The following is a 72089-nucleotide window of genomic DNA, read 5'->3' as shown; positions in this document are numbered from 1 at the left end:
AGCGGCCCCGGGAAGGGCCTTTCCCGGCGGCGAGGCCGCTGACAGCCCCATCCCGCTTCGCACTTCTCCGGTGGGAAACAACGCCAGTGCCCCTCCGCCCCCACCGCCCTCACCCGGTGCCAGGAGGCAGCAACAGCAATAGCCCCTCGTACCTGGACAATGCCGGCCTGAGCACAGCTCATACTCCCCCGGCGAGGGCAGGTCTCACATCCCACACTTGCTGCTCAGGGCTCGCCGCCTGCCCGCCGACAGGGAAGGAGGACAGATGGAGGGACGGAGCGCCGGCGTGTCAGCCCCCGCCGAGCCGCACCATAGTCCAGCACCGGCTGATACGCCCGCAACGCCGCCGCGCTCCCTCCTCCTCCGCCCCGCCAGCCTCCTCCCACCTCTCCGCCTGTCGCTGGGTACCGGCCGCCTGGAGCCACCCACACGCCGCGGCGGGAGCCCGGCAGCGCCGCCCGGCCCGGCCCACTCCTCAGCGCCCCGCCTCCCGCCCGGCGCTCGCCCGGCACGGCAGCGTCGCCGGCAGCCTGGGGACGGGGCGTCGAGCTCTGGTCGCGGTAGTGCCAGTGGGCGGCCCGCAGCCCCGACACCGCGTTCCCCGGCCCCCCAGCACCTAGGCCACCCTCACTGCGTTTCGGCCAGGCAGGCGCAACGCTGCCTGCCCGGGGATCATCACTCCTACTCACCGCACCCTGGCTTTTAGGGACACCACAATACACAGCCCCGCAGGTGCGCCGGCTTACCCCACACAGCCGGAGCTTACTGCGTGTGGAAGCGGGAAAACGAACCTGTTGTCCATTTTGCCCATCCAGCTCTCAGGTGTGCAGCCCTCCCATCGACCCCCCAGCTGTGCCCCGTCTCGAGGGGATCATTAATGCCTATCCCCGCCCACACACAACCAGTTCAACATCTGCGCCTCGTTCCCTGGGGAGCATACACGCTTTGCTCCAATGTCTCCTGCCCCGTCTCTTCTCCTGGGCACCGCTTTATGAACTACACCCTCGGCCAGAGAAAGCCACAGTACCGCAGCTAGGAAGGAAGGCAGCAGGTTTCAAACTGCAGTTCGGATCTAGGCAGAGGTGCTCTACGTTCATTTCTTTCACAGGTCTTGTATTTGTCCTACCTCTGGGCAAATCTGCTCACCAAAAAATAGACCAGGAGTGCTTCAGGAAACTCCAGCTTTTCACCAACAACATGCTGGCTCTGCACCCACATTCTCATTTTCTAATCGATGGACTCAGAAATATTTTCAGGGACACTGTGGCCTCAAATTTGCACTTGATCATCTCATTTCTTTTATAAAGAGGTAAACCAGGAGGAATTAGAACCTAGTATCAGCAGAAACCTCAGAAGAAAAAAAAAATTAATTTGGGATGGAGTATGGCTTGGTATTTTATTATGTTAGTGGAAAAAATACACCTACAATTGGAATTACCAGTACACAAGACCAATAAGTGGGCTAGTTCCTTGTGCGAAGTGGGAAAGAAGGGGGGCCCATCACAAAGCCACACCAGCTCTTCTCCAGGAGCAAGAAAGACCAAAAGACCTACCAGGCTTGAAGGCCACCCAGATGAGTTAATATGCCTCTAAGGAGATGTCCATGTGTAAACATTCTTCTGCAGGTGTTTGAGAAGTTCAGTTAATGTTTGAACAACCACACTGCCATTCCTCACATAGTGATCACAGACTTCAGTAGACCATGCTAAGCAATAGCCTCCTTGTTTTAAAGCTGTGTATCAATGCTTACACCAAAACTGTGCATGGTAGGCATGTGCTTTCCCCCTTTCACTTGGAAAGTCTAAATAAGAAAGACAAAAGATTGGGAAAGGGAGCCAGAGGGATGGAAAGGTGAAGTGGCTTGCCCAAAAGTCACACAATAGGTTGCTGGAAGGAAGCAAGCAAAGAATTGGCCCAAGTGCCCTCACTCTTGATTCATTGCCCTTTTCTGAATGTTTCCTCAAGTGCTTCTGCTTATGTCGGTTACTGGTGTAATTCTACATCACATATTAATCTCAGAGTCATTAACAGGACTATGTTAATGACATCTCATCTTCAAAGGTGGACTCATATGTTGATTCCATAAAGATATTGTTATCTAAACCAGAAAATTTAATGAAAACATATGATCTAAGAGCAGTCTAAATGCAGCAACTCAAGCTTCAAGCTTGATTCTGAGTATTAGAGGCAGCTTAACATTTTGGGGTTGCAAGGAGACCACAAAACCCCCAACAGCACATTTCCAGACCATGAGGCTTAAAAGCTCTGCAATCCTGGCAAGAACTCCTTCAAGGGCACGTGCTTTTCTCTTCACTACATACCAATTATGCTTTCTTTTCAGGCTGAAAAGTATATCCTGAATCTCCTTCAGGAAAAGGAAGTTGAGAATTTTACCCTCTTGGAATCTGAATAAAACCAGGGAGATTAAAACTAAGATCAAGAGGCAAACTGCATACCCACCTTCTGTAGGTATTCATTCAAATAGTGAACAGAAGATGAATGTAGTGAGCAATTCAGAAAATAAACCAGGCTTTGAAGAGGACATTTTGCCCTCTTGTTCCTCAAAAGGAAATTATGCACATTGGAAATAAAGTGGTTGCCATTGTAACTTTGCATTTCACTGAGGAGGAGGAGGAGTTGCATAAGATTTAAAATTAGACTAAACTTTGGCAGTTCAGATGCTTATCTATGTTATAAACAAACCACTGAATTTTATATGCCTACCTATTATACACTCTCCAGCCTCCCACAGACTAGGCAAACCGGCAAGGTTTGCTGTCCCACAGGGCTGTCAACAGCTGCTGCTATCTTCTCAGCCATAAGCTAAGGCATACTCAAGCCTCAGGACAGGTCCTCAAACAGCAAGTGAAGATCATTTGAGCAGCTAGTAGCCAAAATGAATGTCTGTTTTGCTGGAAATTTGGAAGGATTTTGGCAGCCAGAGAGTAGTCCAGCAAAAGCAAGTGATGGGAACAATAAAAAATTGGCTTGAGAAAGTGGAAAAGGCAAGATGAATAGACTGTGTGTTTCCACACCAAATATTTCTGAGTAACCTATACTCCTGAGCTGGCACATAATGGATCCCATTGCATTTCCAAACTATGTCATGCTGGTGGGTCCTTCATGCCTGATACGTCAGAGGAACTTCTTCATACAGCATTGTATTTTGAACAGATTGTAGCTACTTTAAAATACTTTGATCAAATAAGTGGAAAGTGGGAAATTTCAGTTATTCTTTATGAATGTCAGGCACACCTTCCTCTGAAAAAAAACCCAAACAGATAGGGTGGCTGTTGTGTTACAGCCAGTAAAAAAAATGCTACTGATGTCTTTTCTGTAAGACTTTGACTTGAGCTGACTTGGGTGATGATGGAAGGACTCAGTAAGGGTTTACTCTTATCTTGCCTTTGCAGGAGGCCAGGGGCAAACAGACCAAACATGCCTCAAAGAGCTTTTCTGCAAAAAAAAAGTTAGGGAGTGACTATTTCTTCTTTATTAAACATGTTCCTGCCTTAAATCCTGCCTGTGATTAACTTCTTTATATTGACCTTTTAATCTGTCAAACAAGACCACAGCCTTTATCTTGCCACTGGCCCTGGGTGGCCATTTTGTTAGCAATAGATTGGATAACTGATAAACAGAAATCAACCACCTTGGCAGAACTGGCAGAAGACACCACACTGAGGTCCTTTTAACAGTTCAGAGGTACATTTGGGCATATCCTAAGTCTTTATGCTTGATTCATCTCCAGCTGGGCTACATGTCATGTAAGTACAACATAGTATTAATCAAATTTTACCAATAGACACCATTTTTTTCCTGATAAAGAGATTGCCACTCAGTGATATAGAACAGCATTGCTGGACACTAGATTTATTTATGCACAAGTAATATTCTCATACCTGGCTCCTGTGTCTTCTCATTTTGGCTTATTTGTTCTGTTGGGACTCAGGACTCTGTTAATGACACCAACACACACAGACTGTCTTTAAAAAGGCACTTGGCTAATGCTGTCTAATGTCTTTTACTGTACTTTGCCTTACACAGATGGGATTGCTCATCTCTCAGCTGAATGTGATGTTTATGCCTAGCAGTAGGTACATGTCTAATGTAGGTGCTAGGACTTCAGGCTCTGTCAGAGAGCTTTAAGCAGCACTTGGGCACAAACTGCCTTTTTCATAGACACTATATCCAGATCTGAATGTTTGGGGAGGCTATGACAGACACTCTTTTAGAATAGATGACAAAGGATTCTAATTGATGAAGAATGACATGGGACAGATCCAAGAGCGATTTCTGCCCTAGCAGGATTGCAACCCCTCTAGCTACCAATCCTCTTCCTTGCAGGAGTGGGCAGCATGCTAGGCAACAGCTTTAACTCCATTCCTGTTTCATCTTAAGTGTACAGAGGAATTTCTTTACACAGGTACTGAAATACTGGAGCATTTACCCAACTTGATCAAAAGAATTCCAGCCCTTTGGCTGGAATCATTTGCATGGCCTGATTTTTGCAGTTCCACTTAATTCCTTTACATGTAGATACACACCGGTTTGACGTTTGTCCCTGTGCGGTTCATTTTCCTCTGCCTTGACTCTTTCTGGAGCAAATGCTAACCAGCTTCAAAATAGAAGGAGGTTAAACATTACCACCCCTGGCTGAAGGGATACACTGTGATTATGAAACCTTCTTCTATATAGGCAAACATACTACATGTACTTTCCTGCATAAAGCCTCCTGGGCTGCATCAAGAGAAGCATAGCCAGCAGGTTGAGGGAGGTGATTCTCTACCTCTGCTCCTCTCTGGTGAGACCCCACCTGGAGTACTGTGTCCAGTTATGGAGCCCCTATTACAGGAAAGATCTGGATGTGCTTGCTGGAACGTGCCCAGAGAAGGGCCATGAGGATGATCAGAGGGCTGGAGCACCTCTCATATGAAGACAGATTGAGAGAGTTGGGGCTGTTCAGTCTGGAGAAGAGAAGGCTCCGAGGAGACCTTATTGTGGCCTGACCTTATTTTATCTGAAGGGGGCCTGCAAGAAAGCTGGGGAGCAACTTTTTAGGGTGTCAGGTAGTAATAGGACCAGGGGCAATTGAATAAAAATAGAATTGGGTAGAGTCAGATTGGATGTTAGAAAGAAATTCTTCGCCATGAGGGTGGTGAGACACTGGAACAGGTTGCCCAGGGAGATGGTAGAAGTCCCATCCCTGGCAGTTTTTAAGGCCAGGCTGGATGTGGCTCTGAGCAACTTGATCTAGTGTGAGGTGAGGTGTCCCTACCCATGGCAGGGGGGTTGGAACTGGATGATCTATGATTCTATAATCCTGTTAAGAGACCAACTATTTTTACTATCAAGGCTCCACCTAAAAAAAAACAATTCATAAAGCATGTTCAATGATGCAAAGATTGAACAACTTTTAGGGATATGGGCTCAACCATCAATGAAATTACTTAGATGCATGTTCCTGTAGCTCTTTTAATATCAGGTGCACTATGGTGAGCTCACACCACTGTTTTTTCTCCCACACTAGGAAGTGGGAGTGGGAATACAAATTATCATTGTCTCTTCTCTACCTGGCTGACACAAACCTTATGAGAATTTAGTATATTTGGTAAGCCTCCATGTCATGGGCATGAGGTCTCAGCCAGTTTAAAAGTTATGTGGATGGCATATAGTTGGACATTGAAAGTAATTCTGAAAGTCTTATTTTCTTAGGAATTCACTCTAAAAGGGGATAATTGTCTTATTGTCTATGAAAACATCAGGGGTCTATGGCATAACTGCAACAGTGAAGCTAGGAGAGAGAACAGGAAATCCCTGGAGAGTCATAGCACCAGACTGATTTGGCTTAATTAACATATATTTAGTTTTAATCTCAACAGGAGGCCTCCTCTGGAGGGGCAGAGTGAGAAGATCTCTAGTTACTGGAGTCGGTTTTGAAGGTAGCCCCCCCCAACAGGAATAACTCTGATGAAGACTGACCAAATTCAGCTTTCACACAGGCAGCACTGCTGTACAACTGAGCAGACAACTATTCATGTGCTTAGACACAATTTAACATTCTGCTAGAACAGAGCCAGAGAGAAGTTTTTCTTCTCCTGATGAGAGAAAGGGTATTCAAAAGCAATGAAAGAATCCCTACTGAAGGGCAGTGCTTCTAGTTTAGCTCTGCACCCAATTCCTGATCTAGTCCCACACTTTTCTGCTGAGGCTTTCACCTAGTTCTTTGGTAGCCACTGTTTTGCTGGTTTAATTTTCTGCTAGCTGAAGTGGAGTCAGAACAACACCTTCCATACTACACTGAAGAGAGAGTTGAAATCACTTGGACAGCAGGAGCGGGGAAAAAATGAGATTTCCCCTTTATGGGGCAATCAAGGCTGTTGGATCAGCTGAGACTTCTCATGAGATCTCTCCCAGACCAAACTGGAAGAGAATCAAGCCCAAGACAAGCAGGGGTATTCCTCTTACCTTAAGAAAGCACACTAAGCCAACATTCTGTGTACTCAGTAGGGTGGTGAAGATGAGATTGTTGCTGCCTGCATCCAGGCCTTTGAAAATTTTTGGGGGTTGCCAAATGCTCAGTTGTTCTGGCCTCCCCTCTTAAAGGCTGCCAGACAAATCATTAGTAATTTACATTTTTTCTCAACACTGGCCCACCACTGAGTAGCAAGCCTGTTTTAACTAGGTTGGAGGGAATAGAGGAGCCCATCATCCACACTCATTTGGCTGATAAACAATTCAATAGTAACAGAGGGCTGAATTAACAGCTGAAGGCAGATGGGTTTATGGAATAGGGAGGGACTCAGAGAGAGGTTATGCTGAGAGAGCAGAAGGATTGGAAAAAGATCAACCAAAAATGGGCCAGCATGTTAAGCCATATGTCTCTTCTAAACATTTTTTTCTGCCCTTGTTGTTTGATTGTCACAGTGCTTCATAACTTATCTATTGTTTTCTTCTGAGATTTTCAGGGTGGGTTTTTTTGTGCAGGCAATGCTTCAAGAGGCTAACCAAACAACACCCCCCACACCATTCTGTGTGGTGTGAGTACCTGTGTTGTTTTTACAAATATGTATAATCACAATAGTATGAATACAGCTATAGAAGCACAGATGCACTGCCACCCTCAGTAGTTCTGCAATGTCTCATCCAACTCCCCATTCAAATACTGTCAAGATAAGTCTGGCATGGGTTTAGTTGCCACTGTCTTCCCTCATCTGTCAATCTGTCCTACTAATAAATGGAAAAAGGAGTAGATATGCTTTTAAATAGCATCTCTCTTCCAATTGTAGCCAAAATAACCTATCATGAGATGTCTTAATCAGTCAGGAGAGATGTCCTGAGTTTATACACAGCCCTCTGCAACCTTTCTGACAGCCTTTCATTGGTATCAACCATACTAGGTTTAAACTTTAGTGGCCAATAAAACACCAGCTTGAATTCCCACCCCAAAGCTGGCAAGATTAAACTAAACTGTGTGCTGTCACTTGCCTGAATGGAAGAAAAAGACAGCAGGAAGACAAAAACAGTAAGGTACACCACCACTCCCCAAACAGTTATAATTCTTTACAACCTTCCTCATCCTAGCACACTGGTGTAGCCATCTGGCTGCTTCCCCATCTTCTGCAGTCAGCAGGTCCCAGGGCTTTGTTAGCTGAACAGCAGGATAACAAAGCTTTATCCAAGCTGTTATTGGCCCTACAGCATTAGCTGCTCCTCCTGGCCATAAGTGCTACCTGCTTTTCTGGTTGAACCTTGCACCACCCCTGTTTGAGCCCTGCCTGCTCCTTCAGCTCTGCCCTTGCTCGTCTTGCTCTTGTAGCTAATTGTGAAAGCTTTGCTTGTAGCTGCTGCTCTTTACTATCAGCATTTCAGCCCCAAGATCTCCCTACTGTGGTCTCAGCAGACATAGCCATTCCAATTAGTCCTCAACCCCCAGAATGACATCTAGGATCATGTAAACAAACTTTAATTTACACCACATCACCATCCCTGCTGGATGTTGAGAAACTAGTATTCCAGGTGCATAATTTGCCTACCTCTGCCTTTGAAATGCAAGGGATGTAACTGTGACAGCTCTTAGGTAGGAAGGCTGATATACCATCTTGCAGGGGCACTTTATCACCTGCTCGGTTTATAGAGCACCTTTTCCAACCTTTAAATGCTGACACAATTTCAGATCTCCAGTTACAACCACCATTCAAGACATTTGTTGCTGCAGAGAAGTTTTTAAGTTCTCAGGCACAGCTCTCTTCGTGTAAGTTGCAAGAAGTACATCAGGCATGCTCATTAACCCCAGCAAACATTCCAGTAGTTTTAAACTTGAAGGTTAACCTGCAAAAATTCACAAGCCATGCTTTTATGCTCAGAGGTACAATGAATTCCTTTGCTTTCAGCAGCTTGTCTTTAAAAAGGTGTAATCAGTCTTAGTAAAAATTTAATGACTAGGAAATAGAGCAACTTCTATCCATATATAAAACAGGGATGTGTGTTATGTACCCCTGGAAAGTACATTGATATGAGAGAAACACCAAGTCTACTGCATGTACATAACTGCAACACAAAACTATCTTCTCATGAGTATGTGTCAAATAGCAGCATAATGTAGGTAGGCCTCAGAAGCTCTGTGCAACTTGAGATACACCTGGGAATTCCTTCTGTATTTAAGCTGGGCATCTTTAATCCTATCTGTTCTCTGAGGCACAGCACTGAGAAAGTCCATAGTCATGACTGTAGTTCACATCCGAGGTAAATTTTAGGAGAAACCACTCCTTGCCCAGCAGCTCTGCATCCAGTTCAACATCAGGGAGTCAGTGAAAGTGCACATCTGGCTTGCACAGTGCTAGCAGGGACTGTTCTCTGTGAGAAGCTCAGCAAATGAGCTGTTGATAATGCACCAGCCCTGCAGTTCAGCCGTATTGTCTCTGCAAAGCTAACAGGAGGAAAAAGCAACAGAAGAATGTTTTGACACTGTTAGCATATGTGACTGACTACACGCTCTCCTACGGAGTTGCACATGGTACATCCTACAGTTGAAGGATACAGGAGCAGGGACAGAATTATAGACAAGTCATACACAGCAGCAGCTGAAGTCCTACGAGCCTTGTGTACAGGGCAAACATCTAGGACTGATTTCTGAGCCCTGTTAGTCAGTATGAGCGGTATAAGTGTCTCTATGTGCTAGCAAGACACTAGTGAATAGTCATCAGATGTCAGAAAGTAAGTGGCCTTTCATGATGTGCAGTTGTAAAGAGGCTGTTCCCAGGTTCTCCTGTCCCTGGATTTCTTCTTCCTTTTGTTGCATAAAGGGAAGAAGTGGTCTATACTGCAGTCCCATCTCCCCATCACAACTCACTTTGGTGCAAGAAGGAAGTTGCATGGCAGTGGTCCTTCCTGCAAGGCTAATGATGCAGAGTGCTGGCAGTTTCCTGCCAACATAAGAACTTCCACAGAAAGGGCGAAAGTAAATGCCAGAAGCAGGGTCTGAACCCAAGGTAAAAATGACATCTGGCAGGAAAAGGAGATGTGAATCAGAAGTGGTATTAGAGGACAACTGACACATGAACAGGAAAAATGTTATTCTAAGAGGCACTGAACACCCAGAGCTTGAGTACATTCAAGTGTGCTTCTGCCTTTGATGCCTTCCAGTCTTGTAAGCATGTTGGCCTGCAGTTGAAATAAGCATTAACCCTATAGGTTATATCACCTTATAGCTATATCACACTGCTTTATAGACAGAAGAATTCATTATTGAGGCCAGGATCTGATCCTGATTATTATGAAAAAATTATCAAAATTCAGCATTACCTTGTTTGAGATAAGTACACAAAGGAATAAAATCTTAATTCCTACATGAGCACCCATTCTGGTGCTCTTACACTTCCCAGCCAGCTTGTAAACTATTGCTGCTTTCACTTCTAATATTTGAGATAAGCACTCACATAACATTTCTTAAATGGTTTTTAATGCTTTTAAAAAGCTGACCAAAAAAAGTTAATTTCCTTGTGATTAATATCTCCCAGGCTTCATACTTCAGAACAGGGATAAGGAAGCAGTTGAAAGGAGGATGTCTGGCTTCACCATAATCCAATGATTTTCAACAGACCTTCTACACATCTGGCCATAGATGGATTGGTGTTTATATAATAAACGTATTTAAAGAGAGGGCAAATACAGTTTCCCTCAGAGTTAGCCAGAGCTGTCTGGATAACATCTCTGCTGTTCCTTGTGGACTTTACCAGCTCAGCTTTGTCTCATATCAAAACTGTCCAGTGTTTATGGTGGCACAAAGGTCTTCTCAGCTGTGCTGTCGTATGACAAGAATTTATCCTCTGACAATTATTCGGCTGCAGTCCAGAGCCTAGAGCACTGCTCTGCCACACGTTGTCCTCACTTTACAGACTCTCAGATTTCTTGCTACCAGTGCAAGTTGCCACTCCTGGGAATCCTGAGTCAGCTAATGAGGACACAACTTTTCCTGGAAAATTTTATCCCACTGGCAGATTAACTTTTTTTATTTTTGCCAAGCTGATCAAACCCTAAATCTGACTGACCTACAGAAAGCTCTAACGTTTCTCTTGGAAAACGACTCCTACTAAAAATAACATGCTAGCAGAAATAAAATTCATAATGCAACATCCCTTTTCTTTTGTTTCTAAAGCTCACCAAGACACCCGGCCTGATGTTCAGGCACTGCTGGGTAAAAGTGCCTGAGGACAGGAGTTACTTTTTCACAGCTATCTGCTTTAAATAGTGGGGTGATATTTTTAGTTTTACTGTACTTTTATACTGTTTAAAATTGTATTATTTTAAAATAGCCTTGCAGTACCAGGTTCCATGCTGTGAAAGGATAATTGAGTTAAACTTCACACAGTAGTGGTGTAAATCTGATGGTTTAGACAAAATATACTGTGTATCCAATTAGCCTTCTCAAATTTCTCATTTGATCAGTGTTTCCGATAATCTTCAGCTGTTATCCAAAATAATATGACTTATGACACCTAATATAGGTCAAAGCAAGCAAACTAAATACGATCAGGAATATATGAAGGGAAAGAAAGATGCTTGCAAAAGAATCCCATCCTGATTTTGGACAGTACCCAGCATAAGTAACAGAATTGTTGTCTTTCTTCAGCAGCATATTTTGATCCTGTAGGGAAAATTACTGTTTCAGCTATTGTTGGAATACAGTAGAAGATACTGCTACAAGCATATGACAGTGGATGTCTGGTGACCATGCTGCAGCTCCAAGTAGCTGGAGTCAGATCCTAGTTCTGTCAGACTTCCCATAGAGCCTTGGGTAAATACTTCAGTCTACCTGCTGTGTCTGTTCCTTCTGTGTAAAGAGGAGAATATTGTTTTACCCAGGGAAATGTCACTAAGCAATAAACCTGAAAGGACCATGAGAGTGTCAGGTCAGATGCATGTTATCAACAGCGAAGATCGCAGAAGTGTTTGGACAGACAGGACACAGACTGATGTGCACAATAGTACAGGAAATTAACATTTTTTGAAGGGTATTAATAAGGTAAACAGGGTAGCTCCTTTTGTGGGGAAGACCTTGCTTTTCAAGGTCTGAAAATTAGCCAATTATTTGCAGACTGAAGCCAACTTCAGGTCTGATTCTCCACGGTTAAATCAATTTTGACATAACACAGGAACAGATCATTGTGTACTGAAGGAGTTTTTTTTTTATTTTCCAGTACTCTTAAGGTAAAAATATATGAAGTATTCCAGGGAGAGGCTTGCTTCATGACCTCTCATATTTCCAAGTATCTTGAATATGAAAGAAATGAAGGCACAAGCTGCAGAACTGCAATCAGAAAATAAGCATCACTGAATTCTCAGTCCTCCACTGGCAGACCCCTTGTTAACTGACTGGGTAATTTGTATTTTACTATCTTAAACCCTCTTCATTTGTTGGAGTTATCCCAGGTGCACCCAGCTGTATTTGAGGGCAAGAACAATGAGTACATAGAAATTCCTCAGGCAGAAGTGAAGGACAGAGATTGAGCTGTCCAATCCTTGGGTTTTATTGCAGTGTTTAAGCTCTTTCAATTGCTAAAGATCTACAAATATCAAAACCCCTCAAAGGTGGATGCAAACTTAGAGTCACTGAGGTAGAGATCTTGATACTGGAAGTTTTCTCTTGGACAGAGCAGACAACTAGTGCAACCTCACTAAGCTAGGCAAGTTAAATAATGGTAGATTTTTACTTTGTCCTGTTATTTCTAATCTGTTATCACTAGATGACCAGATAAGTATCCTTCAGAAGCTCTGCTGCTTGTAGTAAAACAACATTGTCAGTGGCAGAGAATGTATCCCCTTTGCACTTTGAGATTTTGGGTTGGGTTTGCCTTTTTTTTTTTTCCTTTGGTTGGCTGCTTTATTTGTTGTGTTTGGGGTTTGTTGTTTATTTTGGGCTTGAGGGTTTTTTTTTTGTTGTTGTTACTTGGTGTTTTTATTTTCTTTCTTTTGGTTCTTTGTTCTTTTTTGAGATTTGTTTTTATTGGGTGGGATTTTTTTGTTTGGGTTTGGTTTTGTTGTTGTCTTGCCTTTTTTGTTTGTTTTGGGTTTGGTTTGTTTGGCTTGGTTTGGGTTTTTTCTGTTAACTCTGATGCTCCTACTTCTACTCAGCAGTTGTTGTGCCAAGGGAGGTTTAAATTAGATATTAGGAAGATTTTCTTTTACAAAAGAGTGGTCAGGCATTAGAACAGGCTGCCCAGGGAGGTGGTGGAGTCACCATCTCTGGAGGTATTAAAAAATGTGTAAACATGGCACTTTGGGACATGGTTCAGTGGCCATGGTGGTGTCAGGTTGATGGTTGGACTTGACGATCTTAGAAGTCTTATCCAACAGAAACAGTTCTATGATTCTATGATTTGTGATTACCATCCATATAGAAAACAGAACCAGCAAGGATCAGACCAAAGACCAGCTAGCCAGGCACCTGCTTCTTGACTGTCAGGAACAGAGAGGCAAGAGCAGAGCAAAGAGGGGAAATGCCACTTACACTTCATGACCAACTGATATGAAATAGATTATTTGGATAAAAGTGCTGAAGTCTGTAGATAGTTGTGCTTATTCCTCTTCAATCCAGTCTCTGTAAATATATGCATGCCTCCTGCATGGACGTGGGTATTGCCATGATTCCCTTCTTCTTTTAGACATTCTTCTAGTGTTTTGTGGAGAATATACAAGGACCCAGGCAACCAGCACCAGAACAAGAGGACACAGTCTCAAGCTGCGCCAGGGGAAGTTTAGGCTCGAGGTGGGGAGGAAGTTCTTCACAGAAAGAATGATCTGCCATTGGAATGTGCTGCCCAGGGAGGTGGTGGAGTCACCATCCCTGGAGGTGTTCAAAAGAGGATTGGACGTGGACTTGAAGCCATGGTTTAGTTAGTCATGAGGTGCTGGGTGACAGGCTGGACTTGATGATCTCTGAGGTCTTTTACAACCTTGTTGATTCCATGATTCTATGACCTACCTGATGCTTTCTTGCTATTTCTCTAAAAGTGCACAGACAAAAGTTTCTAAACAGAATAGATAAAACCCCCACCTGATTCTTCATTTCCACTGTCCCTGAGACAGGATCCTATAGAATTTCTAACAGAGAAAGCTTTACAACAAAGATTTAAGAGACTCAAATTACCAGGAATCGTTTGGATTTAGGGGATGTCTGAGACATCACAAAACATTAGCTGAAAAGGGCACAGTAACTAAGCTATTTCTAGGAGTGAGAGGGGGAAAAGGCTGTCAGTCCAACCCTGCTCATTTTAATGCACCACATTCTGAACAGAAACCTGACTTTCCCACATAGTGGTTTAGTTTTCAGTTTGCCTGTGCGTGTGTAGAGATTAAAGTATTTTCTTAGCTTAGGATATTACAGAACAAATCTACAGACATCTAAAATACTTGAAGTGCTGTTTACTGCCCAGGAATTATTTTGTGTGTGTGTTCTCCCTCAACAGAGTCATACTGTGTAATCCATTGTTGTTGTTACTCCCCCAATCTGCTATGTCTCATAATACTTTCCTAATCAGGAAGTGTCCTATTTTATGATTAATCCACAGGAGATATTTAGAAGTGTTGGCTCTGAAGTACATTCTATTCTATTCCTTCCTCAAAACATTTTTAAAAGTATATCACCATCAAGATATGGAAGTGAACAAACTTCAGGTTCAAGATTAGCTTCTACATGGCTAACTTTCTCATGGCTTTGCCTCTAGCTTTATTTTGGTTTGTGGCGTACATTTTGGATTATGCCATCCGATTACTTCAACGCCTGTTTCACAACTCTTAATCCATTAGGAAGAGATGTGGTAATAAAGAAGAGAAGCTGGTAGCATTTCTTTGTATTTAAAGAATTTGAAAGCTTTCTTCAGCCCTAAAGAAAATATTTAAGTTTGGGATAAGCTTACTGTTTGATGGCTTAACGTCAAAAAATCTTTTGTTAAGCGTATGGAGATAGCCAGGCCAGGAGTTCTACACCTAAATACGGGCTGATGAAGTGAAGTATAAACCAGTGACATTTTATTGACTACAGAGGTTTTCCAATTATTGATCCTCTTTCCTTTATATCATTTTCTTGATTACCTCACATTATGGCTACAGCTTGGATTTCAGTCTGTTCAATAGGTTTGTATCCTGTTCTTGATGTTTCATTAATGGACAAATTCCAGATCACAGTAGAGAACGCCACTGCCATTTCCTGCATCTGTACACATATCCATAAAATTCTTGCACTCAGATTGAACTAAAGTAGCAGCTGTTCTCTCAGTGAAGAGCTGCCTTTAAGATATGACTGTCATGCCATATCTTAAAGGCAGGGACAGTAGGATACCTGAGAAAACAGGTGTGTTATAACAGGAGGGGGATCTCGTTCTACAGAGCTCAGAGCAACCCTTTGCCAAACCAATATAAATTAAGCAATCCTGAGTGAGTAAGAACTGACTCACTCAAGGATCAATCAATGTACCTCAGCAAGGAAAGGTTACTTAGGAAGGAGCAGAGTGTTCATAGTCTTGGGAAATGACATTGTAAGTGATATAGCTATGGAGAAGCAGCGGCCAGTGCTCAGGCAGCATGCTACAGTGTTCATGGAACCCTATCCACTGCCTGAAAGGCCAGTGTACTTCTATAGCAGCCTTATACCAGGTCAGGAAGCAACCTGTCAAAGGATAAAAGTGCTCTGTGAAATACCTGCTGGATGATATTGTCACTGAGCCTGCTGACTCAGCAGTGTACATGCTGCTGTGTGCACTACAAAAATTTCTTCTAGTATCTTAGTGGTTTAAATGTGTTTCTTGTGAAATACTGCATGAATGTCACTCTGAGCAAATTAACAGCTTTGCTGTAGTCCTGCATCTACTCTATTTCCCTCTGGAGTGTCTCCTCTGCAAATCCATTCCCTGTAAGCAGCATACACATTCTGATTGTCCCAAGAGGAAAGTCACATAGTTTTAGTGTTAAAAAGAATACCAAATGAAAATGAGAGATTAGAGAATTCAGGAATGACAAAAAATGTTTGGAAACTCATGTGGAAAATAAGGATTCTGTTAGCACTGATATCATAGAATGGGTTGGGTTGGAAGAGACCTTAAAGATCATGTAGTTCCAACCCCCCTGCCGTGGACAGGGACATCTTCCATTAGACATAGAATCATAGAATTGTTAGGGTTGGAAGGGACCTCAAGGATCATCTAGTTCCAACCCCCCTGCCATGGGCAGGGACACCTCACACTACAGGAAATAGGTGAAAAGGGCCTACAAGAAACCTGGGGAACCACTGAAGTGGGGGTTAGGTTGGACTTTAAAAAGTAAGACAGCCAATCACATCAGGAATCTGTGTTTTCCTTTTCATGTTCTGCCATCCTTCAAACCAAGCAAAACTTTGTCACAATGCTGCCTGCCCTGTGCTGTTGCTGAAGTAAGATTTTAAGACATTTAGACCTTCTTTAGCCCTTTTCCTCTCACAAATTTCATGGCCCAGGTAGCCTCTGGGTACAAAACTCTCGTTGCTTTGATACACATTATCCAAAACTAAATTTCCCCAAAATGTAATGTTAGGGCTTTAATATTTCAGTAGCTACTTAGGGCAAAGTCAGCATTTTTATCCAAAGATATCAGTTTGTACATGTTCATTCCAGCTGGATAAGCTGGAACAGAAATTGAGAATACTGTGCTAACCAGCCCACAGAGCTTTAAGGTAATGGATAGCTGTCAAGCGAGGGCAAAAAAATGGTAATGTGACTTTTGGTTAACATCTCAAGCAGTTTAAGTATCCTTTCTGTAAGTGACTGTGCTGCAGAACATACTGTAGCCAAGGTCATACAGAAAATTGGCAGAACAAGTTGGAACAAGAGCACAGAAATTCTAATTTCAATTCCTCTGAGAAAGATTTCATTTTCCTCAGATAGCATTTGAAGTCAGACAGCCAAAAAGTTTTGAAACTATTGCCTAGTCTTTTCAAAACAAATACAAGTCAGACACTTGTCTTCCTTTCTCATCCTCTTCCTCCAGCACGTGCTTTCTATATCTCAGGATATGGAGATCTGCTGTTCCTTCCAGCTTGCAATGTAGTGTTTGCAAAGAGGTCATACAATTGCTGAAATCAGAACAATTCCTATGCCAGTTTAGTGGTGCAGATCCTTTGTGGATACCAGTGGGACTGCTGTTGTGATTAAGAGGAGTGGGATTTAGCCCTGTATACATGCACTGAAGAACAGCACTGCTACAGCAGATGGGGCTCGAAAATGCCATAGGAATGGATAGCATGTTGGAAAAACCTCTTTCAGGCTTGCTTTTGTTTTTCAGGTTGTGACCACAAGCGAAGCCTCTTTGGGACTTTAAGATGTTGTAGCTACTGTCTGTGGGAATCAATTTATAATTACAGTTCTTCATCTCTGCTAGATAAGGTTATGCATCACATCAATATCTGTTAGTTTGCTGTCTCACTAGATTGTCCAAGCCATAACCAGATACTTTTGTCCATTCTATTACTTCTTTGATGAAAATGCAACGTACCAATAATGTCTCATACATGGACCAATAATGGCTCATAAGGCAACTTTGTAATACATTTGTCATAACCTACACAGCTACTCATTTATACAGACAGCTTTAAAAACCTCCAGTAGCTGTTGTCATTAATAGCTAGGAAAAAAATCCCTATGTTTAAGCTTTTTTTGCCCCAAGTCTCCCTCCCTGCCCTCAGCTTCTTCAGCCTTTACCCCAACTCTTCAGGAAGCAAATCCAAAATTTCCTTATCTTGTTCTTCCTCCTTTAATAGGAGACAACCATATTTGAGAGTACAGTCTGCCATGTTTGGCTCTGGAGTTTGGGAACACTGATTGAAAGCCCCCATGTGCAGTACTTTATACACAAGCTACACAACTGAGGATGTCAACAGCTGCTTTGAAAACCCACAGCATGCAGAGTGTTTCTGTGGAAAAGGGTACACAGGTTTGGATTCTCCTGCTCAGATCTGCCCTTCCTCATGTCTGGCAGGGTGCTCAGCAGAGGAGCAGGGCTGCCCAGACCAGTCCATGTTCCACTCCAGCTCCAAGCCAGAATCACAAAACTATTGAGGTTGGAAGAGACCTTTGAGATCATCAAGTCCAACCACTTGCCTTGAGCTCATAATCCCACTGCTACTGTTAAGTCAAACAACACAATAACAAATTCTGCCAAAGCACTGGACAGCCTTGGGAACACTGAGACTTTGCATCAGTTTGATATGTCCAGATGGTTTAGAGCACAGGTAGAGCAGATCTCAGTCTGCCTGCAGAGGGCTAAGCAGACAGATTGCCCTTTCTATTTATCTGGCTATCCATCCATCCTGATGTAGTTTAAGCACAGACTTCATTCAGACCTAGGAGTCCAATATTTAGGGCACAGATTTGTTAAGGATACTCAATCACAGCACTGGCTGATAGAAATGCAGCAGGTAGGTTTTGCCCATACCTCAAGCTGGCCCATTCCAGATTTGGGCAATAGTTTCTAATTTGCTTGTGTTGGTCTCTTCAAACCCTTCTTCACAGTCCACAACCCCCACTCGTATCAGGATGCACCAAAAGTATTGTAACAATGCTTCCTGAGCCTCTCCTCATCCTTCTAGTGATCCTGAAATGTTTTGAAGGCTATAAACATTCTTATTAAAAAAAAAAAATCATGCCAGCATAACTCACAGGAGGCACAAGAAGGTAATGCACAATTCCAGGATACAGCACAGTACAGACATAAGGTAGCTAGGTTATATGTAGCAACTGCTGTAGATACAGGGCTGAAAAGTGCCATTTGTGAGCCAGATTCTCACTTAAAACCTTAAGGGAAGGACCCCTGAGAAGACAAATATTTCCACAGTCATAGCCTTTCATTTTGATCTGTTTATGCCATTATCAGAAGTGTCTTCAAACTGTGACAAAATTTGGATCTATTTGCCCACACCATCTCAAAATGAACTGGTGCAAACAAAGCCTGGTATGTAAAGGGACATAAGTTACTTCACTGAGTGATACCTAGAAGCACAGAGACCTCCTGCCACCACATTCAGAGTGCAGAAAGCCTCAGGTCTTTGACAGTCTCAGAACCTTTTAATGCAATGCCACAGCTCATCCCCAGTACTGACACATTAGGCACCAGGCTTCTGCATAAGCCCTCCTCCAGACTGAGGAGTGTGGGAACTAAATTGTCCTTTCCACCTTGGAAAGGCTCCCTCTGGATCATGGAAAGCAAACACATGCAGCCTCTTGAAAAATAGGCTCTATACCACTACGTTATGTGAAGGCTTGAGAGAGACCTGAATGGGTGACAGCTTCCAAAGCTCTGGAGGTGGAGCTCTGCTCTAGTTTATGCCTGAATAAATCTGGATGCAGCCTTAGCACTCTAAGGTCTATTGTTCCCTACAGCAGTTCAAGTAAATTTTGCCCATTCACTGCCTACAGAAGATGTAGCAACAGAAGAGAACCACAAGTAATGTAGTTTGACAGGAGCTGCTGTAACAAGTCACAAGTTCTTTCACACCTTTGAGCCATACCATTAGCTCCAGGATACACTGTTCTCAGACTGGTAAGATGCAGCCTACACCTCTGCAGTCCTAGCTGCCTGTCAAAAATAAAGGATGTTTCCTGTCCCTCTTTGAAAAGATGATTAATTTTAAAACTCTGTCTCTGAAGACCTCTCATGGGCAACTGCATGACTAAGACATGCAGTCACTTAAATAGAACCTACACCTCCTCTACATGTCTATACTTGCACACTGGGCAGCTGTTCTGTCCAACTGACACTAAAAAACAACATGTGGTGCTTTAAACTTTTGGACTATCCTATAAGAACCCTGCTCCAGCTTCTTGATGGATGTGGCACCACATCTGGATTTGATTTGATTTAATGGCACTAGCTGCCTGAATAGCAACGTCTCATTGTAATGATTTACATAGTGGTGTTGGTTTTTGAAACCCCCTGGTCCTGTCAGGACATTGAACACTAACCCAGCACCCAGCTTTTCAGCTGTCACCACTTTGAATGCTCTAAGTGAGGCACTTTGAAGGATCCCTCTTAGCCAAGACACTGAATACAAGGTTTTGGAAACAGAAGTCACCAGAAAGAACCACCCACCCTCTTAATCACTTGCTGATGATATATCCTGTGATTTCCTTTAGACAACTGTTACCATTCAGCTTTACTTCTATATATTACCAATAGATTTGCAATGCTACTTCATTGCCTGCAATTAATCTTGCAGATCTTGAAGAATAAAAATCATTCCATTTACTTAGCTCTGTGGAAAGGTGAGCTTAGACAGTTCCTTTCTTGGCATCATTTACAGAGCTTGGGTGGAAAAGTGTGGTTTAGATAATTAGATTCTCACCTCCATTAGCCCAGCACTGTCCTACATTACTTGTGGCAGCATTGGAGCAGCTAAGGACCATGCCACTGAATTGCAACAAAGCATTTAATTAACCTGGGACAGATTCCTACACCTAGAACTCAGCACTGATTAAAAACTTGTAGCAGCAGTTGAGTGTTGCGGTTAACAAGCACCGACAGGCAAGGTTAGAGCAGCACATTGGTTTGTCCCTCATTACTGCAGTCTTGTTTTCTTCTGTAGCACAAGGTTTTGTTTCTGGTCATGTCTAAAAATATGCAGCCCCAAAAGCATGGCTTCCTGGAAGAGCAGAGCAGCTATGCCAAGCCAGTGACCTTTTTTCGTGGCCTTCACAGCAGTGACAGTAGCTGTAAGCTTCCAAGGGGGTTTTTGGGTTTGTGGTTGTTAGGTTTTTTTGGTAGCTCAAGAAGTCTAATTCAGCTTTTAGGTGCAAGAGGTTGATTAATAAAAAGAGAGGATTTACATGGACACTTATGCAATTGGTTTCTGGAATTTTTGTGCCAGAATTTGTTTCCAGTGAAAGGGAAAGAGATTTATTCTGACATTTGCTGTCACGAGGGGCAACTCAGTGATGGGCTAGGCTGGTTCAGAATGCAGTTGTGCAGGAAATCTTGTCCTTTCTGAGCTTGCAGGGAGATTTAGTCACCAAGCCAAGGAGAATTGCTGCTGGAAATAAGTCCCCTTTTTGAGTGGGAACAGAAACAGCTAGTTTTTCCACGTCATGAGCAGCGTACATCCAGAACATAAACTGCAGCTTACAAGAAAAATATTTTCAGATTTAGTTCTCCATTTCAGTATCTGAAGGGGACCTACAAGAAAGCTGGGGAGGGACTTTTTAGGATATCAGGTAGTGATAGGACTAGGGGGAATGGAATAAAGCTGGAAGTGGGGAGATTCAGACTGGATATGAGGAAGAAGCTCTTCACCATGAGAGTGGTGAGACCCTGGAATGGGTTGTCCAGGAGGTGTTTAAGGCCAGGCTGGATGAGGCTCTGGCCAGCCTGATCTAGTGTTGGGTGTCCCTGCCCATGGCAGGGGGGTTGGAACTAGATGATCCTTGTGGTCCCTTCCAACTCTGACTGATTCTGTGATTTTCCTTTCCTGAGACCAACATCCTTTGTCCCAAAATAATGCAAGTTTACAGAAGCATGGCTCATGACATCAGCAGAGATGGGGAGCGAATAGACTGAGCCAGCCACACATGCAGAAGATGGGAAGCTGCCACTACCAGAAGAGGATACAGTGCTTCAAAAGCAGAAGAAACTCCCTAAGGTAAAAAAATCTTAGCAAGAAATCCAGACAATTTACTTGGAAAACCACCATGATACTCCGTGCATATTAGGCCAGCTCTGCAACTCATTCATTAATGGAATTAATAATCCGTATTAGCCAAGGATCTGCCCTTTTATGTTGATTTAAATAGAAGGATCTCCAGGAAGGTGATTTCAGGTTGGATGCTGGAGACAATACAGACCAAATCTGTACTCAAGAACAATTAATTTCATTTAAAAGTCACATTTGAAAAAGAAAACCAAATCAGTTGGAGAAATTCTTTTTATTGGCAGAGTATTTGAGAAACATGTATCCGATTTACATGTGAGGGGTTCTGACCTCACCCTTTTCCTGAAATAGTTCACACTGTCTCTCTGGTAGAGTGGTCCACTGCAGCTTCTCCCACTGGCAGAAGCTGCCCTACAAGACTGACTTCACCCAAGCATGCTAGAGAAAAGGTCCTAAGGACAGTCATATTGGGACAAAAAACATCCACCTGTATCCTGTTTTTTTCAGCAGTGGTAGATACTCAGGCAGGGCCACAGATCCTTCCTTTAGACCTCAGAGCAAGGTAGTATCTTCCACTGCTCCCACTGTGCCCTGATAGCCATGTTACTTCCCTGACCTACCAGCTCCCTTCCCCCACTGGGACTTCACAGGGGCAGCAGAGAGCAGCTCCTCCCCATCAATTGCAGCTTAAGACCATTGCTTTGGGAAAAAAGGAAAGCAGCAGGGCAAATGCACGGTAACCTTTTCCCTAGTGTGGCCCCTGAGCAGTAATGAGCTCAAGGACTTCTGGAGTTTAAAAAAAAAAAAATAATAATAAAAAATAATAAAAATAAAAATAAAGAAGAAGAATCTGTGTTGACACAGTTATGTCCAATGTCTGCTGCTGCTATTCTGGTTCTCTCACTCCTTTTCCTTCACCTTTCTGTACTTCTGGCTTCTACAGCATCCTCCACCAACAAGTTCTACCACTTCCCTATGCCCTCCCTGGTAAAGTACTTTCCTTTCCGAAGCCATTCTCTATCAGAAGAGCTTTGTGAGCACATAATCAGTAGACATTCACCACTGACTTTCCAATCCATCCACGACTAAGCCTGTAGCATATCCTTTCTTCATCTTGGGAGAGAAAACTGAAGAATCTCAATTAGCACCTCACTCAAACGAAAGCAATTCTGTAGCAATCCTGAAGAGCCTTTCCCATACCTTTTCCAACAACTGTCTTCTCAGATGAGAGGAGTGGCAAGCTCTGCAGTTCTGCACACAGCCTGCAGGCACACCACAGTTTGTCTAGTGGCCTGGTGACATTTGCTGGGTGTGCTCACAGCTCCTTTCCTAACAATTTTTAGCACTTGATTTTCAACCACTTCTGATTCTTGCAGAGAAATCTCCAGGGTAATACCTGAGCAATAATTATTGGAAGCAATGCAGACACTAGAGGGATTTCTTAGGGATTCCTTCCTCCTGTCCTATTGTCTTCCCTATCCCAATAAAACAAATACTGCCAAGTATCAGTATTTTTATGCCTGATCATGATCCCCAGCATGTGTCTTCAAACCACTGCACTCTAACTTGGTGTCATTTTGGAACAGAAGAGGAATATTAAGAGAAAGGCTCAGGAGGAGGTCCAGCCTCTACTACTGGAGAGTAGTGGAGTGGCTGCCACTGCACAGCATGGATAAGACAAACACCAGAGAGGGAAAATAATAACCTCTTCAGTCTGCTTTCAGCTGTTCTGAGTAGTAGCAATTCCTTGTCCATCTCCCATCAGTAATGCTTAAGGCAGCTTCACACAGCTCAGTTTACCTGCCAGTGAAACAGATGAGGAATATTCACCTGGTCAGAGTCTACCTGTGCAGAGCTGTGCGTTGATATGTATATTATAATATCAAGCTTTCTTAATTCTCTTATCCAACCTCCTGCATAATAGGTCATTTGACTTAATTGAATTGTTTCATGTTCAAATTAGAGTTTAATCTTTCAGACAAGCATTGATTCTTCACTTAAAGATGCTCAACAGATTTCACAACAGGTTGCCCATCAGCAGTATTCAGAACTGGAATACATGCAGCTGCTGCTGCTGACAGTTCTTACAGTCTTGTTTGCTACACTTAAGAGTCCTCCAATTCTACTTTTGATCTCTCTTAACCTTCACTAAGCTGAAGAAACTAAGCTCCAAGACTATAAATCTTAACCTCTAGCCCTCCTGTCACTCATTGCTCTTCTCCTGTCTCCCAATTTCTCAGCATCCTTTGGATGGACATCCTACATTCTGACAAATGGCAGGACCATCCTTGCCAGCATCACAGTTGCTCTGTCCTCACTGAACAGTCCTTGCTTTTACTCTTGCTTTCCAAGTAGAGCTGTAGAAGATCTTGTGATAATGGCAGCTGGAGCTTGCATTCAGCTGCTTGAACTTTCCTCATATCCTTCATAACAGCAGCTCTTAAGTTCTAGGCTGCTGCAGTGTATTCAGTCAGGTCCCCCCTGGTCAGTGCCTGCTCTCTGACATTAGGGTCACCTAATCCAATGACCACCTTCTATTGACCAATAACTGATTCCTAGAAAGGAGTAAGAGATCCTGGCAGTATCCTAAGATACTGCCACCAACTTCCAGCACAGTGACTGTCAGAGCCAGGGACTGCTCCTGCCAGCTTAGCTTATCTACATGGCCAAGAGACAGAGTTCACTTTTTTTACTGTACAGAGCAAGAGAAATTAAAATCTTTATTTCCCTCCATTTAAGATTAATTTACACATATTTTAAAGTGACATTTTATGCATTAGGTTGAAATTAATACCTACACACTGCAATGATATAACAAAAGAAGGAAATTGCATTTCAGTGTTTTCTTGAGCAGAACCCTGCAGCCTTCAAAAAGCAGTTAGATTAACCACAGGAGAACAAACTTCTTGAGAGTGCTACTAAAAAGAAAAAAAAAATCACTACACTGGCCTTTTGTTTTGATCCAAGTCTTAGTTTTGCAAATACTCCTTCAACACATAGTAAAAGTTGAACAACATTCTTCACATGTTACTAGATTAGTTATGCAAACTATATTGAAGCACCTGAATGAGCTTAGGATGCTTCAGCATGAAGCTGCCCTTGGCCTTGGACATACATGAAGCCAGAAAGTGTATCAGCTTGGAGTAGTTCTAAGCTTGCTACATGACCTTGTGGTACTTTTAGGCAGATGCCTAGGAAGATTTTCCACAGATTGAGTATCACAGTAGAAAAGTGGTAGAATGCAAATAAATTACCATTGGATGGAAAAGGGAAAATAATGATAAGGTCTAAATAAACCCATTGGGCTGATTGCTAACATCAAGGTAGTTGTGTCAACTCTCTTTTCAGCTTCCTTGCTCTAGCAGATACTGGCTGGTGCTTCTGCTTAGCTGTTACTGACCTTGGCTGTGTTTCTTTGTTGTGGCTGAGTACTAGCAAGCTACTCTCTGTTCTTCTCTCTCTTTTACCTTGTATAGGGGGGAAGGGAGCAGTAGCCCCCTGGTTTTGTCCAAGGGGGTTCTTGTGCTGTTTGTAAACTATAAATATTGTATATTTTGTACATAGTAGTTGCATTCCATATTTCTTGATTGTGGTTTTGCTTGTAAATAGAGCTTCATTTGCTTCCACTGAGCTGGTCTGGCAATTTTATTTTGGGGGGGTAATTTCAACCGACCACAGACCTAAATCTGAAAGAAGCATTACAGTAAGGATGTTATTGGAAATCAGTACATTTATTAGCTGCTCAGAAATATCATCTTTTATTATGATGATGATTATGATTTTTATTTGAGAATGGATAAGAGAAACACATGAAAAGTGAGCACACGGTAATCGTACATGAAACCATGATGAGTACTAGGAGTCCAGCCATGATACTCTGGATCACAAAAGTGCTGCTGCTGGCTCTGAGCACCACAAATTTCTCTTGTAGACTGCCTCAGCTCTTGCAAGAGACCTCTGCAGAGATTCACCAAGTATAGCTCTGAACGTATAAATGATTGTAAACCTTGTGATTGTCTCCAGTTAAAAAGAGCATGCTGATTTTGTCAGAAATCCTTATCTACTTCTCTTGTTTTCAATCAGCAATATAAAAAGTGAAACCCAGACCAAAACAGCAACTGAAAAATAAGTAACATTGGCCAATCTTGCACAAGCTTGCCAGTAGCACTCTAATGTCCTTGGAGATGTTATATTTGTCATGGGTTAAAATGCAAATGTTATTTCTGTTCTACCTATATTTTTCTAATTAAATATTTAAACGATGACATATTTTTAAATTAGGGTAATTTCTTTTTAATTTATAAATTAATAATTTAAATCAGTCAGGATAGCTGGAGCCAACAGGTCAGCAAGAGGTCTTGGCAACCCAGGCAAACCATGAGGCTGCAAACCAAAACACATCTCAGCAGAGAAGAGAAAGTATGGTCCAGCACTGCTGAAGTTCTAGCAAATTCCTTCTGGTGCCCCTCAGGACCAGAAAACCTCAGTCTGTCACTTTCACTCAGCATCCAGTCTATCAGGCTTTTGTATTCAAGAGAGAGGAGGAAAGACCCTTTTAAAGGGATATGAATTAAAGATCAAGATTATATCCTTGGGGTTTTTATTACATCTGTGAAAGACCATATTAGGCTTCATCAAACAGACAGAAAAAGACCTTATGAAATAATGACCAAAGCCTTCCAGTTGTCATAACAGTGGATGTAGAACAAACGTGCACCCCTCTTCACTTAGCAGCTTGAGGCCAGGTTGATAACAGGAAAAGGTGAGAGAAAAAGAAATACATGTGTGTAGCTCACTGCATTTTAGAAATTAGAAGTGCACACTTTGATTCAAAAGAACTCCAGAAAAATAGTCAGATATCAAAGGAATCACAGGGGAAAAAAATAGCAGGGAAAATTGCCTATTTAATAAAACAGCATATCAAAGTATCTCCATATGAAACATTCACAAACACTGGCAAAACTTGAGAATTATTGACTGAATTCTGAAAATTCACATTATAAATTATCCATGCACATGAACTTGAAGAGACGTTCTCAACTGCAAGTGTAACAGGCAAAAAATGATGGCCAGAAGTCTTCAAGAATAAAAGCCAGGCCCTTGCAACCAGTATAAGCTTCAGAAGTTTCTGAAAGAACAATGAAGAGAAAAAGAGTAAAGATATTTAGGTACATGAAGCCCCACAGGTATTTGAGATCTCTGTTCTTAAAGCTTGAATTTGCATCCAGATAATGTAGAAAGTAGATGTGTGGAGAGTGCCAGCAGCCTCAGGAAGCCTCTCCCAAGCCCCAGAAGTGTATGAGACTAGGTGGCAAATGGCTCATAAGATGCTAAGAAAAAGCTTGGTTTAAAAATAGCTTCTAAACCTCCTTGCAGCTTGCCTTTAAGGAGATCTAAGATCTATTTTAAAAGCCTAGTGAGTGCAACTCCTACATATCCTCTATTTCAAAGGTAACTAAAAAATACACTGCCTTCTTTCAGCCCATTTCCTTTCTGAGGTGGTTACATTTCTGTGGAACTGCACATGCACAGAAGTTTAGGAAAGGCTAATCCTGCCCCAAACTATGCAGTGCCCATGCTGACTCACCTGGACAGTTTTTCCATTCTTAACTTGAAGCCATGAACTGATATGACCAGTTTTTTGTTCCAGCACTTGCATTTTTAAAGTCTGTAATATTTGCAAGTTTTTCCTGAAGTGGCAGCTCTTGCTGGGAAAATATCAGCTTTCTGGGTTTAAGGGATTTTGATTTCTATTTTTATTTTTTGGCCCTTATTTGTAAGAGGGAAGGCAGCGCAAGCCAAATTAACATGATTTATGGTCTGAAAACCAAAGTTAAAATTAAAAAAAAGGAAAGAAAGAAAAAGCATGTGTATTTTTAAACTCGCTCATGATTTCTGGGGCTGATTCAGTTTTCACAAATGCTTGATTTAGCAGTGAAATTGAAATACAATTATCAAAGTACTGTCTGGATGGAAGATGGAGAAACTACTGCTGGTGAGACTTCTGGTGTTTAATTATATTTCCTGGAAGTGTTTCCCCTTTCTTCTCAACTCTAGACATTACACTTGTTACAGCAGAAAATATTTTTTTCAAGCACAGCTTTCATTCCCTCAAAGATTAGCAAGTCCTTCACAGAAACGTTTAGTAAATTACAAACACTAGGCTCTTTCCAACCCTGCTGCCACCTCCCTTCCCTACCCAGTCCCAGGACTACTCCTGGGATTTCCCATCTCTGCCTCCTTGCCGAAAAGGCCAGCAGGAGCATTTCACAGCCTACTTAAAAACCTCTGTCCACTTCCAGGTTCTTTCCTGCAAGCAGCAATCGAGCTTCCCTGCCCTGATAAATTATGTTACTCACAGTGGGTGCCCCTGCATTTTGAGTGGGACACTGTGGGAGCCTCTCTGTACCAGTGCTGGATGTTCTATTCACATCCTCCTGCCTTTGTGTTGATGCCACAACTTCACTTGCAGAATTAGCCCTCACTGCAGCTGTGCAGGCAGCCCAAGTGAGCAAGGATAACCCTCACAAATGAGCTTAGCCTGAGGCTTCTCCACTGAAGCCAGCCTGTCACACTGCTTAACAGAGCTGAGAAACAGGGCCCCAACTTCAAGTTTTGTGCATGAGTTATTCCAATAAATTCAGATCTGAGAAATTATTGTACCATGAGCTGCTGTACAGGATTTAGCACATCTGATCTGAAGTGGTATCTTTGGATGCTGATACAAGTGCTTCATTAGGGAAAACAAATTAAAAATTTAAAAATCCCTGAATCTGAAATAAAATGGAGGAATCCGAGTCAGAGCTGGTTTTTACTACTGAACTCTGCTTAGGCAGAGACTGTCTCCTCTTATTTATCTAAGTATTTAGAGGAAAAGAAATAAATGCAGGGTTTTAGCACCTACACACCTTACACTTCATGTAAGACATATCCATGCACCTCACGTCCTGGGGACCAGTATTTTCTTCTTCCAAGCAGATTAATGTTCTTAAATCAGAAACCTGAGAACAGTTCCGAATGGAAATAATCCAATTGCTTTCCCAGGAATGACCAGACTACTATAATCACAGGTATGGCAATTCCTATGGGTATTTTGAGTCTCCTGCAGTAAGGAGGGATCATCTCCAACAAGACTCAGTGATGTCCACAGAGTGGTGACCTACTTAAGTGATGCGTAGAACTCACGAGGTCTCTGCCATTCAAAATACAAATCACGACATTCAAAATACAAATCAAATTAAATTGCCTACATAAGCATCTGCAAATTCCTGATCACACCACTCAAGAGGGAAGTCTTTTCACTTCCCAAAGCTTAAAGCATGTTGGATTATTATTTGAAACGTATTCATTTTTAAGTTCCTCCTCCACAAGCATACTTCTGCCAATTGTCCGTCATCTTGGCCGAGTGTATCTTAACTGATAAGTAGAGCATAAGACCAAATCTGCTGCTTTAGAATATCCAGTTATTAGAAATAAAGCCAGATCTGTGTGAGGTGACAGCCAAGAGCTAGCACTTTTTCAGTCACCAAGTCAAAATGGAGATTGCTGCAAATTAGCAGGGCACTTTTAGGCTTCCAAAAACCTGCATATCCACCCAGTTCAAATACTGAGAAGAGATCGATGCTAGGGTCTCCCCCATTCCATATTTTTATCCTAAAAAAACCTTTTATCTGTTTCCCTAATGACCTCTGATTAGATTTTTGAGCTGTTACTATTATCAGCTCTCCTGTGTTTAAAGCTAGCCATGCTCATATCTCTCTGAAGCTAGCATCTTAGCAATTGTAGGAGTTGTGGCAAGTTATGGACTTTGAAACATGCTCATTTGTAAAAAAATCAAGTTGTCCCCTTCTTGCCTGTGTTCACTATTGTCTTCCTAGAATTCACAGTAAGGTAGAGGTTGCCAGCTTAGTGTTATTCTGTTAAAGCCAAGAAATCATGCAATCCCCCTTAGTAATTAAATTCTAGGTGCATCTGAAGAGCCAACAAGTTGTAATTTAGTCACAGTATTATTTTCAGTTGAACTATCACTCAGAAATTCATTTTTGTGGCTAAAATGTCTAACTTCAAATAAAATGCTTCTGTTCTCTACCTTGCAGGTAGAAATGTACCTCTCCTTTAAGGGGCAACTCAGATTAGCATTTCTTGAGAGTTACAAATTCAGGAAGATCCCAGGTCAGGCTCTTTACCTTCTCTGCCTGTAAGGTAGAGATGTGCTGATTAATTTTCTTGATTAGAAAACCTCCCCCATGCTAACTCTTCTTCATCAGTTCCTAGAATCATAGAATCAGTCAGGGTTGGAAGGGACCACAAGGATCATCCAGTTCCAACCCCCCTGCCATGGGCAGGGACACCTCACACTACATCAGGCTGGCCAGAGCCTCATCCAGCCTGGCCTTAAACACCTCCAGGGATGGGGCCTCAACCACCTCCCTGGACAACCCATTCCAGGCTCTCACCACTCTCATGGGGAAGAACTTCTTCCTCACGTCCAGTCTGAATCTCTCCACTTCCCCTTGGCCCTTCTAGCTTTGCAGGCAATGTTTTAGAGATCTCCAAACTTGTGCTAAAGTGCTGGCCAATATTTAGGATCATTGTGCTGTGAAAAGAAATCCCTTCATTTTGCCAGGCACCCAAAGCCCATCTTTAGCACAAAACCACTGAAGGGTCAATAAGGGTCAATTTTACTACAGTGCAAAGCATAAGGAGACTGGTTCCTGTGCTTAGAGATAGGTACCCAGAGAGAAATGATCATCCATACTGTATTAGTCACCAGTACCACACAGGTAGTTTTGTGCCAGCCTGTTCTTTCACTTGGCTGCTGGAGCACTTAAAGGTTTGTCAAGTGGTATTTGATGTGAGATCTAACCTCAGGCTACTCTTATTGGAAATCAAACCTGAGCTAATCATAGAATCAGCAGCTTCTCCCCGTGGTCACTCCTACAGATCCCACTTCAACACACCATCTTCCCTCCTGTTCATCCCTCCAGGGCTTCCTAGAACTCATTTAGATGAGATTTAATGTTTGTGAGAGAGACTGTTGACTTAAAGATAAGACAAAGACATCCACTGGGATAGGTATCATCTGGCCAGACAGCAATACCATTTATTGAAGGTGAGTGAAACTTAATTTTATCCTTGGCTGTCACAGAAAGCTATACTCAGCTCCAAACTGGGTTGGCATACAAATCTGCTTGGAATATGGGAATGGGATTCAGAAATTAGTAAGTTGCTTTTGTTAAGACCTGAATTCTATTTTAGAATGGTGAACTAACATCACAGCAGTCCCAAGAGTTCAGAGATAACAGCATGCCTGATGCGAGCATTCTTCAAACACGGGCTGCAGGACATGGAGTTTTCAAGCACAGGATATATGCTTTGCCTAAGTCAGGTATTGCTTATGTGTAATACTGAGAAATGCTTCCCTGGGATGCATTCAGAAGATTCATGCTCTCTTGTTGTGTGAGATGTGCTGTTACAGATGTTCGTGTTAGCTTGCTTCAAACCAGGAAAAAAATCAGAGTTATTACATTTCATGTACCAAGCTCTAGCTAGAGCAGCCATAGGCTTTAAACAAGCATTAAGTGTTATTAGACTTATCCAAATAGGTTCTTTTCTTCCTTCATAACCATGAGGGAATTCTGTGGCAATACTATAATGCATACACCTACTACACTGTAGCACCATTGGCTGAGAAAGCCTCGAGCGGTTTGAGGGGGAAGGTGTAGATGCTGAGTGCCCAAGAGAACAGAGGATTAATGCCCTGCTCTCTCTGCAGCAGGTGTGACAGAACACAAAAGAAAGAACACCCTGCCCAGTAGGATACCTCTCCCTTGCAGACATAGGCACAACTGCACTGGCAGATTTAGCATGCACGTTAAGAGGCTAAGTTTGAGTGGAAGAATGAGGTGGACACAACTGCTCCTACTCTCACCAGAAGGCAGTGCAGACAAAGAAACAGTACATTTGAGGCCACAGCAAACCCAGCAGAATACAGAAACCTGGCAATGGAAATAAATCAGCAAGAGCTGGGCTTGGAATGGCAAGGAAAGTAAAAGCTGTCCTTCCCTAGAAACCAGCAAAATAATTTGAAGTATGAGGAATCACAGAAAGCTGAATGAAGAAATCAAGGAATACAGTCCAGTCAGAGTTTCTACTTTTGCACTTATCATTTGTAAAGATTAGAAAACTCAGGTATTGCCAAAAGAAGCCACAGAATCTGTAGCAAACCCAAGGATCATTTCACAGCAAACTAGTCTCTGATGACATAGCTCTGAAATAAGAGCTTTCTTAGTAGTCACACAGATAAGGCACCTACTGGACCCAAAAGAGCTAAAGTTATGCAAGTACCACATCCAGCCAGGCCTCATCAACCCCTGCCACTGAGGCACTCTCAGCCCCCAGCTTTAAGCTTGTCTTCATAAAGTCAAGTTTTCAAAGGCTCTTTTAGAAAGGATACATCTAAAATGTCTTGGACCTGGATGAAAATAGAGGGGGAGAAGCATACCTTGTTCCAACAAACAGCCAGCTGCATATCAACTGCCCAGTTACTAGCAGTGACAGTGCCTCATCTAGTTCAACAGGAGCACTGTTTCAGAAGCTAGAGGCCCTCTACATAACAGTAGCCATGCCAAATTCATTAGAATCCTTCTCCAAGACCTGCTGAACCCTTCCAGCCACTGCTGAAAATAGGGAGAGCCATGGGAATACAAAAAGCTGCAACGAGATCTTAGCGAGTCCTACAGCAGCATCCCCAAGTGTACCACCGTGGCCCTAACACTAGCAAATACAAAATCCTCACCTCAATTCCACTCCAGGGATGGATGCTTTTAATGACCATTCTCACTGTATGATCACATACGTAAGTCAGGTTTTTGTCCAAGTCATCCCTGTTGTGTAACCTAGATGTCACCATTGCTTGTTCTCCAATCCAGAGCCTTCCTGGCACTCTAACAGGAATGAGATGCACATTTAGTCACAATTTAAGACTTAAAGAATTCAGGTAAATACAAAATTCCCTCTTTATAGGCAGCAAAATGATTTGATTGTGGCCTGCTCATGTCAGCAAGCATTTGCAGGATTAGACTACAGATATTTATGTCACAGAGAAGAAACTAAACTGTAAGCCCACAATCCACTTTTACTACCATTAGGAGAAAAAAAAAATAAGGGCAGGGAAAAAATGCCTGGGAGGACATGCTCCTGTCCCTCAGTGATAAAAGCATTTCTTGTTTCCGTGGAATAAGGAGCTGCTATTCATTTTAGGACAGAAATCTGAGATCCTAACTCTGTTTGTGGCCATCAGACTTTCTGCATGACCTCAGGCAACTCACTTATGTCTTTCCATGCCCGAGTGTGCTCATGAGTAAAATGAGATTCGATTTGAAAGCCATGCCATTCCCTGTCTAACAAGCTACAAAGGTACACTCGTAGGAAGCACTGAGCAGCAGCTACCACTTCTGGGCAAAACCCAGGAAAAGCCTAAACCAAATGATCAGAGCCTTCACCTTTAGAGTATCTCCAGTGAACAAGCATCTTTCACTGCATTTTTCATATCTGAGATTTCAGGAATACATGTAACTCCTGAACAAAGCTTAGCTTTTAAAAGACACCCCTGGATAAGAGCTCAATTTTCTCCTTGCTAGGAAAGGTTAGATGTTAAAGCACTAGCAGATTGTAAAATAACACTATGTAAGACAGGAAAACACTGCCTCTAGGCCAGTCCTGCCTGTAGTGAGGGCTCTAGCAGACTTCCACCAGGTCTGAGGGGCATCAGACCAGATTCTTGAAAACTGTCAGATTCTATATCATTATTCAACAAACCATGGAGTTTCCTACAGCCCAAGTGGTGCTTATCTTTGAGATAAGATGATCTACAGACATTTCATGTTTTGTATTCTCTTCACAAACAGCAGCAGAACAAGAGGACACAGTCTCAAGCTGCGCCAGGGGAGGTTTAGGCTGGAGGTGAGGAGAAAGTTCTTCACAGAGAGAGTGGTTGGCCATTGGAATGTGCTGCCCAGGGAGGTGGTGGAGTCACCATCCCTGGGGGTGTTCAAGAGGGGATTGGACGTGGCACTTGGTGCCATGGTTTAATAGTCATGAGGTTTAGGGTGACAGGTTGGACTCGATGATCTTTGAGGTCTCTTCCAGCCTTCTTGATTCTGTGATTCTATGATTATATGATCTATGCAAGACACACTGTTGCCTACTTCTGACTTATAAAGTGATTTCTTGAAAGCACTGGAGCTTGGTTTTTACATCCATTTAACTTTGATTTAAATCTCCTTTCACTGTATTACCCACACTGAAAAAAAAAATCTTATAGCAAATTATCTTTTACAACAGTCATTTCTCCAGTTTGTTCTTAAAGGTGGCAGGTTTCTCAACCAAACTCCAAGAAAAGCAGGCTGGCCCTACCTCCCACTTTAACTCTACATCTTTTAAATTGGTACTTGTAGCAGGAGAAGCAACTCTGAAATTAATAAATCCAGAAATTAATGAAATAACTATAGACTTTCAAGAAAAAAAAATACAGTGTGAGTGATTCATTGGTTTAGTTAAACTACTTAGCATTAGCTCAAGTGGCAAAAAAAAAAAAAAATGAAGACAGCAGCTGGTTGTTTTTAAATCTGAAGAAAAATGCAGAAGATAAGGCAGCATTTTGTCTCCTGGGAAAGGAACTTGACGTAGTATTCCCTTCCCTCAAGGATTCAACTTCTAAAACCTCAAGAAAAGGAAACACATTCTTCTGGGAATGTGTAACTCTACATCCTTTTGATAAGGCAAACTTTTTACTTCATTTGGGTTAAATTGGGGAGTTAAAAAAAACACACATCGGATATCCACTCTCCTACTTTAAAATGCAGTCTGTATGTTCAAAGAAAGGAAAGCAATCACTCAAAATCTTCCAAGACCTTTCAACATAGAATATATTAGAGAGATACTAAATAGATGCTCAATCTTGTTTAGAAAACAAAAAAATAGAGATGGTAAATCCCAATTATGCAGATTATCACAGTTCTGAAAACAATGTCATTTTTCTCTTAATGAGCCTGAGGCAAACTATCATTATTGTAGGTTCTCCTTCTTCCTGTTGGTGCTGCCTGATAGCTGGGGGGATCTAGTCCTACTATGCAAAACCCATCCTGGTGTACTAGCTCTTCACATGACTGGCCATTACCTTTCATTATCCCAGCCAAGAAAGCCTTTATTTCTTGAGGGAGGTTTGACACCCAAATAAAACAAAACAAAATTAAATGAAACAAAACAAAACCCAACCCAAACACACACAAACAAAAACCCAGACAAAACAAGGAACATTTGTATCATTTTACAGTATTGAAAGAGAATGCCTAAGCTGGTAAACACCTTATTTTGCTACCACAGCACACTGTGCATGAATATTGAGCTTGCTGTCCACCAGGAACCCCAGGTTCCCTTCCACAGAGCTGCTCTCCAACCAGGTAGATCCCAGCCTGTGCTGCACTCCTGGATTATGTTTCCCCAGAAGCAAACCTTACACTTGTCCCTGCTGAACTTCATAAGGTTTTTGTTAGCCTTCTTTCAGCCTGTCCAGGTTTTCCAGCAAGGTGGGTCTCCCTTCCAAAGGGGCCACTTCCCCACTCAGTTTGACACCATCAGCAGCAGACTTGATCCCATCATCCAGATGACTTATGAAGATGTTGAACACAGCTGGGTCTGGTCCTGATCTCTGGGGGACCCCAGTTGTGTCAAGTTGCCAGCTTGACAAAAGTTATTTACGAGCATCTGCTGGGTGTAGCCTACCAGCCCATTCCCCACCACCACACAGACCACTTGCCTGGACCATAATACTTCAGTTTCTCTAGGAGGAGGCTGTGGGGAACACTATCAAAAGCCTTGCAGAAATCCAGGTAGACACTGCCCACTGCTCACCCTACATCAACCAGTCAGGTTACTTTGTTGTAGGTGGTGATCAGCACAATTTGCCCTTGGTGAATCTGTGCTGGCTTTTCCCAACCATGTGCTTGATTTGACTTGTGATAGCCCCCACAAAGTGTTGTTCAATGACTTTCCCAGGAATTGAAGACTAATGGGTGTGTAATTTCCTAGATCCTCTTTCCTGCATCCCTTCTTGTATATGAGGGTGACATTAGTACCTTCTGGTTTTGGTTGTAACACCCATGGGTGGGAACTGAAGCAGAGTCCTGCTTTTGTACATCTCCAGAGTCCAAGGTGTCTCATTCCTTGTGGTGTCTTACACAGGGACATGTTTCTGAAAAAACTTCTCTCTCCATCTCTGTCCCTCTAATTCTGCACAGCCTTTTAACTGTTTCCTGTGCACATCTCCTGCTGGTACTTGCCTTTTCTCCAGGAGAAGAGTCTGGGCACCATCTCTACTGGTGTCTCCTCCCTTCCCAGTTCTGTCTGGGTGGATGCATCAGACATGTTACTCTGTCAAAACCTGGGTTTTAACTCTGAGGAGAGTGCCCAGTGTTATGGCAGAGAACTTTTGAGCTGGCAGGGTGACAGCCCCCTCCCTGGGCACAAACTGCTGCACCACCTGCTGCTCACAGCACTCCACAGGCCACTTCATATAGGCTTGAAGAGGGCTGCTCTGGCAGCACCCAGGCCTGCTCAAGCATCTCTTGTGAGAACTGCCAGCTGCTGGGAGGTGTCTCCATGACCCTGGTATTTCCTAGCCTCAGGAGAACCTGCTGTGTGCTGAGAGCTGCCTCTCTACTATGGCCCAGGCTGGATCTGGAACAGCTGCCTTTGGTGACTGACTTCTTGTAGTGCAGATCTTTGTTATCCTCTCCCAAGACACCTCTTCTAATACCTAGAGACTCACAGTCTACCTAATCTTTCTTCCTATGGAAACTGCTTGATTGTCCTGCTCATTGCTCTCCGAGTCCTCTCCACAGATTCACAGATTGCATTGGGTTGCAAGGGACCCTCAAAGGTCATCATGTCCAGCCCCCTGCAGTCAGCAGGGACATCTCCAACTAGATCAGGCTGCCCAGGGCCACATCAAGTCTGATCCTGAATGTCTCCAGAGACAGGGCCTCAACCACAGCCCTGTGGGCAGCCTGCTTCAGTATTTTACCACTCTCATTGTAAAGAACTTCCTTCTTATGTCCAACATAAATCTCCCCTGCTCCAGTTTCAAACCACTGCCCCTCATCCTATCACTACAAGCCCTTCTAAACAGTCCCTCCTCAGCCTTCCTGCAGGTCCCCTTCAGATATTGAAATGCAGCTATAAGGTCTCCCTGGAACTTTCCCTCTCCAGGCTGAACATCCCCAACTCTCCCAATCTCTCCCAATAGGAGAGGTCCTCCAGATATCAGATCATCCTGATGGACTCCACTGGACCCACTCCATCAGGCCCATGTCTCTCTTGTGTTGGTGGCCCCAGAGCTGGACACAGCACTTCAGGTGAGGTCTCCAACCCTACACCCTCCCTGAGGTAAAGAAAGGAGAGCAGAACTTCATGTGATATTCTGGATAAAGGGATACCACAGATTTATACAGGGCATGAGAGGGGACTGAAACACCTATCTCAGGCTGGAAGAGCTGGAGCTGTTTAGCCTGGAGAAGAGGAGATTGAGGGGGGGATCTCATTAGTGCTGATCAATATCTAAAGGGTATCAGGAGGATGGAACCAGACTCTTCTCAGAGTTGTCCAGTGACAGGACAAGGGGCAATGGATACAAACTGTCCTAGCCTCATACTGGGCTTGTGGGCAGCCCAGTATACTGTGACATGACACAGAGCAGGTACTGACTAGGGTACTCCTAAAAGACTCTGGTACCTTCTCCCCATGCTGTATTAACCCAGTTCTGTATTGCCACCATTTCAACAGAAATGATGTGTCTGGCTGGCAGGCAGAGGTGTAGGAAGGTGACATTTTTGAGCTCTGCTATACATAGCACAAGTCTGAGTAACTGTTGCTAATAATCTCTATCCCAGGAGCAATTTTCCTGCAACAAGGGAAGAGAGAAAAGCTTGGAAGCAATGCAGTTCCCAGGGTATAATGCATAGATGCATACATCACACCTCCTTACTTGAAAACTTTTTTGGCTGTAGGCTTTACCCTGGAGAAAGCCTGTCTCACATCTCTCATTCTCATCCATCCTTTCCCTTTCTTTCCTGATTTCTTTCAGTCCTTGTTTCCACACATCAGTCTCTTTGCTGTGCCATCTAACAGGCATTTACAAGTTTTAGCTTGTATAGGCAGCTCACCATCTCTTCTAGGTATCAGTGTGAATACACAAGGCCTCCCCTCTAAATTTTCACATCTTCTTTGCCAGTGGAGGATTTACCCATGGGTAGTTCCCTTCAAGCAACAAAACACCTACAGCTCCAGCTCCCAGCCATTTCTGTTGTCCCTGTAGCACTCCTGCAGCACTCCAGGCTTCTTTATTGCTATTTCAGGAGTGATTATCATCCCCTCCTAGGCTTCCCATGTCTTTGAAGGTGGGCACAAGAAAAAGAAAAAGAACAAATCCTTCCACTCCCTTATAGCTCTCATTTGCTCTCGGGCTTCTTGGAGTTCTCATTCTTTTGCCTAGGTCAGCTCTTTTTCCTCCTCAGTCCCAGCAAACAGTCTGTTTCCTTTTCACCACAGGTTGCAAAAAGCCTACCCTGTTTAACTGATACAGAAGATAAAGGTGGTTCTGTGAGTCAGTATCAGGATAGTAAAGGAATGCAGCAGAGACTGTACAAGCTGCTGAGAGACTTCACTGCTTCTCTAAGCAAAGACTGCTCTCTATCTATGAGCACAATCCTGCTTGGAAGGCAAAAAGACATGTTGAGCACCTTCATTATCACTGCTGTCCTACATGAACTTCTCCCAAGTAGGTTTTGTGGTGGGGAGAGGAGGAGATGCTACCTCAGGATACTAGAAAAAGACATAAGTTTATTCCTGTGGGATGGAAAATGCCATGAAAACTGTCCATCAGGGGTGTCAAAATGAAGATGTGGAGAATGTTGTGTCCAAAACTGAGTCTTGTTGGTTATAACTCATGGCAAAATGAAAGTATCTTTTTTTAATGCTTTCAAATTAAACTTGACTAGATCTAGAGCTGGACTTCAATGCAGGAATCCCAAAATAGCCTCCATAGGACTGTCCTAAAAATATCTAGCTCCTCAGACTGACTAAAGATATCTGAAAAATGGTAAATATTTGCCCAATGCTTAAAAAAATTTATGCAATTCCTTTGAACTTTTCAAGGCTGTACTGACAGTGCCCCTGTAAGCATTAAAACACAAACAAGCCTCGGGATTTAAATGTCAAGTATACCAATGAGGCATTTCTGGATGCTTTGTGGTCCAGCAAGTTCTTTTGACTCAACCAATTCATGTTGAATTCAGTCAGATTAATTGTGACATGAACACTTGCAAATTTACCCTTTGTTTTCAAGATCAAAAAAATATGTAGCACAAGACTTCCTGAATCAGTCACAGAAGTGAATTTGTGCTCATCAGAGGACTCATTTCTCTTCAGTCTTCAAGTGAAACAGTGAAGACTCATTCCCCATTTTCTACATGGCTATTTCAGCTAAAGACAGAAACATCCCAGCTTGTGGATAAATTAGTACTGTGCTCAATTCAGAAAAAAAAAATATGGACTTGCCATCAGGTCACAGACACTTGCTACATATTGTTATTTGCCTTTATGCTGAGGCAGATGCAGTCAGGAAAACTAATGGAGAGGAAAGTGTGAAGGGCTGGTTAAGCATGAAAGCTTGGCATTATCTGGAACATCCGTGCTGATGAGGAAAGGCTGAGAGACCTGAGACTGTTCAGCCTAGAGGAGAGAAGACTGAGAGGGGATCTTATTAATATCTATAAACATCTGAAGGCTGGGTGTCAAGGAAAAGGTTCCAGTCTCTTTTCAGTGGTGCTCTGTAATAGGATAAGGGGCAATGGATACAAACTAGAACACAGGAAGTGCCACCTCAACATGAGGTAAAACTTCTTCAGTGTAAGTGTGACAAAGAGCTGGAAAAGGCTGCCCAGAGAGGTTGTAGAGACTCCTTCTCTGGAGACTTTCAAGACCCATCTGGATTCGTTCCTGTGTGACCCAGGTGATCCTACTTTGGCAGGGAGGTTGGACCTGATCTTCAGAGGTTCTTCCCAATCCCTAACATTCCATGATTATCTCAAGAGATATGCAATGATTTTGTGGTGGTTTGGCCCTGCCCACCAAAGCCACTCTCTCCCTCCCCTTCTTAGATGGGCAGGGGAGAGGAAAACAATAACAAAATTGCAGGAGTCAAGATAGAAGCAATTTAGTAAGATGCAAAGGCCATGTACAGAAGTAAAAGCAAAAAAATAAGTTATTCTCTACTTCCCATCAGCAGAGGATGTTTCTGGTCACTCCCTGGACACAGGGCCCCCACACGCACAGTGGTTGGTCTGGAGGACAAATGCCATTAACAAATGTCCCCCAGCTTACTTCTTTCACTTGGCTTTTATAACTGAGCTGATGTCATATGGCATGGAACGCCCCTTTGGTCAGTTTGGGTCAGGTGGCCTGGCTGCATTCCCTCCAAGGTCTTGCCCATCCCTCAGCATACTCTTGGGAAGTGGGAATGCTGGAAAGGCACAGCCTGGGTGCCCAGTTCAGCAGTAGCCAAAACACTGGTGTGTTATCAACATCCAGCTACAGCACTGCAAAACACAGCACTGGAAAGATGCTCTGGGGAGATTTAACTCTAGCTCAGCCAAACCCAATACAGATTTCCATACTGAAGATTATTTTCTAATCAAAAAGCCAAGCTCTTTTTTGTCCTGTGTCTCCTGGGACTGATCAGAGTACCCAGTAAAGTAATATACTGCCAGTCTGGGAGACCAACAGTATCTCACTTACCAGAGTAAGAAAAGCATGCTTCCAATTCCTGTCCTACAGAGTTGCTACACCACTGGAAACAAGAAGGTAATCCTCAATTCTTCCCAGCTCATTAGACTAACAGTTTTTAACTAATACCATCAGAAGCTCCATTCAAAATGGCAGCCTCAAAGAGCAAGTTTCATATTATATGCCCCGTTTAAATCTCATTACTTTTCAATTTTGTAGATTCAGGTGCTTTTAACAGAGACATTTGAAGATGTCTTTCCCCTTCTGCCTTTCCTTTCACGGTTTGCAATTTTGTGAGTGTTTTAATACACTCATAAAGCTATGGTATTACAGACTATTAAAATATAATTTAGTTTCTATTTTGCTTAGAAATTAACTGAACTTCAAAAGGTTTTAAACTGTGAAACAGGAGATTTGTTTTCAGTTCCTGTTGCAAAGCTTTCTGCATTATCCTAAGCAAGAATTTTGATTGCTCTGTCCCTTCTTCCCTATTGATCTAAATATGTCACTTTCTTTACCTAATTGTCTTGGCTATGTGCCATGACAACAACCAGCTCTCTTCTCTCCCTGTCCCTACATTCAACTAGGAACACACAAACTTGTACAATACCTAGCAGCAAACCCCATAATCTGGCAGAAACACAAACCATGTATCATTGTCCTTCACCATTCAATTGAACCCTCCATTCCAACATATCTTGACATAGAATCATAGAATTGTTAAGGTTGGAAGAGACCTTTAAGATCATTGAGTCCAATTGTAACCCAACTACCATGACCACTGAACTATATCCTGCCATGCCACATCCACACGCTTCTTGAGCACCTCCAGGAATGAGTTAGCCCACCTGCCTTGTAGTAAGGAGACTAATGTACTGTTTCTTGCAAAAAAAAAAAAAATCAGTTGTCTGGAGAAGATATGACAGAAGCAGACACAACCTTGCCCACTGATCTGTGAGATATCAAAGTAAAGAAGGTCCCCACCTCATGTGTTAGCCTGCACAGATGTGCTCTTGTTCTCACATACAGCTTTGTTGATTTTAAACTGACTCTTTTCAGGGGCTGCTCACACAGATTTCACTACAGCATCAAGAACCAAATACATGGGAAAATCTGAAAAGGAGATTATTGCAAAATGCAAGAGAAATGTTAAGTGAGGAGAAGGGGTTGAGATGAGGAATATGGAAGGGTCCCCACATTCATTTCTTGCACAATGGTGAAAAACAAAGAATTTCTTTCACTTGAGATTACTCTTAAATATATACATTTACTTTGACTAATTTTTGTGCAAGAAGCAACTAAAAATGAAAGAGAAAAAAAAAAACACAAAGAAAGAAAACCAACACAGAAACTGATTAAAAACTATTTCCCCTTGAGAGAAAAAGCTCTGAGATAAATCCTTTTTTCTGTAGGTAGCTACAGAAGCCTTTAACTGCAGAGTTACCAAGCTGCATCTTTATGACCTGCACATACAGGCTGCCTTGGCACAGGTTATAATAAAGTGTATATTTTTATATATTTTATAGCTTAATATCTTGGGCAGTGGTATCTTCAAACACCACTGTAACATATTTACAGCTTCTCTTCAGTTGTGGGTATTACATTCCACATATAAAGACAGTTAAATGATTTAAGCACAGCTCTAACATTTCCAATACAGCAATTCAAATTGGAAATAGAGGTGCTGTGACCTGTGGCTTTCCCACAAACGGGATTCCCTGGCAGATTACCTGGGTACTCATGACTTGCTCCTCTGTCCGGTATCTTCCCAGATGCTGTGGCTGTAATTCGAGCAGTCCTTGGCTCAGAAAGCACTAGGGACCTCTCTCTTGGGTGCTCCCTTGCCAGGCTGTAGCTTCTTCTAGGATTCAGTTCTCTGGAGCTTTTCCCCTTTCTACCTTGGTCCAGGTGCAAGGCCTGGGTGTAGTCTTGCCTGTTAGGACAAATTCTTCAGCTGCCACTCGGGCAGCATTTGGCTCTTGTCTCTTTTGTGGTAAGAACAAGGCACAGGTGCAGTCAGTCTGCTAGAGCAGACCCTTCAGCTGCTACTTGGCCAGCATTTGGTTCTGACTGCTGCCTGGGTGAGAGCAAGGCAAATTGCCTGACTTCTCGGCTGGTTTAAATACTGTCCCAAGACAATTAGTGCCCTTTGGTAACACAGAACCCTGACAACTGGACCTATAGGATGGGGCATACCCAAACGTGGCCGGGGCATACACAGTTCACAGCTGTGTTACAAAGCTAGTTACACCTGGTACCTGTTTGTCTGGACCTCAGGAAGTGTCCAGGTTTGCACATTCACAGCTGCTTACAAGGTTAATTACATGTGCCATACATTTTGCCTGGACCATCTGGACTCCAGCAACTGACCAGGTTAGGACATTCACAGGTGCTTAGCCCATTGTCTGGGTGAGGGCATGTTTTGGGGCTTCACTCCTCAGGACACAGGTTGCTGGAGGTTTGAGTGAGGTTGGGGTAGTTTGTTCCCCTGGGGCAGCTTCAGATGCCAGTCTGAGGCCCTGGGGGCTTGAGCATCTGCTAGCAAACCCTGCTGTTCTTTACCAGACAGTGACTCACAGATTTTGAATGGCAGAAGGAGTCTGGCTTTATGCTTTGGAATGGCATACACTGGCCAAGTGGCTTCCTTAACTGAGCCTGTTTGGGGCTGACATGAAGTAGGACGTGCTCTTGAGGTACATCCAGCTCAGTCCCACCACCCAAACACTGCTCATTCTCTGAGTATACATCTTAACATCCATATGTTTAACCACTGGTGCTACTTTGGTGTATAGACATGAATTCTTACTAGCAGGGAAGCTGCCAGTGTGGAATTTACAAACAGAAAAGTGATGTGCAGACTGTGATGGATAAGAACATTTTCTACATAAAAAAAAAAAAAGGCAATGCAGGTACAAGGAGAAGACCTATTTCCTCCACACTTGCAGTCCACAGTAAAACTGGGGAGAAAGAGACAAAGAGGCCATCCACACTTCTCCTGATCTAGTTATGTCCTGGCTTACTTTGTCTAGATGAACTTTAAAGGTCCCTTCCAACCCAAAATGCTTTCTATGAGGATTCTGCAACAATACTAGGATGATTCTATGATGATTCCATGATTCTCCAAACTGGCTGCTGTCACAGACTCTCTATTTATAGCAGGTCATTTTGGCAAGGTAGCCTTTCATTTCGCACGGTGTACAGGCTGTGAAGGAATGCACTGGGTGGGAATGCACATCCATGTGCAGGGATGCCCTGACTCTTCCCTTATGGATATACCATGCAAGTTATCTTTGTTACAAGTGCATTTGCATCAGTTTCACAATATAAGGAATGAGATCTGATGGTATTTCTCAGAAGCCCACCTTCCAGGCTGACATGAAGGTGATTTGAAAGGAGAACAGTTTTTTTGTTGGTGACTGCATGTTCAAAGACGAGTGCCACTTTGAGTCACCAGAAAAAAATGGAACTATGAGACATTTGCAAGTGATGGGTTTATTCCTGAAATGAGATTTGTCAAGGTTTTAAGCAGTACACCTGGTAGCAAATGATTGCTGGATTAGGCCCTAAAAAAAAATAAATGTTAATTTTAGAGCATTTTTGTCATGTTTTAAACTGAGAATTACCAGGTGTCCAGAAATACCAGATGGGAGAAAAGAAGGAGGAGGAGGAAACTGTATCTGAAGGGAGGTTAGAGCTAGGGGTGGGGGAGGGGCCAGCCTCTTCTCCTTGGTGGTTAAGGAATGGCTACAAGCTGCACCAGGGGAGGTTCAGGCTAGGTATTAGGAAATATTTCTTCACTGGAAGGGTTCTCAAACATCAGAATGGTCTGCCCAGGGCAATGGAGTCACAATCTCTGGAAGTGTTTAATTGGTGTGTGGATCTGGCACTTAGGGATATGTCTAGTGTTGACCCTTCAGTGCTGGGTTGAAAGTTGGACTGGATGATTTTGAAGGTCTCTTCCAAATCACATTCTGTGATTTCTGTGATTTCCTTGCATCAGATCCAGTTTAAGCAAATAGTGTCAGGTTTTAAGATAAGGATGCGGATGAGAACAGAGGCAGATCTTAACATTGTAAAATATCAGTACTGGTGCTGCTGCATTTTTCTGAAAGGAAGTCATGGCAGATTCACAGAAAGGTAGGAAGTTCAACTTTGAAAACATGCTACTGGCCTGGGACCTGGGCTGATACAATCCTTGGCCCACTGACTTTCTGCATGTACTGGGAGAAGCTAGCTATGAACTCTCTCTCTCTGGAACAACATGGATGCTACTTCTCTTTTTCACTGTGTGGGGAAGACAACAGGGAATTTCACACATATTAGAACTAAAATCCCAAGGAGAAGGAGCCAGGAGACCAGAGCTGGTAAGCCTGAGCTTACATGACCAGGGATGGGGAGGGGAAACTTGCCACCACACTAAAGTGATGTGGCTTCCAGGAAAAGGGAGAGGGTTGCCAAAGCTGTATTTAAACATGTGGTTTAAAAACACTGTCTGTGATTTCAACTGCCAGTGCTAAACCAGAGCAAACTGCTCTTTGGGAGAAGTATATGAAAATGGAAAGCCATCTATGATTCTCTGGGACTGTGACAGCAAAGATTGGCCGAGATGCTTTTAGATCTTGTTCTCCACATCAGTTGTGTTTTGATGCTGTGTGGCTAAGCTGTGGCACAGGGGAAGGCAGCAGCAGTAACACATGCATGGTCATAGCACCCAGCATGGCAAAAACAATGGTCTAAAGATACAAGAGGGCTAATACTGGGTGGAGGAAAACCCAAACAAGCTCCTGAATAATGAAGTTCATGGCATAGGCCATCCCTTCTGAGTCCCCAGGGCTGTGAAAATCATGCAGTAGGACAGGGGTGTGACACACAGCCTGCAGTTTTATGGCCACAACAGCAAAATCTAGGACAGCTGGTCAGGATTATTGATCTGCATGGCCAATGATCTGGTCATTTTTCTAAAAGGACACAGCCCAAACTGGTGGAAGTGGTTTGCTTTGAGTGCAAGGGCAATGGCCTCTGTAACAGCAAATGTTGCACTGGGAAATGAGGAGTGTAAGGTCTACTGGAGCAAATAATGGCTTTGCAATGAGTTTAGTAGCTGTGCATAAAACCCTACTAAAAATGCATCCCCTCTAATTAGAGTATCAGATTCTCATGTGTACTCCATGAAGGCCTCCACCATTTCAATTACTAAGGGTCACATGTCAGAGGATGATTCAGGTGAGAAGGGTATTTCAAGCAGGGGAAATAGCCCCAGTTGGGGGGTAGGAAGGTGAGCTTAAGCACAGCTGTGCTTTGAAAAAAATTCCAACAAATTGAAAGGTATGAGGTGCTGAACACTGCTCTTCCTGCAAGGCTTCATACAAAACGAGGGGAGGAGGGAATGCAACAGCAAACCCCACTGCACACCACTGTGGATTGTGCTGTGAACACTGGAGGTGGTGTTAACCTGCTAACCAAACGGGCAGGCTTTCATACAAGTGTCTAAAGAGAGAGAGCAAAGTAATTTATCTAATTAAAACCTGAAAATTGACAACTTTTTCTCTCTTCCTTTTTTTTTTTTTTTTTTTGAAAGCCATGAGCTCTCTCACAGCACCTCAGACTCAGTTTCAGTAGCTAAATCGCCTCAGGAAATAAAAAGATTTTAAGAAGTCACAGGCAGGATAGCTTTGAAATTCTAAGCTGCTCCTATAAAATAAGAACAAAGCAGATACAAAGCATCATGGATTTGCAGTTTTTAATTTTTTATATATATTTTTTTTTTGCAGTTCAACTGCCATAATGTTCATCTCTCCTTCTTTGTACAGCCCCTTAAGATGCTGAACTGTATTAATTTGTTTCTTCAGGCTTGTCCTTTAAAAACAGCTTCTAGCATTGCCCAGTAAGGTTGACTGACACTTTGCATTATGGGATATAGTTGCTTTTGGCTTTGCCAAACATTATCCATTTGGAGTCATATTGCCTCTGCTGAACGTTTGCCTCAGGCTGATTAATGAAAAAAAAATATTAAAAAAAAAAAAAAGGTTCAACTCTTTTTAAATAAAATACTAGAAAAAATACTGGTTTGGACATTGGAGGAATTTGTTCTTTTTTTTTTTTTCCTTTGAAATGTTAAGGTGCCTTGCTATTTCGAAAGAAGAGGGGAAAAGAGAAGTTTGGCAGAGATCAATTCTGAGTCAGGCAAAGAGGACAACCCGGCCAGGTTTCAGACAAATGAAATAACATTTCAGAAATGTGGGTTGCTAAAAATTACACTCCTGACTGACACCCCAGTGTACAGCCAAGCTGCCTGAGTGCCATCATTCCAGAGGGTTACCAGGGCAGATTTGATCTTTCCCACAAACCCAGCTTAGTGCAGAGGCAAGCAGTGGAGCAGAGTCTGGGCAGGACATGTCTCTCAGGGGTGTGTGGCCACCATCCCAGGTGCTGGGAGGAGAGAACTGTCTGGTCCAAATGCAGTTAACAAACCAGCTCAGGTGGAAAGTGAAGGAGTGCACTAAAATAAGGTGTGGGAATACAAAGCAGGGTTCAAAGCAGCAGGGAAAACTTGACTGAGTGGGGCTGTGAGAGCACAGCAGATCCATGTGGCTGCAGTTGCTTGGCAGAAGGAGGAGAAGGGTGGATCAGAAACTGCACTGAGACTGATAAGAGGAATGAGAAATCAGGAAACAAGTCCTTGGATTACTTTTGCTCAGAATTTGACTGAGTTTGGATGGATTTCCAGGGACTGTGAAGGATGTGCCATCCCCTGACAAATCTCACTTCTCTGTTCCAGAAGTCAGGTTTGCTGCAGCTGGCCAAAGTGCCTGCAGCATTCCTCACAGAGCAAAGTCTCCTTGTAGTTTTGCTACATTATCACCTGGTTTATTATGACTCTGATTTAGACGATGCCTTTGAAGCATGTTAAGACTTTTCAGTCAAGGTCTACCAAGCATTTTCTATGTATGTCCACATGGCAAATTATTAGAGGCAAGAGCTGTCTTAAACTAAGATAAAAAGTTCCACCTCTTGATTTCTAGGTGCTACAGTAATAAAACCTCTTAGGCATGCACCCATTTTTCTTGCCATACTGCTAAAGCTGACAACAATGCCAACCCCTTCTGGGCAGGGTTCACCATAAAGATGTATTACATCAGGAATTGCAGCTCACTTTTTCTGTCTTCCAGCACCACTTTTAGGCCTAATATGCCCACTTGGAGACTCCATACAACACTGATATTTTAGTCTGTCTCACCTTTTTAAGAAGTTCAAGGTCAGATTTGATGTGGCCCTGGGCACCCTGATGTAGCAGGAAGTGTCCCTGCTCGCTGAAGGGGGGTTGGACAAGATGATGTTTGAGGGTTTCTTCCAATCCAATGCAATCTGTGAATCTGTAAAAGTTTTTCCACCCTGCACCTTAAGAGCACAACCAACAACAAAACTCACACTGGAGAGCCGACTGAATCACTTTTCCCACTTTATATCAAGTGTTTGGTAACCCACTTCTGCCTCCACAAACTTTTTGTATGTTACTTCTTAGACAGACAAATGATTCATTTATAGATTATGGCATGAGATCAGCTGAAAGCTCTTGCTCTGATGGTGGAGAGGTGTGATTATTTTTGAAACTGTTTCTACAAACTCCTTCATTTGAGCCACTACACATGATTTTGCTTAAGTCTGATCAAATTATCTATTGCAGCAACAAGCCCAGCCCTTTGAAACTCTTGATTCTCCATCTCTCTGCATGAGGACCCTTCAATGATACTTTTATATACAACAGTTTCACTCAGCTAATTTGCCATACAGCAACTCCATTGCTAATTCACTACATAGCAAGTCCATAGCTTTTGCAGTGCAAAAAGAACTGTCCTTCAAGTTCAGATGATTATTGAAAAAAAGACTCAGGCAACTCAGTTTTAAAAACCAAAATGTGCTGCCATGTACACAATCCCAAGTAATATGTTTGACATAGGATGATTTCTGCCAGAATGGCTGTGTTTGACTCTCTCTTGGTTGGTGGCCCCTGAGCTGGACACAGTACTCCAGGTAAGGTCTCACCAGAGCAGGGCAGAGTGGCAGAATCACCTCTCTTGACCTGCTGGCCAGGATTCTTTTGATGCAGCCCAGGATGTGATTTGCCTTCTGGGCTGCAAGTGTCCATGGTTGGCTCATGTCCAGCTTCTCATCCACCAGTACCCCATCCCCCTAGATGGGTGTGAGGCTTTGCTCCTGTCAGTTTTACTCTACCAGATAGTCACTCTCAATCCCATAAAGATTTCTTAACTGGGTTTCATCTCCTCCTGGCCAAGCTCCTGGTTAATTCATAGCATTCCAAGGTATGTGAAATGTACACTTCTCATTACAATGATTTTGTTAGGCTTTTCTTAAACTGCTTAGAGGTTTTGGTTGTAAATATATAGAAGCAGATCGAAGTGACACTTTGCCAGACCCATGAATAAGACTATGCATTAGCACCCTGTCAAGCTGTACAGCCATCAAGATCTGGACAGACTGGAGAGATGGGCAAAAGTGAATCTCATGATGTTCAGTAAGGAGAAGTCCAGAGTCCTGCATCTGGAGAGGAGTAACACCAGGCACCACTGCAGACTAGGGGTTGTCCTGCTGGGAAGCAGGCCCATGAAGAAAGACCTTGGAGTCCTAGTGGACAGCAAGTTATCCATGGGACAGCAACATGCTCTTGTGGCCAAGAGAGCAAATGGCACCCAGGGGTGCATTAAGCAAAATGTATCTAGCAGGTGTAGGGAGGTTCTGTTTCCCCTCTACTCTGCCCTGGTGAGATCACACCTGCAATACTGTGCCCAGGTTTGGGCTCCCCAGTTCAAGAGAGACAGGGATCTACTGGAGAGAATCCAATGGAGAACTATGAGGATGATGACTTTAACATCTCTCCTAAGAAGAAAGACTGAGAGAACTGGTCCTGTTTATTCTTGAGAAGGCTGAGGGGATCTTATCAACATCTATAAATATTTGAGGGGTGGGTGTCAGGATGAAGATGATAGTCTCCTTTCAGTGGTGGCCGCTGATAGGACAAAGGACAATGGGTACAAGCTGCAACACAGGAGGTTCTACCCCAACACGAGGAGAAACTTCTTTGCTGTGAGGGTGATGGAGCCCTGGAGTAGGCTGCCCAGAGAGGTTGTGGAGTCTCCTTCTCTGAAGGCTTTCAAAACTTATCTGGATGCATTCCTGTATGACTTGCTCTAAGGTCCTGCTTTGGTAGGGCGCTGGACTAAGTGATCTCTAGAAGTCCATTTCAACCCTTAACATTCTGTGATTCTGTAATGAATCCTATGGCAGAGAAGGCTATACCCAAGTGTGTGAGGTGAGGCATGAATGTCTGCAAATAAAGAGAACATTGCCAGAAGAATCACAGCATCAGCAGCCCTGCAGCCACACCTCAGCCAACAGCTGCAGCTGGGCAGCAGAGAGGCAGGGACTATCCTCCCCTGCCCAGGCTAACTTACCTCCCTCCTCCAGTGCTGAGAGAGCCACGGGGCCACAAGTGCTCGTGGCATAAATTCAGCATAAATTCAGCTAAAGCACTTAATTCTTTCCCTCTTGCTTCCTCTCCCCTTTCTTCCCCAAATGCTTTAGCAGCTATAATTAGGGCAATGCCAGTAGGAAGTGGAAGGTTTAACATCTTAACATCATCTTAAAATAGGCCAGGTGCTATTACTTTGATGCCTCAAACCCATAAAAGAATAGCAGCCCAGGGTTAAAAAAAAAGTCACAAGATTAAGCAAACTATCTAAAACAGTATCCTAAAACCTATATAAAATACTCTAATACTTGAGCAGCTTACAATCCTCTGGCACATCCCTATGTGCCTAGTTAACTACACCCCCATTTCCTACTAGAGTGTGGGCCAGCCGAGTGTGTAAGACACTTTTTCAGAAGCACTGATTTACTGGTGTCTTCACTCTCCCCACTGTTCACCTGTCCTGGAAGCTTTCAGTAAATAACTACTTAATGTAATAAAGTATATAAAATAAAATGTGAATAAAGAACAGCAAGTATATAACCAATAAGCATTAAATGCATAGCAATGTTACCATTACCACCTCTGAAACAGAGCCTCTGTACTGACTTTTCATATCTACATCTTCACCTGATTTCTCCCCCTCCCTCCCCCCCACCTTCTGTTGTTTTCCCCTGGGCACTTGTGATTCCTTTTCCAGCAGGAATGTCAGTCACCTGCCCTGCTGCCCCATCTCTTTCCCCACCATGCTGGCAGCACCACCCTCTCTGTCAAGCTTCAGAATTTTTTAACCCCCTTTCCCTCATCTCACACAAAAAAGGTCACAATGAGGCAGTATCATCTATTTGGCTTGCTTTTCCAGCCTGTACCAATATGAATCCTGGAACCTGAAGTTTGGTCTAGAAAGCATGTGTTCTATTGTCCACTCAGTGTTTGGCCACTGAGCAGACTGAGAACACTGCTCTTGTGAGGACCTTCTAAAAGACAAAGTGCACGTGCACCACCAGAGATGCAGAAGGAGGTTGAGGGGAGACCTTCTGGCTCTCTACACCTCCCTCAAAGGAGGGTGGGATTGATCTCTTCTCCCAAGTAACTACTGATAGGACAAGGGGAAATGGTCTCCAGTTGCACCAGGGAAGGTTTAGGTTGGATATCAAGAAAAAATTCTTTCCTGCAAGAGCTGTCAGCCATTGGAACAGGCTGCCCAGGGAGGTGCTGGAGTCACCATTGCTGGAGGTTGGACGTGGCGGTTTGGGACATGGTTTAATGGCCATGGTGGCATGGGGGTGACAGTTGGACTCGAACCTTAGAGGTCTTTTCCAACCTTAGTGATTCTGAGTTGACTTGTCTCTTATTGTACAGATAAATTTGCCAATGAAAGAGATGATGGGAGAACCTCTGGCTTGAACCAAAATCATTCGCTCAGGGCCAGGAGCACAACTGTAACACCCCCAGATGCCCTGAGGACTGCAGGACACACTCACTGCAGCCTATTTTCACAGCCTGTCCAAGGAAGTGTCTGTTACAGCTGAAACCCCCCATCTCTGCTGTTTGCTGTGCCTAGTGCATGGCTGGCCAGCTCTGCACTCAACACAGCCAAAAATGCAGTTTGGATTACAGCTTGTGGAGCAGTAGTTTTAACCTTAGTGCCTGACCCTTTTCTTTAACCACAACAAAATGAACAGAGCTCCCTTAGAAAGAGGATAGAAAAATCTATTTGTAAGCATAATAATCAGCTTGTCATCCCCCCCCCTTTCCCCCTTCCCCCAGCTCCTGCAAACACAGCCTAACTGTGGAGCCTGTCGTGAAACCCGTATGTGCTGCATTCTGGGAAGGGAGAAATGGGAGAACATCCTTTTCATTTCCTAAATTAAAAGCAGCAATTGAATTCACCCCCCCTCAGCATCACCGCTGCCCCGTGCAGCGTGTGACCGAGCTGGACGCCTCTGAACAATAGGCCCATAGAGAGGATGCACAATCATTCTCTGCCTGACTTGGGATCTGCCTTCTCAGCACCTGCTGCAGCTGAAGCCCCCATCTGTGCTCCCCAGAGAGCTAGGGCATGGCAGTACTTAATGTGCTTGGTGTCACTGCTTCCTGAGCTCTTGTTCCATACAAACGACAGAGAACTTGGGAAGGAGAGGGCTGGAGGAGGGAAGAGGCTCGCAAAAGCTCTGCGCACACAAAGAGCGTGAGTTTGGTTTAGAATACAGGTCAGGGGAGGCATTGACACTGTGGGCAAACACTTAGTGTGGTGCAGAAGTAATTAGGTGCACAAATCTCTGTTGTTAACAGACTCTTCAACATCTATTATGAGGAAAGGGAAAGGGAAAGGGAAAGGGAAAGGGAAAGGGAAAGGGAAAGGGAAAGGGAAAGGGAAAGGGAAAGGGAAAGGGAAAGGGAAAGGGAAAGGGAAAGGGAAAGGGAAAGGGAAAGGAAAGGAAAGGAAAGGAAAGGAAAGGAAAGGAAAGGAAAGGAAAGGAAAGGAAAGGAAAGGAAAGGAAAGGAAAAGCAGATCCTGTGCGTGAAAGGGGCCAGAAAGCTTCATTATCACTTCCCTCTATTCAGGTGAATTGGGGGCAAGGGGCAAAAGAGAGCTGGGAGGATCATGAAATCACAGAATGGTTCGGATTGGAAGGGACCTTTAAAGGTCATCTAGTCCAAGCCCCCCTGTGGTAAGCAGGGCCATCCTTAACCAGATGGGGTTGCTCAGAGCCCCATCAAGCTTGACCTGGAATATATGGGTTCTCCCTCCCTCTCTCATCACTTAGCACACCCTCCTCCATCCCCAAATACATCCATTCACTTCCCCCAGACGATCAGCTTATTTTGCTAGGGGTCTGTCACATGTTTTGTTCTGGCTTTCCCCCACTGCCTCACTTTACTATTACAACTTTTGTCACCCTCCTTTGTCACTGCAGTCATACCCCCAGGCTTTGCTGACAGGTAGGAGCACAGTCTGTGCCGTTATTTCCTGTCTCTGTATAGTTTGCTTGCAAACCTGGCCCAAATGTGAGGTGATCATCCCACACTGGGCATGCAAAGCAATGGTAAGGAACCCAGAAGCTTCTTTTTGACACCAATTGTTTCCTGACCCTGTTCAAAACTCTCACTTTTCTAATATTTCCATCTCAGAGAGTCCCAGCTGCTTTCCAAAAGCAGCTGAGAGGGACATTCTGGTTACATTAAGACTTGAAATCGAGGGTAGCTATGACTATAAGGTACTTTAAAACTGCCATAGCACTGAGAAATGGCATCATGCAAATGAAGTTATCAATTACCAGATCAATTACCACATTCTGCCCCTTTTTTCACAGTGGGACCCAAATTAGCACTTTCCACATACTCTGACAATTCTGCTCTTCATCTACTGCCAGAATGAATCAGAAGCAAGTCCCCTGAAGATATGAGACACTACCAGTTTCTGTGAGATCAAACATATAAGCAAGTGACATTCTAGATTCACATCATTCAATCCCACAAGTGCCTCAGATAATTTTTGCTTAAAATAAGATTATATAAATTATACAAAAATTATATTAAAACCTCAAACATTTTGTTCTTGGATTTATCTAGTGGAAGTTAAATGCCTTCACCTGCAGGTAGGCACAAAAATATGTGCTCTCTTTTCTGTCACAGGATCACAGGAGGTTAGGGGTTAGAAGGGACCTCTGAAGATCATCGAGTCCAACCCCTCCTGCCAGAGCAGGACCATAGAATCCAGCAGAGGTCACACAGGACCACTGTCTTCAGCTTGCACTTCACAAATAATGAAAAGAAAGTAATCTGAAAACTCATCCAGGACCTGCTGCTGCTTCATCACCCACTGAAGCTCACAGGAACTGTTTCTTTCCTATCACTAAGCCCTGACTCGACTCCTGTTGGACAAAACTTCAGTCAGGCAGACTGGTAAATACTAAGGGGTCTCTAAGGGTCATACAAATTGTCACTGGAGAAGTCAGGAAAAAAGCTGAAGAGTCTGTTCTTCCAGCTCCTTGTCTCACTGTCACAGAGCAGTAGCTTGGTGCAGATCAGTGAGTGAAACCTCTGATTTACATTGTTCTGCAGTTTGGGTTTAAAGTGGCTTTTTGGGGGTTGTGGGGGTTGTTTGGGTTGGGGTTTTTTCAGGGTTTTTTGGTTGGTTGGTTGGGTTGGGTTTATATTGTTGTTTGGTTGGGGGCTTTGGTTTTGTTTGGTTGGTGGGTTTGGTGGTGGTGGTTTGGTTCTTCTGTTGTTGTTTTGGTTTTGTTTTTTGGGGGTTTTCTTCGTAGACCAAATTATCTTTTTTGCTTCCAAACTGAGTTAGTCTGGAGTTGTCAATGTGGGAGGGGAATTTCAGCCCACCACAACACTTAGGGCAAGAGTGAGGATCCCATACAGAAGGCAAGATATCAGGTAAGAACTGACTGGGAGAAACGTTTTCCAGACTGCAGAGATACTCACACAGGTGCTGAGGTGTGTTCCTATGCAATCACACAACATGGTACACCAAGGTGTGCAAGTCTTTGTCTACATTTATCCCATCTCTGGGGTTAAACTACAGCAGCTGCTCTATCATATGATGACTGCCCTTCTCTGCTGGGAAGGGACTGGGAAAAGGAGACTCACAGGTTGAAATGAAAATGAATATAATGAACTAACCAAACTGCTACCAATGTCAATCCAAAGTATATAAAGTTATACTCAGCCAAGGTACAGCAGTCACACCAAACAGGAAGGCAGTGATGGAGACCAGCAGAAGGAAGAGGAATAGAGCTAGAAGAGGCCCAAGCAGGAGGCTTTAGCAGGAACCTCTCCTCACCAAACCTTCCTCTTTACACTGAGCATGATGCTGACAGCCTGGGACACACCTGAAGCCAACTCCAGTCAGCTCTCCTGCCTGACTCAAAACTGCTAATGTCCTGCAGTCCATGACTGCCCTGCGATTCTGTGCCAGCAAAAGCAGGGCGGTGTTACACACATCCATCTTTGCACTGTGGTGCAGTGCTGTGATAGCTTTGCCCCTTGGTTGGATATTGGAAGCCTAACACCTGTGCTCACCATCTTCAAATGGGAGTGTGGAAGCCAATGACCTCTGCAAACTGTTGGGCTGCGACCTGCTCACAAATACTCTTCCCACCACAGCAAATACCACAATCAGCACTGAAGGGTTTAAGAGAGCCCATTGCAACATGCTGCAGTGGTTGCTTAATGCTGCCTGGAGAGCCCCATGTTGCAGTCCATGGGCACCTTCAACTTGTGCCGGGGGTGGTTTCCCAGCAGAAAATGTTCCTTCTGGATTCACTTGCAGACTGCATTATTTCAGATAGAAAAGCTGAGTTCATGCTATCAATTACATTTTCAAAGCCACTTTATGTTATTTGAGAGAAGCACTAAGTGCCCAATGTGAAACCACAAAAGTGCTCTTTTGGCATTCTTTAACTCAGGAAGAAATGGCTGTGCTCATTTAGGGTCGTTGTAACCATCCTCAGACTGAATTTCATTCCAGGGAGTAGTTAGTATTGTTATGTGCCTTTTGGAAAAAAAGAAAAAGAAAAAAAAAAAAGGAGGGGGAGAAAGGCTTTTATAAGAAGCTAAGATAACCTTCACCAGAAGTAACAGACACTGTAACACCATCATTCTACTAATGGCACACACAGAAGGGAGGTGCCTAGGCAGCAGAAAATAGAAATGGGTCATCTGGACAATTCACTCAGTCCTTTGCTCTGCTCTTGACATTTTTTGGCCGTAGGCAAGCCCAGGGAAATGAGACAAGAAGTTTCTCTGACCCAATTGTCTTTGGGTGAGACTCTTAAACATACACTGTGCAAGCTCAGTTGTAGAAGTGAGATGCTGAATACTCCTATGAACAAGCTGATTAGTCTTCATAAAACACCTTCTTATCCTTTGGCAAGACTGCTTGATGCTTGTTGCACACATTCAGTGATATATATGGATAGAGAGATATTGATATATCTCTCTATATATGTAGGTATTTTCTCCCTGCCACATAAATTATTGATGTTGGGGTTTAATGGTATATATGTTTTTATTAATAAAAAGCAATACATTTAAGCATACTTTTATCTACAGGATCACTTTCAAGCTGCATGAAGACAACCTAAAAGGCACCTGTATCATCTCTCAGTGGGTCAGTTCCATGACCACTTTAAACTGGCTTAATGCAGGCTTCTACCACCAAAAACCCCCGTAGCTTCATCCTCTCCCCTGCCATATTTTCCTACATGCACCCCTGTGCTGGCAGTAATGCCTGTGCACTTTGAAACCTCTTTATTTTCTCCCTTCCCATGGATGTTTTACAGCCAGATCTGTTCCTGTGGTGTGGCTGCATGGCAGCAGAACTGCTTGAAAAGTAAGGCTGCACATGGACCCTAAGTTTATCTCATGAGCTAACATCTGTGATAGATTCAGGACTAGGAGAGAGGTCATGAAGCAAGGCTCAGGAGACCTGGAGTCACCGAAATAGCACACCAACCATTTCCTACCCCTCCTCTGCTCACCAGCTTCTGAGCAGCCCCAGCTCTGCCAGCCAGCACAGTAGCAGCCCAATCTGCATTTCTCTGTGGTGCGTGGGAGCTTCCAGCATATACTATGTGAAATTCATCTCTGAGTACAAATACCACATGGAGGAACAGCAACATGAGGCTAGTGTGAAAGCTGCCTGTGCTGAGAGCCCAAATACACACAGCAGCCTTAATAATGCAGATTTTGAAAGTCAAATAAAAAGTGACTCATTTTGCCAGACAAGTGAAGAACAGTTATCCTGGCAGCATGAATGTTGTTTATAGTAACAGGTGACATCTCTGAGGACTGCCAAATACCAAGCACAACACAACCCAGTGCAGCCTGACTATTAAAAATTAATTTTAACTCTTCCTTGGTCACTTCCCCCAGATTCCTTTGCTTCTCCTGTCAAAGCAGCAGAGCAAAGCTTGCTGGCAGCTTCCAGAAATAGCAGGGGCTTAAATAATTCATCAGCAGGCAAATAGGATGCACATTTATACCAAACGTGAGCATCTCCCTTGCTAACTCTTCAAGCCCAAGTTAGCTGAATGCATTTCCATGTAGACATCAGGCAGCTCTAAAGAAAGGAAAGAGCAATAGAAGAGCACAGCATCAAAGGGAGTAGTTTTGTCTGTGCTTTTACACAAGGGACTGAAACTTTCCTGATTTTAAAGCTGACTTTGGCAAATGCGAACTTCTTGCTCGTACAGTGCAAATAATATTTCTTACTTACAGAATGAATGAAAGAGGTTAAGCAGCAGGAAAAATGGTTTTCCAAGGGGGTTGGATGTTTAGATACACTGCTGAGATGTCACTAACACTCAGAAAACCACCTCTCAAGTGACAGCTCACCCTGTTGCTGTGTAAGGGCATGCTACAGTAATGCCACATGCTGTTTTGCAAGAGCTATCTGTATGTAAGGTAAGCCTGGAAAATGGAAGATGCACAGCAAAGTTTGGGGACATCCCATTAGATGATGCCTGTCCAAAAAGCAAAACAGTAGCAGAGTGAAACACCACAGTGACCTGTCTAGGCTGCTTCCAAGAACTAGGAAATGTATTCAGCAATGGCTCAGGTGGCTTCACATAATACCACTGTCCAAAAGCACCCAGTCACTAGGTATCTAGTACATGTCTGGGCCCCATCAAGACCCTCAAAATAGGCTATGAGAGTTGGGGCTGTGCAGTCAGGAGAAAAGAAGGCTCTGAGAAGACCTCATAGAAGCCTTCCAGTAAATGAAGGAGGCTACGAGAAGGCTGTGGTTGAACTTCTTACAATGGCTTGTAGTGACAGGACAAGAGGGAATGGATTTAAGCTGGAAGAGGGAAGATTTAGACTGGATATTAGAAAGAAATTCTTTACAGTGAGAGTGGTGAGACATGTAAATAGGTTGGCCAGGGAGGTTGTGGATGCCCCCTCCCTGAAAGCATACAAGACCAGGTTGGATGAGGCCTTGAGTAACTTGGTCTAGAGGAAGGTGTCCCTGCAAATGGCAGGGGGGTTGGAACTAGATGATCTTTAAGGTCCCAAACCATTCTATGATTCCATGAAAATACTGTGAATCTGCCAATATCATCTGCCAGGTTCAAACCAAGGAGTGTGCTCTCTCCATGCACTGATCACCCTGTGCTGCCAAGGAAGTGTGCAGAGGACACCACCAGCACCTACTGCTCAGTGACTCAGTGACTCACCTGGTAGGTTCCAGAAATTAGTGCAGTGTCTTGGGCTTTGGGAAACATAAGTCAAGTTTTTCAGACAAAGGCAAGTTTTGAACAGAGGTCCCCTATATCAGTGAGTACACTTGCTAACAACCTGTTGGCTACAAGGAGTAGATCCAACAGTGATTCCTTCTCTGGCTAGGTACTGAGGTGAACCTTACTCAGAAACTGACTTTTGATGTATACTCAAATGGAACTAGTTGTTTACAATGAAAAAAAAAAGAAAAAGAGGTGCTGCAACTCTAATTTGTACAAGGACCAAGGACCAGAATTTCCTTTGTAATACACAGAATCAAGCAGAACTGGCTCCACACAAAAAAAATGCACTCCAAGAGTTAAAAAAGTCCCTCTTAAACTAGCAAGCTAATGTGCAAGGATCAGTGGTGCCCAGTGACAGGACAAGAGGTAACAGGCACAAACTGGAAGACAGAAAGTTCCACCTAAACATGAGGAGGAACTTCTTTACTTTGAGTGTGGTAGAATAGCAGAATGGGCTGCATAGGGAGGTGAAGTCTCCATCTCTGGAGTCATTCAAAACTTGCCTGGACACTGTCCTGTGCAACCTGCTGTAGGTAAACCTGGTCTGGCAGGGGGGTTGGACTGAATGATCTGCAGAGGTCCCTTACAACACCTATGTGGTAGTTTTAGGCTGTACCTTTATAATTTTCCACAGATCTTGAACAGAAAGTGGTAAAATGTAAATAAGTCACTATTGGGTGTAAAAAGGAAAATAATGATAAGTTCTAAACAACCCATTGGACAGATAACAAACATAAGCTAGTAATGAAAACAACCTTTCTCTCTTTGCACTTCTTGCCTCTGGCTGATGCTTCTCCTGGCTTTACTGACCTTAACTGCACTGCTTTTGTTGTGAGTGGTATTAACAACAAATTCTCTGCTCTTTCTCTTGTCCGTTTTGTGTCCAAAGGAGGAAGGAGGGGAGCTGGGGGAGGGACAAGCTGTTGCAGTTCCCCTGGTTTTTGGCCAGGGAGGTTCTTGTGCTGCTTATCACTTGTAAATATCTGTAAATACTGTAAATACTGTCTATTTTTGTACATATTCATTGCACTTCATTGTAGATTGTAGTTTTGCTTGTCAATACAGCTTCATTTGCTTCCAACTGGGCTGGTCTGGCAAATTTAATGCTGGGGGGGTGGAATTTTCAACCCACCACAACCTATCATTCTGTGACTCCTCTAGCACAGCCCTTACACACACACAAATATCTGTAAGGATCAATGTGACTTTGCTCACGCTTAACATAACACAAATGCTTCTCCAGCTCACGGACTAAATTTTCCTCTTGCAAGCACACAGCAGCCTGGTGATGACTAGAAACCAGAAAGAAATACAGGCTACAAAACAACCCTACTGTCTGACAGCCAGCGCCTGAACAGTCAAGAGAAAAAATGAGTTGAGCAGAAATGTGCAGTCGCATCAGGGAAAATCTATTACTTATTCAGTAGCAGGCGCATTAAGGGTATCATCACAAGCAGGAGCACTGCCAAGGGCTATTAAGAAGCTGTGTGTTGAGCCAGGCCCCTGCTCATAATTTATTAACTGAATGCCTCTTTCTTCAGCCCAGCAAAGAGTGGCTTCCCAGATTGCGGCGTTAAGAGCGCTTGGGTAAACCGTTTTCCGCACAACAATAATTCCTGTTTGCTTCATGCCCTGTGGAAACCAGTGCCTGATGGGGATGCAGTACCCATGGATGCTGCTCACTAGGATGGCCTCAAGCTACAGAGAGGTGCTGGGGGCATTTCTCCTCTGATGGGTGCTGCAGAAGTCCTGACCTTCTCCAGAAAAGCCAGCTGATGTGCCAGCACTCCTTTCACCTGCACTGCTAGAAGGCTGAAGGCTGGGGACTCCAGGGACCTTGAGAAGGACAGTGAGTTGCTGGAGAATGTCCAGAGAAGGGCAACAAAGCTGGTGAAGGCCCTAGAGAAGTCTTGTGAGGAGCAGCTGAGGAAAATGGGGTTGTTTAGCCTGGAGAAGCAGAGGCTGAGGGGACACCTTCTCACTCTCCACAGCTACCTGAAAGGAGGTTGGAGTGAGGTGGGTGTTGATCTCCTCCCAGGTGACTAGCAATAGGATGAGAGGAAATGGTGGGACTTGAGTTCCACCAGGGGAGGCTTAGTTTGGATATTAGGAAAATTTATTTACTGAAAGAGTGGTCAGGAATTGGAGCAAGCTGCCCAGGGAAGTGATGGAGTCACCTATCTCTGGAGGTGTTCAAAGAACCTGTAGCACTTCATGGCACTTCACATCGCTTCAGGACATGGTTTAGTGGGTATCGTGGCATTGGGTTGATGGTGGCACTTGATGATCTTCAAGGTCTTTTCCAAACAAAACGACTCTATGATTCTAAGGAGCATCGCATCAAAGCCAGGACTGTTCAGGTCTGCAGCACAGCCTAAGGTCACCACACAAAGCCTAGCAAATCTAACAGTCTCTTTCCTAATCTCACTGCTTATTTCTTCTTAGCTTTTTCATGCTCTTTGGAATATATATCATCCAGAAACCCAGCGCAGCCCTGGCACAGGAGTCACTACAGCTGCTGTAACATGCACTATGTGAGGATGCCTCTCAGCTGGAGAAGTCCTTAGGCAGCTGCAACCCAAACTGACATTTCCTGTAGCATCAGGAAACTTCTGTAAAGCAGCACCTGGAGATCAGAGAACAAGGCCTTCCTAAAATGGCTTCCTATTATTTCCAGTAAGAGTGTACATTTTCACAGTTCTGTTACTCATCTCCACAGGAAAATGCTCCTGGGGCACTGCAAGAGAGGAATAAAAGTCTCAGAACCACAGAATGGTTTAGATTGGAAGGGACCTTTAAGGAAGAACTTTTAAGGGACCTTTAAGGGATCATCCAACCCCATCCAGCCTGAACTTGAATGTTTCCAGGGATGGGGCTTCCACAACTTCTCTGGGCAACCTGTGCCAGTGTTTCACCATCTTCACTGCCATTGTGGCTTAACCTGTCCTCCTTCACATGCAGCATTCTTGGTAAGCAGGTCACTTCTTGAATAAATCTTCATGCTTTACCTATAAACGAGCACAAGGCAGTCCTCTTGATGGACACCCAGAGCTTCTCAAGTTCAGAAGGGGATCTCCCGTTGCAGTATCATGCGTGCTGCCAGCACTCTGCCTCCTGTGGAAGTTACCACCAGGGCACCCAGCCATTTGGACAAGTCAGTCCCTTGCAGGAGGGTACCCTGCAAAGAAGCCAGGGTCTCCCTTTCCTTCTAGCAGATCTGCTGTTATAACCCATATTGTGCTTACTAGTGCTTCTGTTGGGGCCAGGATGGACAGAGCCTCGAGGAACCTGGTCTAGTGGAAGGTGTCCCCGCCCATGGCAGGAGGCTTGGAGCTAGATGATCTTTAAGGTGCCTTCCAACCCAAACTATCCTAAGACTCTATGATTTAGTGGAGAGGGTACTGCTTGTGTGGCCTGGAAGATGAACTTTTTTCTCACCCTTTGAGGAGTTTCTTGCCTCAAACTCAAGCTATTCCCAAGACTGTGAGGGACAAGCCTGCACCACCACAGCATACTTTCCTGGGATCCAAGGAAAATGGCAGCATAGAAGACGTGGCATGAATCCCATAACTAAAAGATATGCACATCATCCTGGTTTCCTCCTAAGGAACATTTTGCTTTCCCAACACAAAACACAGCACAAAAAATTATTAAACCAGGGATGCAGAACACCACGTTACTTCCTTGTCTTTGCAAATGTGAAAATCTGACAACAGAATTTTCTAAGAGCAAAGATGTCTGTTTTATTTTCTGTCCTCTAGCTTCTCCACCCAAATCCTTCATCCTTCTTCTAAAGAAGGTAAATTTCCTGTGCAAGCCATACATATAACTTGACTCAGTTGTTCTGATTTCGCATTTCTGAGTTCTTGTGATGCTGGCACTTGTGGGAAAAGTTCACTGAATCTGGATAAGAGATAAGACACACTTTGATAAGAGATAAGATCTACTTTGGTGTGTTGAAAAAAGGGCTGGCTGGAAGATATGTTTTGTTTTCCCTTTTTACCATTAAAAAAAAAAACCCAGAGCAAAACCTCAGTGGAGACTTAATACTTGAAAATATTGCTGTAAGAACAGGAGGAACAGAGATGAAGGACTGTGTTCTGTATTCTCACTCATCATACATCTCCATTGAGCAGGATAGGCGAAGAGGGAGAGAAGCCAGATGTTTTCTTTTGGATTATTTCCTCTAGGAAGAGAAAGTTTGGGTTTAAATGAATATTTTTGGAAGCACCCACAAACTGGATGCAACAGAAAGACCACCCTGGATATTTGAAATTACATGCAAAGAATCTGCTTACTTTCCTCATCCAAGATGAGTGGGTGTTACTATCTTTGTCCTGAGCAACTGGTTTCTAGTAGATGTGAAAGTCACATTGGCTGTGGGATCTGTTTCTGTTTTTCACCACCAGCTGTCAGACATTTGTTTGAGGCTCCAGTTTAGAAGCACTCATTTATATAAGCATGCTTTCCTGTTTGTTTTCTAACAGATCACTAGAAGAGACTTCTCTCAAACCTGTAGGGGCTTTTCCTCTTGCATCTGGGGTGATCATCTGCATCACATCCTTCTCGCTTCATGGTCTGCAGAATGCAAAAGCAATGCTGAGGAGACATTGAGAGAGATGGAGACAAAAGCTGGCATCCTACAAAAGCCAAGACAGTTGTTATTGGCTTTTTCTACCCAAATGACAATTGGGCTAAGAACCTCAATACAGCCACAACTGAAAACCTAGCAAGTGTCTGCAGAAATGCCTGCAAGGGGAGAAAGCAGCTGGGGGCCTACTGGCAAACTTGTGATAGACAGAGATCTGTGTCTTGAAAGCACACCACAGGAGATGAAATGAGGCAAAATGTGATCTGGGGCTGCACCTGTGGGATGGCTGCAACCTGGATAAAAGGAAAAACTTTGGAAGCTTGTTTCACTACGCCTGGCAACAGTTTCATCCAGGGTTCAGCAGCTTGCCAGGCTGGTGTGCCAGACCATGTCTGTCTTTCCCAAACGAGCATGCTAACAAAAGCTCAGTGGGAGATGTGCTGCTGGTGTGATGTGCCTCTGTGATGAACAGCACTCCTCTCTTCTGCCAAGTTTGTCTCTCAGTGGGAGCTGCTGCTTCTTTTAAGCATTTCCCTCAAAATGCTGCATGTCTCCTGCACAATCTGCCTGTGTGCAGTTTGGCAACCATGCTTGAGGTGCTTGCTCCCCAGCCTCGATGACAGCAGAAGGGAACCTTCCCAGCCTTCACACGGGAAGGCTGCTAGATGTGAGCTTGGCTCAGTGGGAAGTGACTTGGATCACCATCAGTCTCTGCCTTCATCCACCCTGTTTTGTTTTGTTCAGCATCCTTGTGATGAATCATGAAGAATGGGTGAGCCAAACAAGTCTTCCTACTCCTAGCGCTTGTTTTCCTCCCGAGTCTGGCAGCCTTTGTGACCTGCAGTAGATTTGGAAGCTGGCTCAGAACAGGCTTGTACATGATTCCACTGGAGAAGTTTGGTCCAGTTTTGAGGGGAAGGTCAGCAGGACAGTAACTAGCTGGATCATAACCTAGCACAGTGCCCTGTGTAAATGCAAGTTTCCCTCTGTTTTGCCACCAGCAGGAGAGGTTAAAGACTTTTGAAAGGGAAACTGTTGAGGAAATCATATAGTCTGTCTAACTGCCTGAGACATTTAATTACAAGACTGTTAGAGGTCAGGTTTCCTCTGCAGAGGCAAATTTAGCTCTGCCAATTGGTCAGAAATGACCTAAAGTATCTGAGATGAGATTAATTTTCTAGTTTAGTCTCTGTTTAAAGAAGTTCCCAGAACTCTTGCTAGCATAGACAATATGATGTTTGTCTTTATATACCTTGGGGGGGAGGGGGAAGTTTAACTTCTCCTTAATTCACCTGTCCCATTCCTTGCCAACTCACACAATCACAAAATAAACCATATTTCACCTGCCTTTTAACTATTTCTGACAACACTTATTTTTTCATTATCAAGCTGGCATATCTCAGGCCGTGGGATAATTGCTGAATAAATTAACTTCATTTTCCCAAGAGGATCTGGACTGGACATAAAAAAATCTGTTGGATGCTGAGTTGTCATAAACTGTTCAAAAAAAGTTAAGTCAGATCAAAGGAAAAAAAATGAAATAAGTGACATTTCTAAACAGCCTATGCCTACAAAAAGACATTCCTGTTTATTTGAATGTGTTTAGGCTGGGGTTTGGTTTAAACTCCAAAGTATTTAGTGTCATTAAGTTCTCCCAACTTTTTCACATACCCTCCTTCTGCCTCCCTCCCACGACAACAGGTTTCCCTGTGGGTTCTGCCCAACACAGGGGTTTCTTTGGCTATTAAATAAAACTAGGAGCTACCCTGTGACTTTGAGCAGCCACACTCTGACCCCAGAGCAAATGCTGCTTGCACTCTGCTTCAATCACACCAGCAGAGAGAAGGCTACTTCTGTACTGTAGCAAGGGGAGGCAGAATGGCTGGTCCTCAGTCTGTATCCCTGACCCAATCTTTTGTGAAGGGAAGGTTATACCAACAGTACCTTATTAATGCAATCTTTCTTCCTCTCCAAAGGAAAAAAAAGATGGCAAAACCAAAGAGATTCAACTAAAATCTGATAAGCAGCAAAATGTGACTGGGGGGTGGGGGCAGAGGTAATGCACTGAGACATGCCATCTCCTGTTAACCATAGTCATATAAAATCAAATTGAAGGAGGCAATGCAGGAAAAGATACATTTTTAGTTTAAGGTTTTGTCCCATAGAAGCTGGAATATCTGGAACAATAGAGACACCTCTCTCAACTTCATCACAGCATAGCTCTCCTGCTGTAGAATGATTAAATCCCAGAATTAAAGCAAGCATTCACTAAATAAAATCCTATCAAACCTGATTGCCACAGCAAGACAGTTATGATTAGCCAAAGTATGTAAAAAAAAAAAGCTCACCCAAAACAACCTTTGCTTCATTATCAGGACTAATCTTACCAAACTAAATTATATTTTTGCAACAATTGAAGTCACACCCCAGAAGAACTCTGCTACACATAGGACAAACGGTGAGCTCCTTGTCTCTACCTTAGAGAAACTCCAGACAACCAGGCAGCAGTTTCACTGTCTGTATTAATCTTTGCAGCCTAGAGGCTGCTAAATGATTGCATAGGATAGCTCAATATTTACCCAGAGCTGCATGTAAGGGCATGACCTTGCCATTAAACAGGAGCTCACCAGTGCTACTCCAGAAGATGAAGAGGTGGAAGAGAAAAGCTTTTGTTACCCCTGATAGTGTCAGAAGTTGGCCACTTTTCAAAGAGCTGGGTGGTTTTGCTGAAGACTCACTGCCCATATTCACAGCTACTCTGCTGGTGCATCAGCTCTTTAATGGAGACAGTGAGAGCAGGTTCTAGGTAGCAACCAAATTTAGCTGGACATTTCATTTCATACTGAAACTGGAGGTTTTTTACTAAACAAATGCTTGCATGCTCCCCTCAACTCTTGCCAGTTTAATTGCACCTTCAATTATTCGGGCAGCAGTTGCTCTCTCTTCCTTCTTAAATCATTAAGTAGAAGAGTGGGAAAAGCCACAGGTGAGCCTGTGGGACAGAGAACTCTAGGAATGCAGCTAGAGCTGGGCACACACAGCATCTGGGAAAGTGAGTCCCAGAGTGATTCTCTAGCTGACCTTAATCTCACATCTTCAAAACCCACAGGACTTCCCTCCTTCCTGTCCTGTTTCCCTCCCTCTCTGCATTTGTGGGATTCCTTCTTGTTGACAGCTCCCATCATGTTTCCTGAACGAAGCTTTTGGGTGTCCTTGTGGCTTCCCCAGTAAAGTGACTGCCATTTTAAATGTTGGATGGAAACGTCAGGTCCCAAACACGCTTCAGGGTGAGACCTAAAAGAACAAGGAAAGGTTTGTTTTCAGGAGCTAGGGAAGAGTGTAAGGTAGGGTAAAGATAAGGGTTTCATACAGTAGCTAGAGATGAAAAAGATAAATCCTTAGGAGAAAATATAGGAAGAAGGAACATCTGACAGATGGGTGTGAGATGTGGGAATAGCGAAACAAAGCTGATAGCTTCACTTGAAACACAGGAACATGGAAAGCAAGAGGGAGGATGGATTTGGGATTAAACTGGAACTGGCAGAGAGAAAGGAAAATGGCACTTTTAAACATGATATTTAACTGTCCTTACTGAAGCTTTTTTTCAGCTGCCAAGTTTGCATCTATCCTCCCACACTGATCCACATTTCTGGTTATTAACTTGTGACAAGGTCTTCTACTTGAAAAGAATTTCTGAGCAAGGGAATGAAGTAATTAATTTCTCTGTTAGAGAACTTGTTTAGCCAATAACAGTTCTTAATATTTAAGACAATTTTTGCCTGCTTAGGAGAACATATGGAATTTGTGTGAATCAGTAGTATAAAAAAAAAAACCTTACCCCCAAGGAAAGTGGTGGGGTAATTAAAGAGCTTCTCATACATTGATACAATATTCAAACCAAAATTAATTACCAAACTTGGCTTTCTGATGATGGCTTTGAGAAAACCAGTGCCTAAATCAGTCAAAATTATTGCAGACAGATACTCTGCATGGCAAGTGAATCAAAACCATGCTGGTCATTATGGAGCCAGCAATGTGCCCTTGTGGCCAAGAGGGCCACTGGTATTCTGGGGTTCCTTAAGAAGTGTGTGACCAGCAGGACAAAGAATGTTCTCCTCTCCCTCTACTCTCCTTAGGTGAGCCATAACTGGAGTGTGGTGTGCAGTTCTGGGATCTTGAGCTCAAGAAGGACAGGGAACCACTGGAGAGAGTCCAGCGAAGGGCCATGAAGATGATGGGACTGGAACGTCTCTCTTACAAGGAGAAGCTGAGACACCTGGGGCTCTTTAGCCTGGAAAAGAGGAGACTGAGAGGGGAGCTTAACAATGATTATCAATATCTAAAGGATGGTTGTCAAGAAGACAGGGCTGGGCTCTTTTCAGTGGTGCCCAGTGATAGGACAAGGGGCAACAGGTACCAACCAGAATACGGGAGGTTTCACTTGAACAAAAGGAAAAAACTTCTTTCCTGTGAGGGTGCTGGAGCCTTGGAGCAGGCTGCCCAGAGAGGTTGTGGAGTCTCTTTCTCCAGAGACTTTAAAAAAAAAGCCCTGGATATTGTGATCCTGGGCAATCTGCTCATTGTGATACCACTTTAGCAGGGGAGTGTACTAAAGGATCTCCCCAGGTCCCTTCCAACCCTCACCATGCTGGGATTCTGTCATTCTGCCAGCAGTGATCCACAACTAACAATCCATGTTTCCTTTGCATGACCCTACAAGATCAATGTACTTCCAAAGATATCTCAGCATTTCTGATTTGATCTCTGCTTTCCTTGTAGAGTACCAGCACTGACTGTTCTACAACTGCTCACTCCCCTTCCCCCCCTATGCATGTTTCCATACTGCTGCTTTTCTGATAATCCCCCATGGCCTCAGGACTTCTTCTGAGGCTGAAATAAAATATAAAGCAGTATTAGTCTCATCATAATGAGTGATGCATCAGACCTCTGCTTCTATACGCTGCCACTGGCTTTGCAGCTGATCAGAAAGAGGAAAAAATTGGATACACAAATCTCTGGGTGAGCAAATGGAGGCCCCTCCTCAGCATGAGCTTATCATTGCTATTAGCATTGCATATTGCTGCTGCTGGAGCTGTGCAGACACAAAGAGCCCTTTTGCAGGAGCTGAATTTCACAAAAAGCACAATGTCCTTTTCTTCAAAGGAAAATACAAACTGGAAACAAAAGGTCAACAAGGTACAGAGAGTCCTCCGTGTTTATTGACTCTCTTGAAGACTAAATGATGAAAGTGATTTGCTCCAAGTTGTTCACCAGATCTTGAGGATGGGCTTCATATTTTGCTTTGTGGAAAATGAGGAACAGAGCAGGAATTATGCCAGCCCAGGATTTCAGATTTAAAATGGAGGAAACCCTGAGTCTATTGCTTAGCTCCTGCCCTGCATTCATCCATTTACTGAAAAATGTGGAGGGAGAAGAGCTAATGGACATAAACTTTAATGTAGGAAGTTCCATCTAAACATGAGAAGGAACTTCTTTACTTTGAGGGTGGCACAGCACTGGAACAGGCTGCCCACAGAGGTGGTAGTGTCCATCTCTGGAGTGATTCAAGGCCCACCTGGATGTGTTCCTGTGTGATACGCTTTAGGCAGGGGGGGTTGGACTTGATGATCTGCAGAGGTCCCTTCCAACCCCTACCATTCTGTGATGATTCTGTGATTCTGTGACTAATACAAGAGCCCAGCAGCAGGGTGGCTGGAAACATGGAACAATGCATGTCCCCATGTGCACTGCTTAGATCACTAGTTTAACAAAGGTGAAATTAGCTCCAAGGCCATACACACGCAAAACCAAAAAAAAAACCCAACCAACCAACCAAACAAACAAACAAAAAAAAACCCACAAAACAACCAGGAGGAAGGTAGTGAGAAAACTGAGCTATATAAAATGTAAGCTCTTCTTTCAAGAAAGGTGTCCAACAGTTTGTGTTTCCTTAAAATCTTAAATAGGGGAAATGAGTGATTTGATTGGCAAATGATATGGCATGCCAAAGCTGTGCATATTCTGGCAGAGGGGTAAGCAGCACAGGGAAGTTCACCATGGCCAAATTATAATGCACATGTCTAAATATTACAGAACCACAGAATCAATAAGGTTGGAAAAGACCTCAAGGATCATCAAGTCCAACCTCTCACCCAAGACCTCATGACTACTAAACCATGTCACCAAGTGCCACATCCAATCCCCTCTTGAACACCTCCAGTGATGGTGACTCCACCACCTCCCTGGGCAGCACATTCCAATGGCTAACAACTCTCTCCGTGAAGAACTTTCTCCTCACCTTGAGCCTAAACTTCCCCTGGTGCAGCTTGAGACTGTGTCCTCTTGTTCTGGTGCTGGTTGCCTGGGAGAAGAGACCAAACCCCTCCTGGCTACAACCTCCCTTCAGGTAGTTGTAGACAGCAATGAGGTCACCCCTGAGCCTCCTCTTCTCCAGGCTAAACACCCCCAGCTCCCTCAGCCTCTCCTCGTAGGGTTTGTGTTCCAGGTCTCTCCCCAGCCTCATTGCCCTTCTCTGGACATATTCAAATATCTCAATGTCCTTCTCAAACTGAGGGGCCCAGAACTGGACACAGTACTCAAGGTGTGGCCTAACCAGAGCTGAGCACAGGGCACAATGACTTCCCTGTTCCTGCTGGCCACACTATTCCTGATGCAGGCCAGGATGCCATTGGCCTTCTTGGCCACCTGGGCACACTGCTGGCTCATGTTCAGGTGCCTGTTAACCAGTACCCCCAGGTCCCTTTCCACCTGGCTGCTCTCCAGCCACTCTGACCCCAGCCTATAGCTCTGCATGGGGTTGTTGTGGCCAAAGTGCAGCACCCGGCACTTGGACTTGTTGAATGCCATCATGTTGGACTCTGCCCATCTGTCCAGCCTGTCAAGGTCCCTCTGCAGAGCCCTTCTACCTTCTAACAGATCAACACCTGCTCCCAGCTTGGTGTCATCTGCAAATTTACTGATGATGGACTCAATCCCCTCATCCAGATCATCAATAAAGATATTGAACAGGATGGGGCCCAGCACTGATCCCTGGGGGACACCACTAGTGACAGGCTGCCAGCTGGATGTGGCACCATTCACCACCACTCTCTGGGCTCGGCCCTCCAGCCAGTTCCTAACCCAGCAGAGTGCTGCTGTCCAAGCCACAGGCTGACAGCTTGGCCAGGAGTTTGCTGTGGGGTACAGTGTCAAAGGCCTTGCTGAAGTCCAGGTAGACTACATCCACAGCCTTTCCCATGTCCACCAGGCAGGTCACCTGATCATAGAAGGATATCAGGTTGGTGAGGCAGGACCTGCCCTTCCTAAATCTATGTTGGCTGGGCCTGATTCCTTGGCTATCCTTCAGGTGCGCAGTGATTGCCCCCAAGACAATCTGCTCCATGATTTTCCCTGACACTGAGGTCAGGCTGACAGGCCTGGAGTTCCCAGGTTCTTCTGTTCGTCCCTTCTTGCGGATGGGCGTCACATTGGCCAGTTTCCAGTCTTCTGGGACCTCTCCAGTGAGCCAGGACTGGTGGAAAATGATGGAGAGAGGCTTGGCCAGCTCATCTGCCAGCTCTTTCAGCACCCTAGGATGAATCCCATCAGGTCCCATGGACTTGTGAGGATCCAAGTGGCTCAGCAAGTCCCAAACCAATTCCTCATGGAAGTCAGGGGTACTACACTGCGCCCTGACCCCATCCACCAATTCAGGAGGCCAGTTATCCTGTAGTCCTCCTGCCTTACTGTTGAAATTGAGGCAAAGAAGGTATTTAGAACCTCAGCTTTTTCCTCATCTTTAGTTACAGTGTTTCCCTCCAGGTCCAATAAAGAGTGGAGGTTCTACTTGCCCCTCTTTTCAGCATTAATATATTTATAAAAATGCTTTTTATTATCTTTCACAGCAGTGGCCAGTTTAAGTTCTAACTGGGCTTTCGCCTCTCTAATTTTTCTCCGACATGATCTAACAACATCCTTAAACATATCTTGAGTTGCCTCCCCCCTTTCCAAAGGTGATACACCCTCTTTTTTTCCCTTAGTTCCTTCAGGAGCTGCTTGCTCATCCAGGCCGGTCGCTTTCCCCACTGGCTCTTCTTTCGGCACGTGGGAATTGCCAGTTCCTGTGCCTTTAGGAGCTCCTGCTTGAAGTAGGTCCAACCCTCCTGGACCCCTCTGTTCTTAAGGGATGTTACCCAGGGAACTTTCCTAATAAGTTGCTTAAAGAAGCTGAAGTTTGCCCTCCGGAAGTCCAAGGTGAGGGTTCTGTTACTGCTCCTCCCTATCTCCCTGCATATTGAAAACTCCACTATCTCGTGATCACTGCACCCTAGACAGCCTCCTACCATCACATCTCCCACCAGCCCTTCTCTATTTGAGAGCAGCAGATCAAGAAGAGCCTGACCCCTGGTAGGCTCACTTAGCAGCTGCATTAGAAAGCTGTCCTCCATACACTCTAGGAACCTTCTGGACTGCCTCGCCTCTGCTGAATTAAGTTCCCAGGCACTGCAGCAAGAATTGCCTTGTGGATGGAGTCCAGGGAAGCAGAGCACCAAGCAGTTCATGGTAAATGAGAGAACCAGGAACTAGACTAAAAGTTGGTGTCTAACCTGCTGGACATTCCTCATACTTCTATCTGTTTCACTGGTGGAACAACTATGCTGCACTTCAAATAGCTTAAATTGAAACATCCAGCAAGGGCAGCAAGGGTAAGGGAGAACTGCTTCTTTCTGCACTCCAGCCCGATCTCAGCATAGATCCAAGACCCTTATGTTTAGGGCTCCTGCTCATTCTGGGGCTCTTTCTCCAACAGCCTGTGCGGAGCTGCAGGGGAGTCCAACAGGCTCCGGCGGGTTCCGACGGTCTCCGTCGCCCTCCGAAGCTCTTCGACGTCCTCCGGCGGTATTCCACGGTCCCCGACCATGGTCCCTCGAATGGTCTCCCACGTTCTCCACTGGTATTCGATGGTCCCTGACGCCCTCTGGTGGTCTCTGACTCTCCCCTTCGCTCTCGGATGTTCCCGGCGCCCTCCAAGGGGCTCCTGCCGCTGCTGTGCGGCTGCGGGCAGCAGGTGGCAGCCGCTCTCCGCCTCTTGCCGATGGCTCCGGGCAGAGGAGATGCCCAATGCCCTTCATGAGGAGCGGGCTCGGGGGCGGCACAGCAGGGCTCAGCTGCGTCTCTCTGGCCGGGCGAGTTCTGAGGAGCCGCCCGGTGCCGCTGTGGACAGCTCCTTTACTGCCGCCGCCGGCGGCGGGGCCGGTGCCGCTTGTTTGCAGCCGGGGGTTGGAGCATCCCCGGGAGCCCCCGGCCGTCCTCGGACGCTTTGGGCCCCATGGTGCTCACGATGGAGGAGTGCCCCAGGAGACTTGATGGCACTGGATCCACTTCCATGGGCTGTCCTGCCTCCATCTCCAAGGAGGGGCAGAAGGTGGGTGTGTGCAATGCCCGTCACAGTGAACCACTGCCAAAGAAGTTTTTTGTTGGCAGGTCCCTTCAAACCTCAACTATTCTGTGATTCTACAATTTCTTTCCAGAATATTCTGATGGTGTTGAACTGAAAATATACCTAAGTATACCTCGTCTATGTTTGTTGCCTTTTATACTTTTATATTTAGGCCATTTTTGTAAATATAATTTCATTTTGCTTCCAAAATTCTGAGTTAGTGTGGTAAATTTACTCCAGGGGTAAATTTCCAATTTGTTGGGGTGCAAGTCCAGCCCACAACGACACCCCAGTAAAGCCAGGTG

This window comes from Indicator indicator, chromosome 11, assembly GCF_027791375.1.
Source record: "Indicator indicator isolate 239-I01 chromosome 11, UM_Iind_1.1, whole genome shotgun sequence".
Classification (NCBI taxonomy): Eukaryota; Metazoa; Chordata; class Aves; order Piciformes; family Indicatoridae; genus Indicator; species Indicator indicator.
Note: the sequence above shows the minus strand (reverse complement) of the source record.